The following is a 72,089-nucleotide window of genomic DNA, read 5'->3' as shown; positions in this document are numbered from 1 at the left end:
ACATTACAATGTAACGCGTACGATATGTGAAGGTAGCTTCTCGGAAGACGGAGCTGTTGGGCCAATAGGTTATGTATTTCATGCAAAGGAAGCTATACATCTTTCAGCAGATATAAACATGAGCTTAGTAACAGAAATATGCTTGGCAACCATGCTAAATATTAGAGATCATGTGATTAACCAGAGATGGCTATGTAACCTGATTTTAATTAGGATTACTCTATATTTGGAGCTAATGCAAGTTAACAAAGGTACCAGGAGTAAGGTTATTGCTGGGTTAAAGTGAGGATAAAGGCAAGGGTTATTTAAAACCAATTTGCCACGCCATTTAATTTCCAGACCCTAAGCATTCCACACAGTGCTGTATAAATCTGGTGTAACGTTTGGGGGGGGAAGGTTTAAGACCAAAAGAAATGTGACCGGAGAATGCAATTATTTTTGTCCCACTGATCTAAAAAAAATATATTAATTGTTATCATATAAAAAATAAATATAATTATTTCTTGTATATTTTATATTATTATTATTATTATTATTATTATTATTAGTATTATGTTCTTGTATATCATGGTATTTTACAATATACAGCAGACCTCCTGTATATCACTGAGTATTTCGCAGTATTTGTCACTTATTTTATAACTGATTAAGAAACAGAAGTGGAAGCCCTTAATGCCCTTAAAAACCATACAACATTTCTAAACTATATTAGAATAATAGCACAACATACATAAAGTTGTTACACTCTCTAGGGTAATGTACTTTTTTTTAACAAGCCTACTTTAATATAAATCACAGTTTCTGAGTGTTTCGGTTTGACATAGATCGTGAAAAAACTGGAAACACCCCAAAACTTCAGCACTGTTTAACTGCCAACGGTAAATGTTATTTATTGAACTTTCCTGGAGCTGTTGTCTAATGGGAGAGAGCAGTTCTGGTATTGGATGTGCTTGAGGTCCTCCAAGAAGAGAAGTAATTCTTGAATATGTTCAATGGACCTCACTTTCTGGGGTCTAAACAGAACAAAATGGTTAAGAGAAAACATTGGGCTTCTTTGTTCATCCATTACACAAACATTTTATTATTTTGTTTATGAGAAAAATAAAAAATACAACAAATAAGGGTAATATTGGAATCAATTATCTATGACCAGGTATAAGGTAACCACCACCTTAGATGCTAATCTTAAACTCAGTTGGGCGCCTTCCCTCTTTCCTAATGTATGCATACCTACTGGACGCTGATCTTAATGTATGTATCACTATTGTACGTATTATACAACCTCACTTATTGTACCTCCCAGGTCTGGACTAGGCATCTGGCATGCCGATCAATGGACCTATACTTATGGATACTGCCACTCCAGGAACTGTACATTTCTTAGAAGAATTTAGATTATCATTGGAAAATATTTTGTAATGTCTGAAAATGTCGCAAAAACATTTTTTTTATTTTTTTTAATATGCGGTCCTGGAAGTTCTCCACGCTCCAAATTCATAAACTTTTTACATTGCCTGTGAAGATCTGTGGACGATAAAAACCAGTATTTGTAAACCAAGAATTCTTTAGTCTCTATTCTTACTTAATACGGCCTCCATGCGTTAGTCTTTATTTCTGGCTATCAATGAAAGATGTATTCTCATTTGAGCAAAAGACTTGGCTGCGAATGTCTCCTTGGGGGAAAAGAGGAGAATATTTTCATAACAAAGTACTCAAAATAAGCACCATAAAAAAAATGCCAATGGAAAAACCCAAGATCTGTGCTGTGGCTGCTTTAAAAAACACTCCTAAAGTACTCCGATGAAATTTGCTTGCATTAGTCAGCTTTCATTGGTCTGTAAAAAAAATCGCGGCTCCCTTTTCATTACACATAGCTGGAGTTATTGTTTCTGCTGACTAAAGGAGACTGAATATTTGAGTTGTCTGTGTTTTTCAAAGTTCCTTGGAAAGGGTTTAAATGAACAAGACTGCACAGTCTCACTACTGACAATGCGCATGGTACTCGGAATACTGAGATCTCTGTCTGGAGACATTAAACATGTCTTTGAAGACACAGAACGCCATTTCTTCGGTATTGAAGTGCACAGGAGTCTTAGTCATCGTATTGTTTTTGCTGTTTATTCTTTGTTAATGTGATGCTTAAGAATATAAGATGGATGTTTGTTTTTTTTGCCTGGTAAATGATAAATTGTGCTCGCTACAAAGGCTTTGTGTCCTGATATGAAAGTAGTCTAGATGTGTAACCAATCCCACGTTCAGGTTTTCAAATCAGGACCCAGATGGGCTTGACCATACCAGGAAGGGCACATGGTCAAAGGCAGGGTCACCTGCCCACCATATCTGAAGAGCCTTCTCACGGCTTCATGGCATTGCAAGGTGGCCATGTGAGAGCTGCAATGTAGTTCTTGCTGTAGCAGCATAGACCTCCATTGATTTTACAGCTCCTTGAGCCAGTCAGGAGAAATTAGAAGAACTCCCCAACAGGCCCTTGATTCCCATGTCTGCAAAACTGGGATAGTGGGGCGGCTAAGTTGGATAGTGGTATAATACCTGAAAACCGGGACTGCCCTGCTAGAACTGTTACACTTAGGAGGTATGGAACTCCTCTTCTTCGTCTTCCCCCTAAACTTACAGGTTAGCATCTTCCTGGTGGTCTAGTGAGGTAGTTGGGAACAGACCTAATCAGCCTAATCCTCTAATATCCTGCTTAATGGACAACCCATGCATTACTGTTAACAAATACGTGGTGCAATACTACATCATCATATGTAGCAGTCATGTAGGGACACGCAGAAGAGAGACCTGGACTGCCTTGTCCTCTACAACACTACTAAACCACAGAGAACAAGGACTTGTCACATTTGTACCCCTTGGGTCCCTATCTAGTATGAAAAAATATGCAGCAAAGAGAAGTGGAGTCCATCGACAAGAAATGCAAAGAGCTGCGCCATCGGCACGCATTTAAAGGAGAAGTCCATTTTAAACATTAAATACAGTGATGTATTCACAGTACTTATATACTGCTGTTATATCATTTACAGCATTGGTTTCATTCGTTTTGCTCTATTAAACTTGCTTTATCTGCAGAGCTAGAGTTGACCAAACTAGACCTCAGTCTCAAGCCCTTGCATCCTAACACTTGCAAACCAACTTGTATGTTCACTAACATGCCAGGGATGGAAGGAGCGGAAAGGAATGGGTTGGGGTTAATGACTTGTGAAAGATTTTTGGGTGGAGCATCTATCCCCCCCAAGTGTTTTTATACTTTTAATCCCATATCCCAATGTTAAGAGGGGATTCTGGAGTCATCCATTTCATTTATTTTCTTTTACTGTACAGTATGTGTACAGAAAAAATAATTCAGTTATTGTTCCTACAATTAATTTTGATGTTTTTTCAAAACTCATTACCTTTTTACCTGATTTTAAAATATCATGCACAAAATTTTGTTTCCAAATGCATTACCTTGTTTTCAGTTATATGTTATATCATTCACTAGAAGTCAAGCCCTGGACAGGTAACAACTACAAACATGGACACAGAAAAAGTGGAAAACATGCAAAAAGATTGTCATGTCGTAAGATTTTTTCTTAAACAAAGAAAAATAGAGGTCAACTTTTCAGCCAACCCTTTTATCCTTTATTAAGGGCAGAGTAAATGTGAGTTTTAATAGTTACTCTGTTACATTTAATATGTTTTTATAATAAAACATTAGGCTTAAGCAATGCAGTAATATATCAAGTATACGTGCATGGGGATGAATAAAGTAGTATGTGTGTGGTTTGCGTGATATCTTACATTTTACTGGTGCTTTTTCCTTTATTTTAAGAAACGATTAACCAATTCTTCTTGCTGTATAGAACTGCCAGACATTGGCATACTGGATGTTGCCAAGTTTTCAACAGAGCTGTCCCTGGAGTCTGTACAGGAGGCATCTTTCTGAACAAGAGCACTGAAATTTTCCTGTTGCGGAAGGATGTTGGCTGAGAAGCCATTCCAACACAGAACTAGAGTTACAGTTTTATGAATAAATTACACATTCATGGGTGAAGGAATAGCCTTGTGGTTAGAACTATGGTCTGCACAGTGGTAGACCCCGGCTAGAAGCCAGCCCCACATTTATATAACCATACTTAGCTTTGGATTTTTCCTAGATGAACTGTGTTTCTTCCATATGAAAAATCTGGATTTACAAAAATACATCAAAAGTAAAGAGGTCCCTTACCCTATGTTTAGGCAATCAACTATTTCCATGATTTTCACAAAAGAAGGCTTAATTTCATGGAAGTTGACGTCTTTGACAGTTGGGGTGTCTTGGACTGGAAGGTTGTGCTTAGGTTTTTTCCAGTTTCAGCGTTGTGATGTAATTATGCAGCTCTGACTTTATAAAGTCACGATCGACTGCATAATCTCACTGAGCTCTAAGCCCAGTAGGTACAACTATTAGCACTTATCGGTTAAATAAGTAATGCCTGCCAGCCTAGTCTCAGCTCTTGGGATCTGCAAACTCTATGTGAAATGATTAATATACATGGCATTTAACACCATTTAACTAATGTGTTTACAGGGAAACATAGAAAAACTTGTATTATGATCATTATTTTTTATACTTTATTATTTTTTTAAACATAACAACAACATCGGATCTTACAAATATTCATGCAAAATAAGAACATTCCATAGTTTTCACATAACACCTCAATATTTCTCATTGATACATCAGCATAGTATCCCGTTAAGATAATACATTTACGGTCACCTTGCAGATCGTTGTTTTTGGGCCCTATACAGTTTCCCTAAAGCCCCCCTCAAGCTTTAAATCTCCTTTCGATATCAGTTCCCTTCTATCCGGTATATTATTTGTTTCTCCTTCTATTAGAGTTATTCCTCCCTTTCCCCTCACAAACACTGAGGACTCCTTATAAAAGGGCCCTAAATAACACACAAGTGAAATGCACTGTAAATGATGAGTGATTATTTTTTGTAGAACTTTGAGAATGTGTCAGATAGAGTTTAATGTTCATAAGTGAAAAATAATGCACTTGGGACATAAAAATCCAAGGAAGAATAAACAGTTGAGGTTGAAAAAAAAACATTGACCACACGTCTAGTTCCTACTTAGGAACAATTTTCAAACAATTGTTGGTACCATGATCAACCGTACAAACAATTTTATGCAAATGTTAAAAGCATGGGACCACGCAGGGCTGAACATACTTTGGTCCGAGAGGTTCAAGTGAACCTGAAGACAACAAAGAAGCTGGTGAAGAGTCCTACATTGCCATGGCCTGAAAGTCTGTCACGCCAGGAAAAAGCAAGAATGAAGTTCGCAGGTGATCACCAGATAACAAAAACCTATCCTTTTGGAGGAGTGTTCTCTGGTCAGACGATACAAAATTGTCACTGTTTGGCCATAATGATCAATGCTATGTATGGAGAAAAATGAGTGAAGGTTTTAATCCGAAGAACACCATCCCAACTGTGAAGCATGAGGGTGGCAGCATCATGGTGTGGGGTTCTTTGCTGGAAAAGGGACATATGTAGTTTAGAAAATAGGTGGCATCACGAAGTAAGAGGATTATCAAGAAACACTTAAAGCAACACTTGAAGACATCAACTAGAAAGTTAAAACTTAGTCAAAACTGGGTCTTTCAGCAGGAGAATGATCCTAAGCATAACCAAATGCAATGTAATGCAATGGCTTATAGGCAACAAAGTAAAATTATTAGAGCGGCCATCACAAAGACCTGAATCCCATTGAAAATTTCTGGACTAAACTGAAAAAGTGTGTCTGAACAAGAAGGCCAACAGATCTGTTCTGTCCTGTTCTGTACTCAAAGAATAAATGCCACCAAATACTAATGAAGTGTATATAAACTTTTGACCTGCTGGAATTCTGATATAGTGAATTAAAACTCTAACCGGTTGTTTTAAGATTACTTGCCAAAAGAAATGTATGGTGACTAGACTTGTGCATTCGTCTTCGGGCGAACATGGAAACGAACACGAAGAGTGCGTTTTCGTGTTCGTTCCGAAGACACGCCGAAGAGAAGACGGCGGCGGTAAAACGTAGGCGAAGACGAAGACACACACCACGAAGATCTTCGTGATTGTCTTCGTCTTCGTCTACCATTCCCCCCCTTCATCTTACCTTGTCTTGTCTTCGCGGCTTCGCGGCATCGCGGCAGTTCCCGGAAGTGGAAATCCGCAGGTTCGCCGTCACGGGTTACAGGGCAGTGCGAATGAGCCTATTGGTCGCCTACAGGGACCTCCTCTGGCATCAACCAATTGGTTGATGCCAGAGAAAGACCCTGCAGGTGACCAATAGGCTCACTCGCACGGTCTTTGTAGCCCCTGACAGCGAACCTATGGATTTCCGCTCCCGTTAACCCCTTCGATTTTAAAACCCCAATGCTGCAACTTACCCTGCCGATGCCACTGGTCTCCCTCCCTGTACAGAGTTAAATGTCCGTACGAGCGACTTTATTGGTCGCTCGTACGGACATTTAACCCGGCACGGACTAACTAATTGAACAGGGAGGGAGACCAGTGGCATCGGTCTCCCTCCCTGTTCAATTAGTTAAAGACCAGTGGCATCGGCAGGGCAAGTTGCAGCATTGGGGTTTTAAAACCCCAATGCTGCAACTTACCCTGCCGATGCCACTGGTCTCCCTCCCTGTACAGAGTTAAATGTCCGTACGAGCGACTTTATTGGTCGCTCGTACGGACATTTAACCCGGCACGGACTAACTAATTGAACAGGGAGGGAGACCAGTGGCATCGGTCTCCCTCCCTGTTCAATTAGTTAAAGACCAGTGGCATCGGCAGGGCAAGTTGCAGCATTGGGGTTTTAAAACCCCAATGCTGCAACTTACCCTGCCGACGCCACTGGTCTCCCTCCCTGTACAGAGTTAAATGTCCGTACGAGCGACTTTATTGTTCGCTCGTACGGACATTTAATTAATTGAACAGGGAGGGAGACCAGTGGGATGTGCCGGGTAAGTTGTAGCATTGGGGTTTTAAAAGTCTGCACGAGCGACCAACAGAGTCGCTCGTGCAGACTTTTAAAACCCCAATGCTGTAACTTACCCGGCACATCCCACTGGTCTCCCTGTTCTATCAGTTAATAAATTATAGAACAGGGAGACCAGCGGGATCTGCCGGACAATTACGGCACCAGGAGTATAACAGTCTGTACGAGCGACCCTATTGGTCGCCAGCAGGGGGCTCGTCTGCCATCAACCAATGGCAGACGAGCCCCCTGCTGACGACCAATAGAGTTGCTCATACGGACATTTAAACTCCTGGCGCCAGAGCGGCTTTAACCCCGTTTTAACCCCTTAACCGGGGAAAACGAAGAAAACCCGAGCACGAAGAATGTCCGCGAATATTCGCCCGAAGAGAAGACAGGACCAGGCGAATATTCGCGGAATACGAAGTTTTTTTTTTTGCCGAAGACGAGCACGAAGACGAACACGAAGAGCCCCCTGGTGCCCAAGTCTAATGGTGACATGAAATGTTTGAATATCTTTAGCCTCAGTGTATGTAAACTTTCAGCCTCTGCAGTGACCACAGAAGAGATGGGCTTGGGAGTTATCCTTTCTACCAAAAGCTAAGCAGCAATGCAATACAGCAGGCAGGGTTGTATGGCTAGGGGCATTAATCGCAGAAAAAGAGACGTGGTTCTGCCACTTTACAGATCTCTTGTCAGATCTCACCAATAGTGTTGTGTATATATTTCTGGAGACCCCACATCCAGAAGGACGTTGACATCAAATTCTATGCTTCTATGTTGCATTGAACAATATATAGTAGTGTAAAATCATCTTTAACCCCCAACATTTTGAGCTATTGCCTTTCTTTTAATATTAAAGTAATATAGCGATTCCTTTCTTTTATATTCCATCAGTGATGGGGAACTTACATATCTGAATGCATTCACACTACTAAAGTATTAAGTGTTCAAAATTACAAGAAACTAACATGCCCCTTGTTTTTTTATGACCGGGCGCTAGTTACTGTATATTCTGCGGTGTTCCTTACTATGAGAGCTCTATTATAAAATCGGTCAGAACTTGATTCAAAGTAATTAAGGGTATAATCATCGAAGCATAGAAACAGGCCGGCTGGGTCAGTAGTTTAATTTGAATCCTTTATTTTCTGATTCTTGTAACTTTTGATTCAGAAACAGGATCTCTGGGAAGACAGGCAACACTGGTTATAAATGTTTAAAACAAAAAAAAAGTGTTAGTTCCCGATTTAAACCTCTAAAATAAAATATTTTCTGTTCAGAATAGCCTTATGACATGATAATGCTTGTATTTTGTGGGTTTAACAAACACTAAACAAAATGCGATCACGATGATAGTCGTTTCCAAACTTTGTAATATCGATGAAAACCACATTTCATAGAAAACTATAGGTATCAGCTATCAGTAACCTCTCCAGCGCATGCAGAAAAGTGTTCCAAGGGATTCGTACACCTTTCAAAACACCTGTCCTACTGACAGGTTTCATTAGACAAAGATGTCGTTTATTTGCTCTGTGACATCGTAGGACAGTAACGAAATCCTGGAACAAGTACTGTGTACTTTCTTTGCTTTTTTGTTCCATTTCTCATCCTGACAGCAGATACAGTCAAATAAAGGGATCATTTAATCCAGCATTCATTATGGGATAAGGTAACAAGAAAATACTTGAGTTGTTTTGTCTGGGAGAGAAGGAAACAACCGTTTTGCTGAATGATCGCGGAATGTTAAAAAAAAAAGATTTTATTCAGAGGAACAATCCCACTTGGTGTAAGCCTTGGGATTTGTCAGGCTTCACTTATCTCGTTGACTTTCTCTTGTAATTGTTGTGCTCACAGAGAAGGCCGAAGCCTTTTGAGTCTCATTGAAATCAGGCTTTCGGGAAAGAATACTCAGAATGCAGGGACTGAGATCGAATGCTGTAAACAAACACGGACCCTTTGCTGACTCTAGATTAAGCTCTTGAAATGGTGGCCAAACCCTTGTCTAGAAAATGTGTGGGCAAGCTTAGCGGGCTAACAAAACTTTAGTTTGAAGAATACCTTTCAGCTTCTGCAGAACTCCCAGGGGATCTGTCCATTTTATTGTACTATACAGATTTTACATTTCTTAGAACTTGTTTTTTTTTTAAGTATTTAAAAGTCAAATAATTTAATATGCCATAAAATCATTTTTAAATCTTTAAAATTGTACTTGTGAAAATTATTTTCAGCACTAATAAGCAATAAAACATTTTGCCCCCCGTCTGGGTAAATGACACTCAGAGGTATTTTGTAATAGATGCTGAGGGTCTTGTAAGCTGCTTTGTTTTCATCACACTTACTTCACTATGCACTAAGAAAGATAAACCCATAGTGAGGTTCTCCTATGAGAAGTACTGAGCCAGTCCAGATAAATGTTGTCAATTAATGGAATTAAAGAGAAAGATTGGCACTCTAAAGGGAAACCAAGTAAAGTGTGTTTATTTAGACAAAAAAACTACATTTTGACCCCTATCATCGGGGGAAAAAAAGGGGTGCAACATAAAAACTCAATGTAATGGACTTTTTTGTCTAAATACACATTGAATATTTGGTTTCTCCTGACGGTTCAGATTTTTTCTTTAAATGTGTGACTATTAGTGGAGTATGGCAGCAGACGCCATTGGTCCATGCACCACAACTTCTCTTGTTCGCTTTAATAAACCTAGGGCAGCACATGGGTATACCTGCTTTGATTGTGGTTATTCACACCTTTGTCTTTCACCCTAGTATTAGACAAACTAATCATGTAATTGCTATCAGCAAGACAATCGACTCGTCACACAGTAATCAATATAAAAAAAACTCAGCCTATCGTATATAGTTTGTTCAGCCAAGTTAGCCCTTAACTCAACTTCTCAACCCAAGCGATATGGTTTCAAAGAGGCACATACAGTATTGTATAAGATGTCCAATTCTATTCTTATTTAAATAAAATAAAAAGAAAGCTTGACTTACATGACAAAATAAATCTAGCTGTATTTACAAAGGAAGAAGTAAACAGGTTGTTGAGAAAAGCCATACTACAGAGGAGAATTTCCCATAAAAAAACTTTGTTTCTGAAAAAAAAAATTACTTTGCATATCTGTGTTAAATAAGTAGGAAAAACAGAAAAAAAATATCAGAGGGATTTTAGTAAAAAAATAAAAATGTAAAAAAACGGTTACATGAACGGAAACATATTCTTCACAGCTGCCATCACAGTCTTCGTACTTAAATCCAAAATTAAAATAAAACCAAAGATCACAATACTCTGCAGTTCCCTAGAACATTTCTGCTAAATCCTACTCTGGTATTTGTATATATGTTGACATAATTTCATTGTAAAGTGAAGTAAAATTCTTGCCATTACCAACAGTGTACTTTGAGACTTCTTGCTGTACGCAGATATTATAATGTTACATTGAACACATTCTATCCTAAATATATACATTTCTGGAAAGCTCCAGACAAAACATTTTAAAGACTTGAATTGAGTTTCTGTTTATAGAGAGGTCTTTATGTTCTCTTATAACGAACATATAAAGAGAAAAGTTATATTTAACAAAGAATTCCGTGTTTTAAACAAATGGTTTATGCTAATGAATTCTCAAATTTGTGGTTTTCTTATATCATTACTTTACACTTATTTATATAGTGCCAGCAGATTCCAGAAAGCCGTTACAACAGTGAAAATATTTTATAATGACATTAAAATGATACCGAATCCGACAACAACCATTTGCTTGTGTCACATGACTTCGAGTTAAAATTAATGAAGCCCAATGAAAATACAAATACCGTATTTGCTCGATTATAAGACGACCCTGATTATAAGACGACCCCCCAAAATCTGAATATTAACTTAGGAAAAAAAGAAAAAGCCTGAATATAAGACGACCCTAAAGGAAAAAAGTTTTATCAGTAAATGTTAATTCATGTAAACTATTTTTTTTAATAAAAGCTATGATTGAGAAAAATATTTTTTTTGTTTTTATTTCCTTGTATTTTCCAACCTGTCCCCCAGTTACGCACATCTGCCCCCAGGCTTGCCACTCCAATATGGCACTGTGGCCCATGATATGCCTTTTAACCCTCTGTATGCCACTGTGCCCCATGGTATGCCTTTTGACCCCCTATGTGCCACTCTGCCTCCAGAAATGCCTTAAACCCCTATATCCCATTCTGGCATTTAGGGGGTTAAAATGCATATTATGGGGCAGAGTGGCATATAGGGAGGTATAAGGCATTCCATGAGGCAGAGTGGCATTAAGGGAGTTAAAAGGCATTGTATAGAGCACTCTGCCTCCAGAAATGCCTTATACCCCTATATGCCACTCTGGCATTTAGGGGGTTAAAAGGCATATTATGGGGCATTATAGGGAGGTATAAGGCATTTCAGGAGGCAGAGTGCTCTATTAAATGCCCCCTTAACACCACTCTGCCTCCTGAAATGGCTTATACCTCCCTATATGCCACTCTGCCCCATAATATGCCTTTTAACCCCCTAAGTGCCAGAGTGGCATATAGGGGTATAAGGCATTCCAGAAATGCCCTATGCTCCCATTTAACACACACACACACTTACCGGTGCTTCCAATTTCCTGCTGTATTGCCGGGGCAGCGGGTTGACGTCTCCTTCCGCTGCAGCCGGAAGGAGGTGGAGTTGGCAGCGGGGGTTTGTCTGCGTCCGTCGCGGATACCTTCCCCGGCTGTCAGAGAGAGTTCCCCGCACCGGTGCCGCACTCTGATCTCTGACAGTCGGGGAAGGTATCCGCGACGGACGCAGACAACCCCCGCTGCTAGCCACACCTCCTTCCAGCTGCAGCGGACGTTGTCTACGCGGATCGCGTAGACGTCAACCCGCTGCCCCGGCAATACAGCAGGAAGCACCGGTAAGTGTGTGTGGTGGGGGGAGACTTTTTGCTCTGAAAAAAACCTCGTCTTATAATCGAGCAAATACGGTAAGTCAAACTTTTCAAATGACCAAAGTAATAATTTCCAGGTGTAAACATTCAAAAGTAAAACGTTATATATTCAGCTGTACGTGAGACATCATCTTTAAGGTGTCTATCTTCCTTTGCTAGTGCTACGTATGAAGGCTTAATATATGTATTTTACCCACATATATTATATAGTATAATACCATTCCAGTGCCTCTATAACATTATTATATTAGGCAAGATACAATCGGTTCTAATAATATTCCTATATAAGCCTTCATAAGTAAGACCCACAAATTTCCATATAGTGGTCAATGCTAAAAAGCTGGCCCGCTACCACTGTGCAGCCCCATACATAGTACATACATACAACTGAAGATACTTTTTGTTTGAAACATCGGCACTATTACAGGCAGACTAGATGGGCCATCAAATTCTGTGTTTCTATGTTACCTTTGTAAAGTGAGTTCGGAGAGGGTGGCATGGAGTCTCGGGGGGAAGCAATGCTTCCCTGGGTCTCAAGGTCAGTTTTTCTTTGAGTAGGCAGGTGACTTTGGTCACTCCACACCCACCGACTGCCTATTTTCATGTCTCTGCCAAGTTCCTTCCCCACTAAGACCAGTCCCAGCCACACACATGGTTAGCCCTACCCTTACACCCCGAATTTTTTGGCCGGAAAACGAAAGTGACAAAAGCACAATTAAAATTCCCTTCCAGATCGATTTTGCTTGCCGTGCACAAGTCTACGTGATAATGCCTCCTCTACCCCCTTAATGTTAAGTGGAGGGGTTTTCCATCACCTTTAACCTACCTTGGGCGCTTACCTGGATGTCTCCACCTAGAATTGACTTTGTATTGCTGTGTATGCAGAGTGGGATTGTATTTAGGCATTCCCATATCAGTAGAAGCCTCTTCTATGGGAAAGCAAAAGTTCCTGTTTTGTTTTAACTAGAGAATTACATGTTTTCCTGCCCTCATGCATTGATGGCAAACAAAGCAAAAAATGTGTCTTTTACAGGGGATGGGGAGATTTTTTAGTCTTTCAGAGGGTAGGGCATTTTTTGCCTTTTATTTCTTTATTTGGGGTTTTGTGCTGAGCAAAGGGCGGACAGTCTCAAGAATGGCAAGGTATGTAAGTTCAGATGTCAGCTTTCCTGCCTTTTCACTCTGTTAATCTATTCAGACTCTGAAGATAAACGTAATTTTTGGAATACTTCAACAACTTCAAGGGTCTCTTTTTCTCAATGGTTATGGAATCTTAAACATCTTTTATTTTTCCATTGAGTTTTATACATTGATTTAATTTTAGAGTCAAAGCAGGCCACCTAGTACAACCTGGACCACATTTTCTTTCACTAGTGTTCTTTTTAGCTAACACAATAATGCATGTAAATGTATAGAGGGATTCATGAGATTCCCCCCTATGCGGTTGATCACTTTCCACAACCACCAATATTTGCATTGCAGGAATTTGATGCATTTGAGATTTAAAGTTATTGGTCAGATAGATTGGTGTGAAATGCAGACAACAGAGGTAGCATTCTGCTGCAGCTCTGGATCTGGCACATTTACACCTGGCAAGTCTTTTATAGATAAAGAAGAATGCATATTAAGTGGATTCTTAATTGGTGTGGCTATGTGAGACATTAGAGTGCCTTTTTAATCAACAGTTAAGGTATGCGCCAGCATGAAGACAATTTGAACTAATCAATTGCATCAGCAAAAGCGGTGCCTGCCATTTTTTTTCTTAAATGTTAGATTCACAGTGGGAAATTAGCAAATGGGGGGGGTATTAGATTTTTAGAAACGCGAAAACCCCCTAATACAGTTGTGTGAAAAAGAAAGTACACCCACTTTGCGTTCTATGGTTTTACATATCAGGGCATAATAACAATCATCTGTTCCTTAGCAGGTCTAAAAATGAGGTAAGTACAACCTCAGATGAACACATGACATATTACATGATTTTATTCTACAAAAATAAAGCCAACATGGAGAAGCCATGGGGGGGAACTAAGTACACCCTTAGTTCTAGCAGTTTGCTGGAGTATTCAGGTGTGTTAACAAAGAGGAAAGGCATCGGCAATGATCTTAGAAAAGCAATTGTTGTTGCTCATCAATCTGGGAAGGGTTATTCTCTTAGTCTTGTAGTCAGACTGAGGTCTGATTAGAAGACGACCTTGATTATAAGACAAGGGGTATTTTTCAGAGCATTTGTCTTATAATCGAGCAAATTCGCTATATCTATATCTATCTATATCTATATATGAAAGAATGAAGCAAAATACCTGACTAAAGAATTATTTTGTGAGGGTTTGGGTTTTCAACACACCAGGAATTATAGTTCTAATAATGCTTCTAATTCGGGAGTTGTTAGTGTTAACTTTAGACGAGTAGGTGGAACTGCACCCTTAATGTCCAGTATGTTGTCCTGCTGTTACAAAAAAACTTGGCAAGAAATGATAATCTGTGCAGCATCCGTCATGCACTTTCCAATGTGCGATGCCTGCGTCTGCGGAATCCATCAGTCCTTATTGACAAGTCTGGTTAAATTATCAGGTTGTATTTAATTTTCGTAAAGCTTAGGAAAATGAATGTTACAGCCAAGACCTTGGTGTTTCCTTCCCTGAAATTATGATTTATACTACTTGGCTTAAATAGATACGGTGTCAGGAATATTTTATGTCTCCAAGTCTTGACACATCAAACATTTGATTTCCACTTGTAACTCCCAACCCCAAACATGTTTTCCATTATAGATATCCAAGTGACTGCCATGCACACTGACTCATGGAGCTGTTTTATATTTTCAGAAAATATATATCCCAATCAGAATAAAACACAGATGGTGTGACACCAATTAAATGGAAGTGTATGTGCTGTTTCCTTTCTGATTCTTGATTATTTAACACGTTGATATGAAACATTGTCAGCATAAAGTCTTATTTTTAAAGAGTTTATGCTGAAAAGAGCTTTAAAGATCTATCGTTAACATCGATAAATAGATAGATAGATTAATATAGATAGATAGATAGATAGATAGATTAATATAGATAGATAGATAGATAGATAGATAGATAGATAGATTAATATAGATATATAGATAGATAGATAGATAGATAGATAGATAGATAGATAGATAGATAGATAGATAGATAAGTAGATGATAGATTAAGATAGATAGATGATAGATAGATAAATAGATAGATGATAGATTAAGATAGATAGATAGATAGATAGATAGATAGATAGATAGACAAATGACAAAAAAGGTAAAATGTAGAGGCAGGCTGTCTTGAAACATGGCAGGGTTTTACTCTTAATATGTGAGCTATTGAAAACTATATGTAATATAGGTAGGCAAGTAGAAACAAATGTATGTATTTTATATACATTATTTCGTTTATTAACCAATAGCTTGTAGTTTCTATACATATCATTTTAACTTTTAGGGCTCTAGGACCTGGCAATCATGTTGAGCTCCTAGAAAAAAAATGGGGAAGGAAAAGAGGCCCCAAAAGACTTGGGTCCCAGAAATAAACAGTCCATCCTAAACAGGGACACTTGTCAGGTATGGTCATCTGGAACAATACTTACAAAAATATGTACTGCAAAATACTTCATGCATAAATGTATTTTTAAGTTTCACCAGGTTTGAAATAAAAAAAAAATATATCAAGAAAGACTACAAAAAAATACATTTGTCTGCCATGTGCCAGATCCAACTATTTTATCACATAGATGCTCGTAATAAAATGCATATGCGGCTGGAGAAAGAAAAGTGCTTATTTAAAATGTATGGAAAAATGATGATGTCTTGCTTCGCAGTTGCTGCTTTATAGTCACGCAAAAATATTTTTAATCATTTTTAAAGAAATTTTTAATATCCTTCTTTCTTGGCTGCAAATTCAGGCTGCATTAGGAGAGATTACAAACACGGAAATATATACATTTTTTTCTTTTGGGTTTGTGATACCTACTAGTCCATACATATAACAGAATAATCTTCACAGGAATATACAAAGCATTGCCATTGGCTAGTTAAAAAAAAAACATAATGAAAAATATTAAAGGAACCTAATGCCAATATTGTTTTAATTTTGCTCATTTCATTTGAAAAAAATTTATGTAAACCTTCGGTGTTAAGGTTATTTTCAAATTTGATCGTCTAGCAGTCCAAAAGCACAGAAAGATCTTAAATCGATCTGCAGCATGGAGTAAATTGGGAGAAGGCCTTTTTTTTTAATACACTGACTCCATGACACTGGGATCCCGCAGGAAGGGTAGACACACCAACCAGCAATTGTCTCTGAAATACCGGCGGTCACCAAACGGGAAGGGTTAAGCAAGAGGAGATTTTGTTCAAGGTTTATGTGGGTAATCAGAGAGGAGAATTCTAACTTTTTCAAAGCTGGCATGTGTTTAAAAGTTGATTCGTCACATTTCCCAAATCCAAAATTCTACAGTTCTTTACACAAAAAACCCCACATGGAATAATGATTAATAATGAAAATGAGCTAAATGCATGTTTTTAAAAACATGCCTTATTCAGTAGACCCTTCTTTAAGGGAGTTATCCCACCATCAGACAGGCTTCACAAAGACCATTTTGCCTCAACGTTATTTAGTTCACTATTTTGATGAATATAAAAGCTGTGGCAACTGTGGGCTCCTCTAAATAAAAATCCAAACTCAACCAATCTTCACAGACAGAACTTTCCAGCTCCTATTTGCATATAGATACTTGTTCTTAGAAACACAAAGAGGAGATTAGTTTACAATAAATGGAGACTTTACGTTAACTCATTTTTTTAACATCTTACGAAGTAATTTTGTATTGTTACAAACGTGCCTGATAGGGATTACTTCATCATTATTTAAACAACTTTACTGGATTTATGAAGAAATACGAAACTCTAGAATGGCACTGGCACTTTTTGTCACCAAATTTAAGAAAAGTTGCGAGCCACGTCTATTTGATGTTTTTATTAGTAAATTAATCTCAAGATTCTATCAGAAAATAATGTATCCATAAAACATTGACCATATGGCAGATTTAGGACTAACCAAGACAAGAAAACTAGGATGAAAGATAAACATGTCGTTAAGGGTATGTGTCGCAGATATTGCTTTCAGCTGCTGACTGACATATCCCACTTGAGGATATTCTGTTTGCAAACTCGGATTTGAAGAGTGATGAGAAGGAAAGAAAACTACCAAGCAGCCTCCTGAAAAAGGCCTTGTGTTAGCTATACTCCCATGGGCAACGGCAGACTGAGGCAAGAAGGAGCAATCCCCTGACCTTAAAGGGAAATTTAAATCTGTAGAAAAGCAAACACATTTTAATATTTTAATATCCAAATAGTGGTAATAATGGTAAAAATAAAAAAGGGCTGATATAGTTTGCCACAAAAACCATGCGTGAACTAACACTCTGACTGACATGAAGGCAAACCCTCTGTAGGCTGCCTGACCATTCCATTTTCTGTTTGCATAGAATATGACCCTTAGGCTGATATAAAAAAAAAGATAAAGGTGTTGGGTTTTTCAGAAAGTGTAGCATTTTTTTTGTTTCACCTGATTCTAGATATTTTAGACAATTTCATTATGGTCCTCTTGGATTGTGACCATGATTAAAGTCTATACACGCAAAACTGCTGGAACCGAGGATGCTGATTAAGGCAGACTAAGTATGAAGATCATTTCTATAAACGAGTACATGGTATCCATGTCTGGGAACTCTCCGGGTTTGACCCAGAATTTCCATGTGAGGTCCCACGGGTTTTTGGCTTAGCTTCTACTTTATGAGCAGCCAAGCCCATTAACTGCCCAATTACCTCCACTACCATCTTGGTGCTAACCCTAAATCTCAAATGGCTAGCCTGCCATTCACAAAGTTACTCTTTCACAAGAGGGAGAGCCCCAAGTAACCTACCTTTGGAAGTCCCTAGGTACTTCCCGGGTATCAAAGGAGGAAGGGTTAAATGTACTACTAAACCTGATTGCTTATTTTTTTTTTTTACCATCTATGCATCTATCGCTTCCCTTACCGAGTATGTAGCCCACATCATTTTTGGTCAGACGTAATTTTTTGTTTAATCTGTGCCCCAATTACCAATACGATGTGCCTAGATGACTCTAGGATGAAAATCCAGCCCTGTGTATGATATATATATATGTGTATATGTATTGTATGCTTTACATTTAGATTTAGATATGTTCAGTAGGAAAATCATGAATACACACAGCCAACTATGAAGATCAGCTTCCATAAACCTTGGCAAAAACATTGTCCGATTTATATTAAATCTGTGGAATTCTATATTCACTCGTTATTTAGAAAAGGCAGAGCGGCTGCCAGTTTGAAAATGGATCGTTTACAACTGTAGATAAGATTCGCTGATATTAATCACATGAACGATTTTGCTCCATGTCTAATTTATCATGCTAATTACACATAGCTTTGCCAAGCCATAAAATGTTAAAGAATAAAATAAATTTAGCAATCTAAGATTCAAAGAAATAATTGGTCTACTGCTGAGGATCTGACCCATAAAACAATAACCCATGGTTTTAGAAAAACAAATTATATTTTACTTTTTTCTTTTTTTTTTTTATTAGTTTTGGAAAGAAAGAGAGGGAGAGAGGGAAAGGATCAGTGGGGAAATATAACTTTAATTCAAGAGCTCTGTCAGCTACCAAAACCCTTTACTGCTTAATCCACATACCTAGGAACTTTCTCGGGTAGGCTACCCAGAACACTCTTTGGGAATGGATTCATGTAGGTCAGGGCTAGCCACAGAGGGCTTTCAGTGGGTTTTTACCCACTGAAAGCCCTCTGTGGCTAGCCCTGACCTACATGAATCCATTCCCAAAGAGTGTTCTGGGTAGGCAGGGAGCAAGCAGAAGATGAAATTTGAGTTTGGGAGAGGGCTGGAAGAAGAACTAACTGACCTGTAGACCAGGGGAAGCAGGACTTCAACAAGAGACTCTGGGCCAAATACAGAAAGTTCCCATGTATATTTTTTGATGTTACGTATGATGTCTGATATATGTTGCTATGGTAACATTACAGAATCTATTGGCCACATGATACTGCTGCCTGATAGCATACATTAAATGACATACTTTACTGGAAAGGGATAATGGGACCTCTGGATAGAAAACATAGACTGGCAGTGGATGTAACAGTAGGAAACACAATTCAATATTCTACATATGCTGGGAGAGCTAGTTAGAATATCAGTGATGTATTTACCCCTCTGAAGTCACTATCTACAGTACATTAAAAGCATCTTTAAGACACAAACGCCTGCATCTGACATCATATCGCAGCGCCCTGTGTCTGAAACGTGCACAACTTTTGATGAGCTGGCACGGCCTCCATGGTATAAATGGGCCAGTTGGGGAGAGTGGAGATCTCCCCTGAAGCTGGCCCATTGAGCATCAGCACAATGGGGCCTAAAACCCAAGAGGGCATCCAGGCCCCCAGTTTTGTGCCCAGGGGACTGCCAACCCCTGGACCTGCTGCCCTATAAATAAATAAGTAGATAAAATATACATATATATATATATATATATATATATATATATATATATATATATATATATATATACACACATCAGCTTTCTGGAATCAGCTTTCTTGTGATAAAACAGTTCTGTTTAGGACCAAAAATCTCAAAACAAAAGTACAAAATGATATTGCTAGTGATATCAGGGAGCCAATGTGAACATTTATTCTGCAAACTTCCAGAAACTCTCTAGTTAGTGAATAGACACCCCAGCATAGACCCCTTTAATGACAAAATAAATGTGTAGGGCAATAGATTTGTCTTGCTGCCTTAATAGGACATAGAGATTTTGAACCATATTTAAAGTTGTACCCTTATGGTTTCATCTAAAAAATATATTTACCAAGTAGTGAAATAGTACAAGAAATAGTGATTTATTTTGATAATACATACATGCTGTTAAAACCTTCTATCATATCATTTAATGATCAACTACTTAATTGAATAATAGATTCATGTAAAAATCGATTGAATATAGTTCACGGATTGTTTTCCTTGGTTCCATATATTTATATAAATATATAATTGAACATGAGCTTAGAAAATGTGTATCATGTATTAAATCATGAAATTAACATGCAGTACAACCATATGGCACTAATGATTTTAAGTACAAGTCAGCAAAGGTTTTCTTGACAAAATAAACATATTTAATTCTTTTAGAATGTAGGAAGATTCTATACGTATTCCTTTTAAGTCACTTTCAAAATCTGACATAAGCAAAATCCCCATAAAATCCAATAAGTCAAAAACATTTTTAATGACACATCATCATGTATAAATGGTTTATTTGGAGTGCTTTAAGAACTCAACATTTTATTTACATTGAAATCGTTGTGATCAAAGGACGTGTTTTAGAGTTTTCTATTGTATTTCATCCCAGCGAGTGCCAAAGATTCAAACAAACTGAATATAAGCAATTTGTTTCACACAGTCTGGCTCCTTCATGGGTCAATATTTTATTTTACTAGAAACAGGGTTAATATATATATTGATACTGATTAATATATATATCAATATCAATATTGTCAGGTACTTGTTATAACTTGTTATAATTTATAGATTTTATTAATCTTATTAATCTGGACCACTATGTGTGTTCATGTTATTCTATATATATTTGATATTGTCAGTTTTAACAATATCATGAATTTTATGTTCTCTTCCCAATGAAATGGCATTAAAAAGTAATCCTAATAATAATTATTATTATTTTATTATTTTTATTATAAGTGTTATAACAAAATATTTTTTTAAAAAATCTCTACCTCATGCAGAGCAGCAGAATATGCACTATATAGATCAATATAATTAATAATAATAATAGCAGGATACATGATATCATGAGGGCAGCATTTCATCTCAAGGTGCGCAAAGAAAACCGACCCCCACCCCATCCCTGAAAGAATTGCTAAAAAAAAATTATAGGTGGTGCATAGGCTGGTAAAGGACTTGGCATGGTCAAAAATGAGAGTAGTATTCACAGAGAGTAACTGGAACATGGTCAGAACTGGTGAAGAATTGGTAGAAGTGCTAAGCTTCTCATCTTATCATCTGACAGCACACCTAGACTGCTTTATGAAGTATCTACCTATTATTGTAGTTCCTGCTCCATGCTCTGTGTTAACTGTAACCATAGCCAAGACTTTCACTAACTCTTTGGAGAAAACATCAAAGGCTTTGTAATGGGTTGGAGACCTTATTCTTTAGGATCTGCATTGGCTTTGTTAGTGTGTACATAACGCTCACAGTGATTTTAGTTTGTCTCAGTCTTGAATTTTGGGGTCATTTTTCCAATTTGATCTGGTATCTTCTTACACTCTGTTGACCTGAGTGCTTGCCTTGTGAAGAGTCAAGGGAATTTGCAGTCAGCCTGACCCTTGAAGAAATGTACATAAAAAGAGTTATGCAATTCATCATCCTTAGCGATCAGCAACAATCTTTTTTACGGCCCCTTTCCAACTCACTGCCAACAGCACGTTTTCCCAACAAATGTGCAAACCCTTCAGAAGGCGATTTCATTCGCACTATCCTTCAAGAAAAGGAGTTTATTTGGAAAGCCCGAAAATAAAGAACAGATGGGGGAAAGAAACAATTGCCTGGGTTTATACGTTTCATCGAAAATCTTAAGTAGTTTCAGCATTTACAAGAATTATATAAAATGTTTAAACATTTCATAGACTACGGGGCTGAAAATCTTTTAAGGAGAACAAAAGGATTCATTGTAACTTTTTTTAGAACTGAGCGGGGGGGCCGGGAACTTACAAGTATATAACGTTTATTGAACCATTAAAATTACAGTTTTTGATGTTCTCACATTTTAAAACCACAGTTCACAACGATGGCTTCCAATTGTGCGAGCGTTGGTATTTTCATAAGAAGGGCATTTTTTTTCACTGTTGACTTTTACTTTTATAAACCCTTAGGCAGCAGGAGTGTTTTAAGATCTTGTATCTGCTTTACAGCACATCATCTATCAGCATGTCATTAGTAGCAGATCTTTCCAAAATCTGAATCAATGCAATGTGCTGTTATCTGCCGCCAACGTAACCCCATATGATGTATCCGGTGCTGTCAGGGACAGTGTTGGAGAGTGGCACAAACTGTCCTACTCGGACCCCTCTTATTCTCTCGTATATGTGCTTTATCTGAAGGAGATTTGTGGACATCTACTTCTAATTTGAAAAAAAGAGATTCCCCATGGAAGCTGAGGAGATCGATATCATTTAACCTTGTGGCACTGATGGATTTCAAAGTACCTTAACACTGACTATTCTCAGTGTTTATTGAGATTGGTTAAGTTGACCAGTTAGATTCCTGAACCTACAAGCCATCCCACCGGTGGGAATCACAGATTCATTGTGACCAGAATTGTAAAAAATGGTTTCCCTTTTTTCTATCAGTGTTAGTTTTTACTTGAATAAATTCGATCTGAAGGTCTTGAAAGTTTATGTAAATTTACACCTTTTTCTATGTTGGCTCAATAAAAGGTATTAACTTGAACTAAAGACTCTATTTTCTCTTGAGCTAATATGGCTTTATCCATTCCCTTAAAGATGTAAGCTCTGGGTCTTGTAGTGTTAATAGAAAATGTGCATACTTTAACTGTATCAAATCTAAAAGGATTTTAACAATAGTATGAATTGAAAATTATTGGTTGTGGGGTGTACTTTACATCTAGGAGAATTACATGACATGTATTGGAAAAGTAGGGAGAGCGACGGGAATGATCGCTTAAGAGAAAATGGGAAAAAAAGGTAAAAAGAGAATGAGGTGGTATTAAAAGATAAGGCTGTCATCGGAGGAGCGGAACAGAGGTTGGAAAAGGTACTTCTTTTTTAAAGCATCGGAAGTTTGAAAATTCCATCTGCACGTTGAAAATGTATTTTCCGTGAGGAGAATTCTTTCCTTACTCTGAGACTGAGGTTAATCAAGGCTTTAAAATCTGACGTGCTTATTGGCAGACATAGTGCTATGTCGTACTATTAATGAACAGCCATTCCTCAAGCAGATGATCACCCCATTAATTTAATTAATGTGAACCATACACTTGAGCCCTAACGAATAAATAAATGTCAAGCTGAGATGGATCGAGTTCTTGGCGATTCTTATGCATTCGCTATAGACTCTGTTGTTATCCCTCTGTATGAGAGACTACGTTGTTACATTTTTTATTAGACGTTAACAGTTTAATGTGGTTAAGTCAGGTCACACAGCCCTCATATTAAATACACTATATGGAAAAAAATATTGCGACATCACTCCCTATTATTGAGTTTAGGCGCTTCAGCCACACTCATTGCTTATAGGTGTATAAAATCAAGCCCATGGGCAGCCATCTCCATAGACAAACATTGGCAGTAGAATGGGTCGTACTGAAGGACTCAGTGACTTCAAACATGGCACTGTCATAGAATGCCACCTTTGTCACAAGTCAGTTTGCTAGATCTGTCCTGGTCCACTGTATCTGCTATTATTGTGAAGTGGAAATGTCCGGTAGTAACAGCTCAGCCACAAAGTGGTAGACCACGCACACTCTCAGAGCAGGACTGCCAAGTGCTGAAGAGCGTAGTGCAGATGCCAGGAGAGCGTTACCTAATGGAATGTATTGAGACTACTACAAAGTTTGGTGGAGGAAGGATAATGGTCTGGAGCTGTTTCTCAGGATTTGGTACCCTTGGCTCCAGTAAAGGGTAATATTATGGCATACTTTGTGGGGACATTTTTGGGAAGGCCTTTTTCCAGCAGGACTGTGCCCCAGTGCACAAAGCAAGGTACATAAGGACATGGTTGGATGAGCTTGGTGCGAAAGAACCTGACCAGCCGCACACACAGCCCTGTCCTTAACCCCATTGAACAGGAACAGATTGTGAACCAGGTCTTTCCATCCAACATCAGTGCCTGGCCTCACAAATGCTCTACTGGATGAATGGGTGAAAATTCCTACATAAACTCTCCAAAATCTTGTGGAAAGCCTTCTCAGAAGAGTGGAAGCTGTTATAACTGCAAAGGTGGGACTAGCTACATATTAATGTCTATGTATTTAGAATGCAATGTCATCAAAGTCCGTGTTGGTGTAATGGTCAGGTGTCCCAATACTTGTGTCAATATAGTGCATGTTTTTCAAAGTAAACTATCTTAATCTGTTTTTGCTTCATTATTGAATGGGACACCACCTCTAAAGGCTAACATTATCCTAGCCTTGGAGTAGGAAATTCCATTAACATATCAATTTGCAACCTTGAAAATCCCATGATACTAGACCAGACCCCAGCCACCCCCTAAGAGTTACCTCAATGGCCACATGTCATTATGCCGAGCACCAGGATATGGCATCATATCCAGCACTCTCCATTTTAAGAACACACACCACAGAGTACATTCACTATAGAGGCTGTGCTGGCATGGTACAGTGCTCCATAGTGTATGGATCTCCCCAACTGGCGCGCGGACCAGTGGTGTACCTGGGAGCCTGATCATCACTCAATGATCTGCCCCTGATTATGCACCAAAGGGGCTACCACTGATTCAAGTGTCTGGCAATAAAGCCCTGGGTTGTTAAGGTCCTTTCACTTCATCATCAAAGATTCTTACCTAAGCTTTAGTTAAGAGTAGTTTTAAAAATGGTTTACTGCGTTGATGCCAATGCAAAGTTTAGTGTAGGCCATTTGACTGAAGTGGTTTCTTCCCAATTGAACACAAAAAACAAAATTGTTTATGTATTGGACCTACTTATACAGAAACTGTACCTCAGATCACTTGGAACCCACCAAAGTTCTGCTGTTTCTAAGTGACAATTGCCTTTAAGTAATTCCTCAAACAGCATAATAATTCAAAAATTTGATTTCACCCTGGGGTTTATCAGTCTGTTTTTGATGGGTTTTAAGAAGATTTACTAATGCAAGTGTTTGGTGGTGTCCTGTTTAATGCCCTGTCTCAACAAGCCTTAGACCAGTCTTGTTGATCAATGCAGACCATCAGTTTTTGTCTTGTAACATTTGTAACAAGGTTAACAAATTTGTTGGCAAGTTCAGGCCAAGCTTAAATGAGAATCATACATTTATTAAATTCTAAATACTACCTATAGTTTGCATTGCTTGTTTTTTTTTTAAATCAATGTAATCATTTTCGAAATAATTGATCTAAAAAGAATATACTATTTTAGCTTATGAGAATCTGATACCGGTGACCAAAAAGGGGCAAAAGGTAGCACGGTGATCAAGTCTCCCCTCCGTTTATGCCGGCCTTACAAAGGCTACCTGAACCAGTTAAAGCAATGATGATAAACTTAATAAGGTAATAAATTAATTGAAAATATTAAATGCAGAGCCTGTGATCAGGAAGAATACTTAGGGTATCCATAAGGGCAGTGGTATATTTGGGCCTAGGGTGCTAGTTGGGTAATTGGACTTTCAGTGCCCCCTGGCATGCCAATGCTGCATGGGTCTGCTAGAGAGATCTGATATCTAAACATTATATACCAGCACACATATGCAACACTATTGTATGGATTTATTCAATGTACAGAACTGTAAAGCAAAAGCGACAGATTTACTTCAATGACCCCTCTCTGCACATGCAGAGTCTCCGAAATCCAACGTACAAAAAATCCAGACAACAGAGACATTATAAAACAAATTTTACAAAACTTTATTTTTTTTTAGAAAAATAAAAATCTTAAAAACAGAAATACAAAAACATTTTTTCTGTACAAGCTACAAAAAAAAAAACATTATAGCAAATTACATTTGCTGCTTTCATTGAAAGCGTAAACTACAGATACTGCGTGTACCTTTTAAATATTATTATTATTAATATTATGCAGCACCAGTTCTGAATAATCAGTTATTAACCCCTTATTCATACCGTCTTACAAGGAAAAAAAAAAAAACACAACAAAAGTTTGCAAATAAGTAGGTAGCTTTCTAGAAAAAAAAGTAAGAACTTTGAAATTATTAAGGCAGAAATTCTCTAGATTTTTTTTCTAGCATGAAAATATAGCCTCCTTTCAAACCCAGATAAGAAGACTTCCTGCGAGTCTTAAATGGACAGCTGGTATACCTCAGGATACCAGGCAGCGGAGATCTAAAGGAAGAGACCCTGTTTCACAGATTTGTTGATAAGAAATACTGATCTTTAAGAGGTCATGAATTGTACAAATGAATTTTGAAAACTCATTTGTGCCCCATCACCAATCAGAGAAAACCATTGCATGAACTTATGGCTATAATGGCATTTTGTCTTTTTTTTTTTTTTTAGCTATATGTACTGATTGGGAAATCATTTCTGTAGAACACATCATATAAACATTTAATTAGTTGGGTTCATTTTTGTTTTTTTAAGATTTCCTTAATATGTTCTATGCAACTTGCTTGTAACCTGCGTTTTTAGAATTGATATTTACGGTAATAAAAAAAATAACCATAACAAAATTTTTTTTTTTACAGTAACACAGTAAGTATTCCACAAAAAAAGAAAAAAAACAGCAAATCGATCTGGAGAAGTGAAGGCCTCTGATGTCTTGAAATATGTGGCTCTCCATCTTACTTGATGAATTTTTGGTCCACTAACAAACATCTTTGGACTTGCGCTTGTCAAATAGAGTACTTAAAGCAGACTGTAGGTTTAGGCCTAAAACAAGTTAAGCTTCCAAAGGCCTAAGACAAGTTAAGCTTCCAAAGGCCTAAGACAAGTTAACCTTCCAAAGGCCTACACCAAATAAACAGGTGTGATCAAGAAAATAATTAAATAGTGTGCTGCGTAGGTTAGACTATTATACTGTATATAACAGAACAACTGATAGTTTGGTAATCCCTGTAAGAAATAAAACACTATAAAAGTGTGTCATTGGGCTGAAATTCCCATTCCAGTGGTATGTTAACCACATATTTTTTTTGGTTTTGTTTTGTTATATTGTTAATATCATCCTCAATGCTGAGGGAACTCAATATATGTTTCAATTACCATATATTCTTCTCCAACAGTGTGTCACTTTTACTTTTTTTGGCTTTTTTTTTTTTAATTATCACATTCTTGCTGATTTATTGCACGTCCATCCTGGCCGATTCTCTTAAAGCACAAATTTTAAATTAGAACGAGTATTAGTGCATCTTCCATCCCAAAAAAATTATTCAACAACGCAAATGGATCTTGCAAAATAATGTCTCTGTCATCCAGTCACCTTCACGTACGTTATCTTGTTGTGATCAAACACAACGTTTCTCGATCCGGCTTTGAAGAAAACAAGCTGCCGACCTGTAGTGAAAACAAAATATGTATATTTAAGGAAGGGGACTCAATAAATAGAACGCCGACAGTAACATATCCAAAGGCAAGACATATTTCCTTATTTAATAGTTGCGAAGGGTAGATATATGTGAATAAATTAAAAATTATTCAGCAAAAAATAATATAACCTGTAATCGATATTTTTAGTACATCATTTATGGTTTTAACTCAGAAGTGCCTGTTACCCTTTAATGATACTTCTTCTTTAAAAACTATTCTTTATGACCAAACTTTAGGCAGGCAATAATACTAATAAGGGCAGACCAAGCAATCCCCGTAGTTTCAGTTTCACAATCAATCTTTCCACACTCCCACGTTTATTTCAGCCTGTCTTTCACTATCGCGTTGTAGGATTTTCTTCCCGAGATACTTCTGCCTGATATAATGGCTGTTGAAATGGCCACCTTCTTCAAACACTGAATTCCATACAGCTTCCAGCTGGGTGACTTATGCAGAACCATAAAGGAATGCACACCATCTTTCCTACAGATGTTTTACGAGTTTTTCTTTCTTCCACAGCCGCTTTTATTTTAATGATGCCCAGATACATTATATCACCTATAACCTTTAAGTCTACATATATTAAAAAAAGACAATGTCACATAAATATATTTTGTGAATATATTCGCAAAATCAGATTGATCAGATTAATTGCAATAAATACAATTTCCCATCAAAATAATAATAATAAAAAATTGTTCCATTTAAGTAGAGTCACGTGTGTATAATCATGGGTATAATCACGTGTGTGTGTGTCATTATTTTCTTTGCAATCTATGTGCTTTTCAATCACTTGATTAATATGTATCCACAGCACTGATTCCGTGTGATTTGTTGCATTAGCATTTATTACCTGTCCATGTTGTCTGATTAGTCCAAACGAAGGCTTTACACTGCGAATGGCTATCACAAATCTCTATAGCTTCGTTCATATTAAACACAGACAGGAGGCATCCACTGTGATGATAGGATGGCCAGCACTTATAATCTTCTTCGTTGATAGCAGCTTCTGCTACTTCTTTGTATTCTGAAACAGAAAATCGGCACCGTTAGATATAGAAGCATAGGGAAATTCATTATTTAAACCTTTTAACATGTACAATTAGCAGAAACACAGAGTTTGACGGCAGATAAGAACCATCCAGCCCATCCAGTCTACCATTTCTGCTGACTCAAACCTTCATCAGTCCTTGGTCTTCGATTCAGAAGCCATATTCCTACCCTATGCATCCTTAAGTTCCCTCACTGTATTAGACTCTGCCACTTCCGTTGGGAGGCTGTGCCACTTATCTATCAACCTCTTGAGTTAAGTAAAACTGCCTTACATTACATCTGAGACTCCGACCCTCTAGTTTTAAATTACGGCCTCTTGTTCTAACACTTCTCCTCCATTCAAATAGACTTATCTTATGTACCAAGTTAAATCCCTCTGATGTATTTAAATGTTTCTATCACATCCCCTCTTTCTCTTCTTTCCTCCAAGCCATACACATTGAGATCCCCTTAGTCCTTCCTGGTCATTTTTATCCTGCAAACCATTTACCAATAATACAGGACATTGCTGCAAAATAAGCAGGATATTCTGCCTAATGTCAACAGAACTGGATACGTCCTTCCTTTTCAACAGGTCTTGAGAATTGGCTACTGACCAAAGCTCTGCATCGGAGATGTAAATTCCTCAGACACGCATAATAAATTAACATATGCTGCAAATTAGCCCGAGTGGTGACATTTGCACCAGATATCCTAATGCCAACTAATACAGCTCATGGCCAAATATTGCTTCAATGTGTTTGCACTACCACAGACATTACAACACATGATAAAGGAACCGGATGAATAAAAGGCACATGAGAATCATGCATTTATTGTCTATAAAACAATGGATTTTATTTAGATTTTCTAAAAAAAAAAAAAAAAAAAAAATTGGATTTTTTTTCCCTTTTTTACTAAGCTAATTTTTCTTTGGTTGCCTCATATGTTTGCTCGTTTAATGGCTCACGGGAAAGAATACAAGGAATATGTCACTTTATTTTCTCACGTTGCCTCTATGTATTGACTAATACATTACCAAGCTGGTTTGGCTGCCTTTCAGTCTCCCTTGGCTTTTAAAAGCCACCCTCTTGTTCTCGTTCTACATTTCTCCTAAGCTTCACTGAGCCTTCTTTATTACCGAAGCCATCAGTGAATTAATCACTTTTTTTAAATATTACAACTTGGTTCATTCATAAACATGCCATTTAGATGTAATAATCCTGCAGCTTCATATTTCTGATTGTGTGCTGTATGGGAGATGTAAGACACATGGCGATGACTCAATTAGTCGTGAATGGGCATTTCTTTAATAAAAGACATATTTCAAAAAAATACATTTGGGAAAGAATGTGAAGCAGTCACCATAGAAACCAATCGGATGCTCCTGCCGACTGGTTGAAATTTACACTATGTTTTCTCTTCATAAACACAACTCATACCTTCCAACCCTTGGAATGGCCAAAAAAACCTTGTGTTGAGGGCATGTAGTAAGAGATGAGACTAGACGTGACTACTATTTATATAAGCAAGGCAGCTGGCAGAATAATGCAGTATATTCACAGACATCATGGGAAAGAAAATGGGACAGAAAGATTTGGGTCCCAATGAGGGACTGTCCTTCGCCATATGAACAATTACCTAGGGCAGGGGCGTCCAACCTGCGGCCCTCCAGCTGCTGCAGGACTACATCTCCCACAATGCTCTTTCAGCTAAGGGGCTGGCTGAGAAGGATGGGAGACGCAGTCCTGCAGCAGCTGGAGGGCCGCAGGTTGGACGCCCCTGACCTAGGGCCTGCTCATATTTATGGTCCTCACAGACCTGTTTATTTCGATCTATAACTTGTTTAGGAAGATCAGAAAAATCATGAGCCGTCCATTTATTTTAGATAAAGAACTGCACCTCTACTACCTTCACTAGAGAAGACATAAGGCCACCCCACCCCCCTAAAAGCTGCGGGAGAGGGGCTTTAGAAATGGGGGCTTACATAGATACCTTGTCTAGAGCCCTCTTACTTCCTAATCTGAAGCTAGCTGTTCCTATGTGAAATCTATGAGGTCCTTCCACTCGCTACAGAGCGGATAACTCACAATTAAGTAGAAAAAAATAATAATCTCAGAAGCTACTGAAAAACTGTCTGGTTCCTCCTACCAGACCGTACAGCAATATACAATCTAAATATTGAAATATTTTCGCATGGTTCCGTGTTACAGTTTACTTTAAAAGCTAGTCTATTTTTGGCATAGTGATTTCCAGACGGTTTTCTTTTGGTTGCCTGTTTTTTGCTTGTTTTGTTTTACAAGTAAAGCTATGTCTTGAAGATTAGAATAATATTTACCTTCTAATTTTGCCCTCAAGGAAAGTTTTTGAGTGCTTCCAAATTCCGTGTAATTGTTTGATGCAAATTGAAAACAAAAGTCTGCTGTATATATATGTATATAGATCACAAGCAGATATTCATCTATTCAGCTGCATTTGCTGCAAGGTCTTACCCGTAGATTTTTTTATTTTTTTTTACTGTATTTAAAGTTTTTTTCTTATTATTATTTTATTGTGTTTCAATAGTTCAGAAATGTTATTAGCACCATTGTGCTCAAAACACAAAGTCCACATCATTCATATCTTCCCACTTGGCTGCTTTGTATCTGTCAATAAACAGCCAAGACAACTCGAGTTATGGGGAAAATAGCAAGTTTTGATATACTTGCAAAATAAGTTAAAACAATGTATTAAAAAACATAAAAGGCTTCTTAAAGAGCCATGTCTGATTTTTAAACAAGGACCAAGTTTAATAGGTCTGGCATTGGGACACTTTCCATGCTGCCCAAACCTGTTGAGAGTTTAGCGACTTTGTATAATGTTTCTTTAGCCAAACACAGAGACGTAGAAGGGGATTTTATATTAAAATACATTTTTTTTAAATGCCATGGCTTTTCCTTTAATAATGCTAAACTTTTTTTCACAATTTACATTATTGCACAATTTACCCAAGTATTTCTGATTTGTTGCATGTATATATGCGAGGGATTGTGGTCTCCACCAGTCAACCAGAGTTTAGGAGAAGAAATAAGCCCTCCTTGTATGTGACGGGGTGCACGGGGGGGCTTGACTTCTAGGAAACTGGTTTGGTAACCATTGACTGGATCTTTCGCGTAGAACAGGGGTATCCTGCGGGGTATCCAACAAACCCAGCCTGCTTGTAGCCTTTGAGGCCCAGAATGCCACCACTGGTCTAGATCACCTGGCTTATTATTATATCACAATTTACACCAAAATAGAAGCAGTTGCCTACCCAACATTCAAAGTGAATGCATTTCTTGGGTGAGATGTGGGGCATATCTGGAGAAGCAGGAGGGGGGTTGCCGGAGTCAGGAATCCTAAATGAAGTCAATGGAATTTGAAGTCTCTCAGCAGTAAATCACATCATCAAAAGGTCAAAGTTCTGGTCAATTTCCAGACTAATGATGTTTAAAACAAATAAATACTTGACTAATACAAGAAATCCAGCCATAAATTTGAACCTAACACACATCATCAACTGGGGCTCAACAAAAATATTTTTTGAACCTTTTTGAATATTATGTTACACACTTTTAAAGTTACAGTAATCTAAGAAAAGTTTGAAATCTATTTCAGCCATTAAATTATTACCATTCAATTACTCTACGTAAGAGAAACACAGAACTTAGACTTGTAAAAATAATTTCACTTTAAATGGAAAATTAACATTTATGAAATTCATATTAATATAAGTAACATTTTAATTGAGTGGTTTCAATCAGATCAGCAATTTATTAATTAGGGAAAGATACATTTTTGGAGAAGAATACTAGATAAGATCGCTATTCCCCTGGTATACACATGGGTGTTTAAATACTTGGAAATATCAGAGTTTAAGCAAGCCATTCGCACTTCGCTTGCAAAACAAGCCGGAAGGTAGGGGGTTAAAGGATCAAAGAACACTATCACGCTTTAAAAATAATAATAATATAATGTGGCAGAATCTGTTCATTTTTTTGCAGGTATATGCAAAGAAATACTAAACATTACATGAAACTAGATAACCATTAACCTGAAACTTATGCAAGCCACCCTGGAAAGTGACGGAACAAGATAAAACAGGCGTGGATCTGATATCGAGAGTACACCAACCTCCAGCTTCACTGCATCAATAAACCTATTCATCATTTTTAACAAGGGCAAAAGAACTTGGAACCATAAAAAACTGTAATCACGGTTCGTTCGTTCGTTCGTATGAAATACAAATGCGGTGGTCTGGTAAGAAACATTGTTGGACTAGTGATGGGACATTGTATTCTGGTCTATACACAAAATAAATCCATACAATAAAAAAAAGATATAGATATATATATATATATTAATTTACATAGCGCCAACAAATTCTGCATTGCTGTACAATCTTTATCAATATATTTAAGTAGTTGGAACCTGGTATGGACAGTCCCAATATCTGTTTTAAAGAGTTTCTTCCTGAGACCTTTAAACGTGTTATTTTCTTTAATGAGCATTTGTCTCTTGACCAAAGGAACCTTGTGACCAGATTTTCATTGTTTAAAATTGTTGGAATTGTCTTAAATATGATTTTAATCAGCCTTAATTACTGCTCGTTTCAGCCCCAACAAACCCGACTGTATTCTACTACTAACTTTAGCTACCAGTTGGACGCTTGCCCTATGCCCTTATCAAGTGATCAACAGCAAGTGTACTCAGGTTCAATGAACCCCACAGGAACCCCACAATAAAGCAATTTACTGCTCTTGATTTTGAGAACTGGAGAATTTCTTGTGTCACGTTGTGGGTGTTATCTAGAAAAAGAGCATTAGAATGTGTAAAGTAGAACTAAAAAAATCTATTACGATACGTGAAGACTTTCTAAATGAGTTGACCCTAAGGATTTCGAATATATGTGGCTTGCCACTGCTTGTAATTATTTGTTTACGGTATGCTACTGTTCAAAAGTTTGGGGTCACTTAGAAATGTCCTTTTTTCAAAGAAACGCAAATTTTATTCATTAAAATAACGGATCAGAAATACAGCGCAGACGGGGTTAATGTTGTAAATGACTATTGTAGCTGGAAACGGCTGATTTTTTATGGAATATCTTCATAGGCGTACAGAGGCCCTTTATCACTCCTGTGTTCCAATGGCACGCTGTATTCACTAGTCCAAGTTTAAAAGGCTAATTGATCGTTAGAAAACCCCTTTGCAATTATGTTACAGCTAGAAATGTCCTTGCTTTCCACGAACACAGTTAAGTGACCCCAAACTTTTGAGCGGAAGTGTAGGTCAATGTCACGGAAACAACATTTCTGGCTTATTCTGTAGGAAGCTAGATAAGATCACCCAGACCTTTCTAGATTCAGAGAGCGATAGAGCGCAGTATATTGGGATCTATTGAGGACACAGATACCCTGCAGCCTCCAACGTTAACCCCAAGGCCTGAAACACCAAATCACTACAAAATATACAAAAAGGAGGTTAATAGTAGCTGCAGGGGTCCCTGAATTTCTTGAAGCACTCTGGAAATCTAGCCATGCAAGTTAAATTTCAAAGATTCGGAAGTTGACGGCTTAGCTGCTGTGTAAAAACCTTAATTCTGCCTTAACGTCTTATTATGTGTCAGTTTAACTCCGTGTGCCTGGTTCGGGCTGGTATTTTGATAGCATGCCCTACGCTTAGAGATATGACCACTACGGTAATTAATTTACACGCGAAATGGCTTTCAGTTTGTGCAGTGTTGCTATAGTTACTGTGCACGGTAACCAATCGTACAGACGATCCTCGATATCACTTATGGGATATATTGTATGCATACTGAGGAAAATAATGTGCTTGTTTACTAAACACGTCGAAAAATCTGGTACTTTTATTTCTTTTAATCTGGCATTTATATAAAGGGTGATTACGTATAATGTTTACATTGGTTGCCAATAGGCATTTTTTTGGCGTTACGCAGGAATTGCTTTAAACGTTTTTTTGGGGTTTTTTTGGTTTTTTTTTTTTTACAGTGAGCCAGGGTTGCTTAAACAAGTTGGAAGAACATTATAATTTAAAGCACTATAAATGTTTTACAACTCAAACATTTTTAAAGCTTAAGACCCACATTTTTTTGTAACCCGATCACAGTTCACCTTGTTAAACCTTGTTTTATGAGCTTGAAGTGCAGTTTCACCGGACTTTCATGGTAATTGGTAATATCACTTTTCACACTTGATGTTCAAAGAAATCACTTTTTTTTTTTTTTTTTTTTTACAATGAAAACCAGTGGGTAACATGCAAAAAAAAAAATAAAAAAGGGGGGGGCACCTACTCTATACGTTCAGCTTCTAGCAGCCTTTTCTCTACAATATCATGCAATTTATTAAGCAACTGAAACACTGGACGAAGGAAAGAACAGATTTAGTGTTCCCCTAAAATAGCTATAGCATAACACGTAGTACAAAGCTTAAATTTGCCATTAAAATGCTGCACGATTACCTGTCCGTGAAATAGGAATAAAATATTTGAATTCTTTATTTTGCTATTTGGGGAAATCTGCTGATTGAATATTCCACTAAAAAGTTAAATATTAAATGATATTAGATGTATTTGTTAGATTATTATGAATACATATTAACATACAGCATTATGCAACATTAAATTGACTTATTATTCAGCTTTTTAGGTTGTTCTGTTAGGTATCAAAAAATATATTTTTTGACAAGATCATTAAGGGTTACATTTGTTTTTTGTGTTCAAAAACATAGTTGTGATACAATGACTCTTGGCAAAACCCAAAAATAAAATAGCTCAAAATGGAACTTACCAGCCTTTGGCGTATATGTAATATTTGAGAGATACAGTCCATTCCTGTACATGTATAGAACTTTTTCAAACTGAGATAATGTTTCGTCTATTCCCCAACGCAGTTCACCTGGATTGTAAAAATATATACTATTAAAAAAAAAAACAACTAATTTTTCTACAAATACATATGAAAAATTAAATATATATATATATTTTTATTTTTTTTAACATTTATCCATTACCTCACTCAAAATATAAATCTTTAAAAAAAATGAAAATGTCCTTAAACCAATAACAATCTGAGATTTTCATCCCTTGTTCAGTTATAACTAGAACCAACCAAATTCAATTACCTATCGGCCACTTTGCTGATTCTACAGAAGACGGTATCGAAGTTCCACTTTTAACGTCACAATTATTTGTTCCCTTTATTTTTTAAATCATATATGATGCCCTTGTAAATTTGGCATCGTATTCCGTTTTACTTCTGTCTTTCAACTCCAATGCAGCTTGAAGAAGCACTCATTTAAGTTATTTTATGTCATATTGCAAACTAGCGAAACGTTCAATATATTATTACCTGTTGCATTGACTATTGAGTCCAGTAGTGGTCTAAGAGACGAAGGTGCGCTATGTGGCAGGAGATAAGTGAAAAAAAATCTATGGGGGAAAAACAAAAAAAAAAGGTAATCAATATATATATTTATTTTTTAAAAAAAGCACTTTTTCCCCTTTGTAAGTACCTTGTAAATATAAGTAGACTATTTAATATAAAATTCTAATAGGCAATAACTCTTCTGCTATTCAGGAAATATAACCATACTTCTGAATCAAAAAAAATAACCGACACCATACTGAAGATCCGGCATACTTTAGATACAAGGCTCCCTTGTAATCACCTGTAAATACACCTTTAACACTGCAGCTTGCTGTGAAGCCTGTGGGTTGTGGCTATTTGTAGGGATGTCTGGCACTCTACTTAAAAAAAAAATGTATTACATTTTCTTTCAGCCATGGTGGGATTGTATGGGTGTGCCCCACAAGCATTTTAGGATCTTAAAATTGGAACATTTGGGAATAAGGACAGAAATAACTTGGAAACGCTTAACTTTGTTATATGTATATTTCAGGTGCCGAGTTTCCCCAGAAAAATACTTAAATTATTTGTTGTTAAGTTATTTAGTTGTTTGTTTTTGGACATGAAAATTCCAAAGATGGCCAGAATACTTTGATTTTCAAGAAATAATAATCTGGGGGTTTTTTTTTTGTTTTTTTTTTAAAGGTTTATTTGCTTGCCTTCTTCCATTGATTCTCAAAGTTATCCTTTAGCAGATAAAAATAGTTTTGTGCTGAGCTATTTTGCAAAATGGTGAGATCTTGTTGTGTGTTACCATAGAGAGGATCGTAGAGAAACCATAGAGATGGACTACGTTGACATAACTGGAGTCCATTAGTCACACCACTTATAAAGTTTGGTTTAAATGAGTCTGTCCTGGAATTACCACACGACAGTAAATGGTAGTAAATAGTTACATAAGTAATTACCACCAGATAACATATTAGCACCTTCAAAAGGCCCACCAAGTCACCCTACCTAGGGCATTAAGCAAGCCATCAGGGAAACCTGGTAAATGCCCGGTGTGCCAGTGGTGCTCATGCAACAGATCCCATTCTTTAGTGCGCAGTTGCAGATAGATACACACAGTTACATACATGTAAGAGCGTAGCATGCACAATTTTAATCCCTGGTTGGGCCCTGGTGTTATATGTATCCTATTGGGTCTGGACAGGAGATGAAAATTAACTGTGGTGCTTTAAGGCCAGAGGTGTAGGCGCCACTGCTTGCATGTACCCCCAACCACATGCACCCAACCAGCGGCTGCACGCTGAAAGACCAATGCCGCTCCAGTAAACTCGCCCAGTGTGCCAGATGGCCAGTCTGGACCTGACCCATACAATCATCTTTTCTTGTGCTTAGCCCCCGGGGGATAGCCGGACCTCCAGCTCTCCAAAATGTAGCAAGCAGCACAGAAGACCTTTTATACGCCATGTAAAAGGCTGTATAAATTGTTGGCTGCAAATGAGTAAATGATTATTTATGATGCTAGACTGCAGCAGTAATAAGACATTAGGTGGATACAAAATATAGTCACTTATTTATAAAGACTGGAAAAATATCAATTATTCCCTCTTTAAACTAGAGGCCCCAGCGTTAATAAGAGTTAATAATCTCAACACAAATATATATTTTTTCCACAAGAAAACAGGGTAGTTTTATTTTTGTCCTTTCTTGTTGCCCAGGTTTGATTTGCCATTACCAGCCGAGTTCCCTTATAATCTATTTACTAGCGGTTGGATTGAGCTGAATACAGAGCTAGCACAAGAAGTCCTTTTACCGACGCTTGTTTCCAGCACGGCCTTTTTACTTTGTTGAAATCATCAAACCCAGCTTAATGTGACCTGTCATAAATCATCACACGTTTACTGTCTGTTGAAAGCGATAGAGGATATTCTTAGCTACAACAGTTTAGTTGTGTGCTTTGGAGAAAAGCTGATTCAGGGCAACGAGAAAAGCTTCTGTTAGTTCAAAGGGGATTTTGAATAAAGAAAAAAAAAAAGAGACAGCTTAATAGAAAAGAAAAAAGGAAAGTTCATTAGATGTCATGTAAAGAGCACAAAAAACAAGTGCCATTTTACACTGGTTTTAAAGAGACAGTAAATAAAGGGACATTAAAAATATAATAAAAACGTTAGACCTGTACATTAATGGATTGATGGGGTTATAGCAACATTATTCTACGGATTAGGGCCCACTCCTTTACCTGTATGCATTATAAAGATTCCTCTTCTCGTTCATCTTCTGACACTTTCCATCTACAGAACACGGAAGCGTGAAATTTCTTGCTGGGAACTCCATGAAACAGTCAGAGTTGCTGGAACACGAAGTTTCTTCAATGCTTGCATCGTCTAAATCGGTAACTTTCAATTCCCCATCCACAATAACAAACTGTCGCGGTCGGAAATCCAGTAGCGTTACGGAGCCAAGGGGAGAATGGGCCAAGTAATGCAGAAGTCGGACTAAACTGAGACAAATCTGAAACGAAAATAAATCTAATGAGTACAAATAAACTCCTTATTGATTTACATTCCATTGGGTTACTGTATTCTGTAAAACATTGTTGTGTTGTGCTCAATAACATCCCTGCATGCACAGACATTAGAACCGAATGAGGAAAAATATTGAAATTTTAGCAATAGTTTAACTTACTCGAAATCTGTCCTCCCAAGAGGACTGTAAGAGCTGAATCATCTCCAGCGGCGAGCCTAGTTCAGTGATGGTAGTCAGGGTATCTTTGATGTCATTATTGTCTTGATAGCAGTAGCCATACAGCTGAAAATAAAATAACAGAGATCAAGACACTATTCACTATACTCAGGACAAAACGCAGATTAATATTTCCAAACATGCACCTGACCCTGCACTTACTGATTGGCTAATGGGCTTGTTGCCTTTTCGGATATGGATAAGGTTGTGTTATTGATAAAGAAATAAGGGGATAGACTGGGCACGTAGAGTTAATGCAATACATTTCACCATTAAAAGATGAGGACAGATATATCAGTCTATTAAAGTAGGCCTTGCATATCTTTAGCTTAATTCCACAGTGGCATATTAGCATAACATCGCAAATTCTTAGTTGTTGACAAGTGAATGGGACTATGCAGTTACAACACAATGCTTCGCGGACAGCCATAAATCTCTTTCCAGTTTTACTAGGATTTCAAACTGTGAAGAGAGCAATCATGTTGCGGGTTTTGAGCCAGTCCTTAATAAACAGAGGGCCAAGCTCATTAGAAGTAAATGAGTCCTCAATAAAGCATTCCTTATCTCAAGCCATAACCACCCCATAAGGCATGAAGCAGGAGATAATAGAAGGAAGGTTCTCAAGCGGCGGGTGTGAATACGGGCAGAAGAGAACATTTCCCCACAATGATGCTTCCATCCTGTGGCACTCCAACTGCCGAGGGACTATGAATCCGAGGGACTATGAATCCAAGGGACTATGAATCCGAGGGACTATGAATCCGGTCCAAAGGAAGGACAGAGCTGAATTTGAGATATAGTTCAACAAGAGCCGATGGAAGACTTTTACACAATGAAACAGTTGCCGCAGCCCATGCCTCTCTACCCATTTCTGTACCATCTGCCTTTCTTATCAACCGCTGCTCACGTCTCTTCTCTCCTTCACTCTGGAGGGCCTATGGACCACACATTATTCCTTCCCATAATAATATAATATCTGTGGTTATCTCCAAATATTACCATATTAAAACAAAAACTAGCCTGATAAAAGAATTTAGCATCTATGTGGGGGCAACAGTCCTAGCAATGTTTGCATCAGAGCACAGCATCTACAGTTCAATGTAGGATTTAATACGGCTACAGCATAGTGTCCAGGGCAACCTCAAAAAAGGACCAATACATACAGTCACAACATATAACTTGCATACAAGTAGAAACATATGTTTTTTCCCCATATTTAGATAACCGGCTTGTAGCAGTTCCCATCCAACCAAGAGCCGTCTTTCTGTGGACTACACAACGGTTTGTTCGTGAAGCCTGATTTCAACAAGCTGTGTGTAAACCTAGATTCCAATGGTTACCTTCCCTGTCAGTAACAGATAATAGAAAATTACTTATTTGCTTTGTTATTCCATGTAACAACTTTTTTCCCCGTAAGTCTACACGTTGGGTTACCGGCCATTCCGTGTCCCTTCAACATTCCATATAACCACACGTTAAAGTAACAGCTGCCCTTCTTCCAGACAATGAAAAGCAGAGGTCGGTCTCTATACAAGACTCCAGAACAAAAACACAAAATAAAAGACATTATTAAGCTGTCATCGTTGTGTAAGTATTTGCAAACTGCATGCTGCCTTATTGAGCTCAGATGGCCACTAATGGAGGGTCACAAAAGGATTTGCCAAGTTGAGACTGTCATATTTACATAGCTCGGTGATGGCTAGAATAGATGAAGTGGTGGTAACCGTGATGGTTTAGATTGGTAAAAATACAAAAAAGGTAAACTATGTTTAGTTTAAAAAAAAGAAGACATGTTTACATATTCATGTTTATACCACATCCTGTTCGCATCCACTTTCTAACAAATCAAATGAACAGTTTTAGATCCCCAACTTTGGGCAGCCATTATGGAAACCAATGTTCCTGTTCATAATGCTACATCTAGAACGTTCCTTGGTGCTTTTTAAGCTTATGACCCTTTCACTGCAACACAGAAAAAAAAAAGTAATTAACCACAAAACCTTTTATTCTTGACACATCCATGTAGAATAATATTCCATGCAACTCTTGGACCGTTGACCAGAAACACAACAGTATAGTTTATTTCATAACACAAAAAACTAAATACTGTCTGTGCTTCTCACCCTAATAAAGTTGGTAACACCTATTCACACTACAACTCCGTTACAAGCACCACATATCACCTAAAAACATCTCTACTTGATGTTGGGTTCAGCAAGAAGTTCCGAATAAATCCAATTACCAATATCAATTGACCCTTTGATTGACAAATCACCCACACATGAAATAAATATAGAGTTTGATATTTTATTTTTACAACATATTTTTAAGAGAGATATTTACCTAAAGTATGTCGCAAAGCAATATGTCATTAAGACATGAAAAAAAAGATGAGTATTTTAAACTGGGTAGCAAAAAACACCCTATTGGTCTTTCCATATAAAAAGACATATGTTTTAACGCATTTCAGAGCAAAGGCTAATTAAAAAACCACAAGGACAGATACTAAATACTGACCTCATCAGGGGCTAATCAGAAGCAAATTGCGTACCGAGGGATGAAACTACATCCAGAAATTTTAAAAAAAACATGCCAATAAGGTATAGCGGTCTCGTGAAAACTTCAATACCAAATCTACTATTGTGAGTCCTGAAATTTCACAGTTGAAATATAATTGAAGTAATAACTTTAACAAATACAAGAAAGTAGCAGATACCCAGCAGGGAGCCGTAATAATATTCTGAAATCTGGTATATCAAAATCTATAATACATATATTATAGGACAAGTAGATTTTTTCTGCATTTTTATAGAACACGTATAAGGTAAATAATTATATAAAATTACACATTTCTATAATCTAAACAACGAAGAAGCAAAGCTGATCTCTGATTGACAACATCTTAAAATTATTTATTTTAGTATTTTTTTTAAAAAAATGTATATATTTTTGCATTAATATAACAAACTTTTTAATGCCATCCATTGTTCAGGATTTCTAAACCACAAAGTAATTGAATATTTAAACAGATTATTTTGCCGGTAACATTTTCAGCAACTTATAGAAATGTATTCTTTTTTTTAATTATTATTATATATATTCATTGCATTTTTGAAAAATTGCCAAAAAAAAAAAAAAGAGCTATTATATATTCCTGAAAATCCCTAATCAACAAGCCAATATGTGAACGTGTAGACTTATTTACATTTTTCCAGTGTACATAAAAAAAAAAATTTAAAAAAAAAATAATTCTAAAGATACGAAAAACTATGACATTTTAAAAATCCAAGTGGTGGATCGTGCTTTTATCGCTATAGAGTGATTAATTATGTATGTTTAATTTTTGTGTTAAGTTCCTGAAGGTCATAACATCTTCTGATATAAAAAAATGTAAATTAACCCTAAGTGTCTTGAGTGTTAAATCAATATTGTAATTTGACAGAAAAACCTTAAAAAGCTGTTCTTTTATCAGAACTTGCAGGATTTATTAATACAGGTTAAATTATCTATCTATGCTTATCTGTTCGGGCATTCTCACTTATCTGTTACATTGTGACAGTTCAGCTGCGTCTATCCTGTGCTGGCTCGAAGTTACCGTCTACAGACATCACTCCTCCACGCGCTAATTCCTACTTATTAATAGCTAGGCCTGTTCCTCCCTCCCTATTTGTATCTCCTCCATTTGACGTAATCAAAAATGACTCTCTAGTCACTTTTATTTTAACGAGTCTTACATATCACTAAGGCCTACCACTGAGAAGAACGTTACGGTATTTATATAGCACCATCCTACTCTGTAGAGCCGTACAATGAGTAAACAGGACATAACAAGTAGTGCATCACATAACAATTTGGCCTTAGGGAAACAAATCTTGGGAATAAGCTCGCTCATGTATAAAATTCATGTTTAAGTTAGGATTATACTTCCAGGAAAGCTTTACATAGAGGTCATGTTATTGTGTACAACACCCACATCCCCTCTCTAAGCGTCCCAAGATAAAAAGTTCAAAAAAGAAAAAAAAAGCGAGTACTATTACACATTAAATTGTACAGTACTAGCCAGAAAAAAAAAATATATATTAAAAAAAAAAGTATAAAATGTAGTGTCACTTTAAGCACAGTACCCTCTACATAACCTCGAGACACAAAGGGTTAAACGCTTTCCCACATGCACCCGTGTTGTCTGCCCTTAAGGCACCTCGGTGGTTAAGAGCACTTAAAATATACAAATTGATGTTATTTCTCATTATACGATTTAAAGGAAGAATAAAAAGCAATCCCTTTAAAGACTGAAATTATAGAATTAGCAGCACTCAGAAGAAGAAGCATGAACCAAACGCCAAATATGATTACAGTAAATAAGGAACTGATCATATTAGACTGGCTCGGCTGATTGCATTACTTCATTTTCCTTAACCCCTTTATGACTTGAGAGACCAAAATGTTAAGAACTCGGCGTGGGGTTGGATCTAGTAAAAAAAAAAAAGAAAAGTCAGATACAAAGCTGTAATATGTAACGGATGTCGGCATGTTTTACTAACAAAATCAGTGCCGAGCAGAATGTGGTAACTTTCACTTTTATAAGCATGTCATAACATTTGATGGGCAATTACTGCAAAAGGCAAACACTCACTTTACAAGAGACTCCGAGAGAGAGAGAGAGAGAAAGCGAGAGAGAGAGAGCGAGAGAGAAAGCGAGAGAGAAAGCGAGAGAGAGAGCGAGAGAGAAAGCGAGAGAGAGAGCGAGAGAGAGAGAGAAAGCGAGAGAGCGAGAGAGAAAGTGAGAGAGAAAGTGAGAGAGAAAGCGAGAGAGAAAGCGAGAGAGAGAGAGAGCGAGAGAGAGAGAGAGCGAGAGAGAGAGAGCGAGAGAGAGAGAGCGCGAGACAAGGAAAAGGGACTAAAATCCAGAGACAGGTTGTGAAATGATTATATGGAATTAACCGTCTGCGCACCAGAGAGGTGACAGTAACGAATTATTTTCATCTTGTATTCGTATAGCACCAACGATTCACGCAGCGCTTCTTACAGTAAATATATTTAAAGGGTCTGACAAATCTAGAACTGACAGACTTAGACAAACTGATACATTGGGTAAAGACAGCCGGCTCGCCAGCTTACAGTGAAAAGGATTGCTTTGCAAATTTTAGAATTTAAATATTTTTCTAAATTCATTTTAGTTTATATGTTTTGGGGGGTTTTTCCTGCCGTCGGTGTCATTGTTTTAGAGATAATAAATTAATTTAAATTTTGACAAAATGTGCCAAATGTTCCATAACTAATCAATTTCCTTTCCTGAACTTTTCTTCCCTTTTTCCTTGCTCCAGAGTTTAAAAATCGTCAAAACCAATCCAGAGTCAGCTACTGGAAATAGAGATAATTCAATGGGGAGGAATAATCAAGAAGATCTTGAGAACAGAAAGTTAAGAGGGCCTCCCCCATCCTAGACAAATAAGGTTGGTTTCCAATACACATGCAATTCTGTACATGGTTTTATTTAGCGTCCAGATCCGCTTTAACGGAAATTTTATCCCCTTTTGACCCTTTACCCCATCACCCTATAACTGTCAGGCAGCAGGTCACAGAGGGATATCGTGGTTAATAATTAACCTACGAGAGACTAGATAAGTTAAGGCCTTGCACATTGATCATTCATTTAGCCTCCATGTTTTACTGTTACTGTATTTCAGAGAAAAATTATATTTACCAGGCTACACATTTTTAACTACGTCCTGATTACTGCTTAGCCTATCCCTGCAGTAGTGTTCTAAAATCAGAAATATTATATATATATATATATACATACATAAACATATACATACACACTTACAACATGTGCAATGCTTACACTGGGGGTCAATTTATAAAAATTTGACATGTGCAACTTGACCCATTTGTGTGTATACATATATATATTATATATGTGTATAATATACATTATATATATATATATATATTTACTATATTCTATATAGTAGCTAATTAAACAGTGCTCAGTTCACCTGTTCACACACAAGCAACTGACAGACATGAAATATCTTAGTAGTAAGAGAATACGGATGTGATTTATGTATATTGTCTTCTCATAGGAAACATCAAACACCAGACTGAGGATTCATTATCAGTTCATAAGAAACCCTGGTTTACGGAACCACGTTTAATAAATAAATAAAACAATGGAATACAATGGAAATGAAAAAGAATGTTAAGAACATTAACACAATCAACAATTACAAATCCCATCCTTAATTAACTTAACAAATGCAAATCGCCGTTAGGCCGCAGACAATAACTGATCGCGTAAGCCTCCCGCCGTGGGGTAATAATTGGCCCAGCTCCGAATAAACATCTCGACATTGAGAATGTCAATATTGTGTCAAACATCACCAGTCAGTTTTACATGTTTCTGAAAGGACATTTATTTGTGTCGACTCTCGGGAATTTTATAAATTAATAAAAAAAAATTTGGACTGTGCCAAAAAAATCAAATTCTCAGTCCAAAATAATTGGGTAAAAAAAAAAGCCAATATTGCTCCTTTCAGTAAATTGCAACAATATCCAATTAATGAAAAAGTGTTTTTTTTGGGGGGGGGGGGTTACGTTGCTATTGGACAGTTTACAGGGCCTAATTTTTCACCCCCCCAAAAAAAACTATTAACCCCTTAATGACAAAGCTCTCAAAATGCATAGTTTTCAATGGGTTTAGGGACCGCCCATTGTCCTTAAGGGGTTAATGTAATAATTGGACATTTCCTTGTCAGGATCCTCCGTATTTAACTTTAGTTATTTACGGCACACTTATAGTGCATTTGAAAAAGGATTCCCACACATCCAGCTCATTCATGGGTAACAGATTTATAGTACAGATCAACCGGAGTTCATACAAACAATGTTATAACTCCAGTAAATCCAAGGCAAATGTTCTGCATCAACTACTGCAACGTGAAAATAACCAGCAGACTACAGTATCGCCTGCCACAGCGCCGTTCAGTTTAACGCATAAGGGCATAGGATCTATATAATACAGAAGCAACTTGGTACAGACCAGTGCCTGGGTGCTACCCCCAGACAGAAACAGACCGAAAGAGAGAGCGCACCAGGGCTTTTACATAAAGAAAACCCGGCGCTTCAGTCCCACCTGGGGAATTTTATTACATTTAATCACAAAAATGCTCAGGTAGGACAGAAGCATTGAGTTTCTTTATGTAACCCCAGATTTAGGATTAAAAAGTGGTTTTGATGTAAAAGTCCTGGTGCGCTCTCTTCCTTCTAATAATATATATATATATATATATATATATACACACACACACACATTACCATTTAAAAGTTTGGGGTCACTTAGCAGTTTTCCAGGAAATTTGTGCTAAAAGGGTTTTCTAATGATCAGTTAGCCTTTTATACTTAAACCATTAGCGAACACAACGTGCCATCGGAACACAAGAGTGATGGGAGTGATAAAGGGCCACTGTACGCCTACGAAGATAGTCTGTTACAATTGTCAGTATTTTAATGGACAAAAATTGCTTCTTTTAAAAACAAGGACATTTCTAAGTGACCCCAAACTTTTGAACGGAAGTGGATGTATGTGTATGTATGTATGTATGTATGTATGTATACATACATCCATCACACAGCTCGTTTGTGGACACCTAATGTGTAAATTTAGGTATAGAACAGAGGGGTGCACGCTAATATCAAGAAGAGTACTAATACTCAAGATGGGGGTTACAAAGGTGGAAAGTCTTACATTCCGATTCTAAAGAGCTATTTCCCCCGATAGTAAACAAGGCTTATAAAAATCTCCCCAAAATAAATTAATCTCCACCAAAGGGTTAGACATTTTAAATGTAATATTCTTTTTTTTTTACTTAAAAACAAAATTTTAAATCACTATATTTTCACTTTAAAAACACAAGCACTAGGATACCTTCCCTTGATATATATTTTTAATATGCTTAATATAAAGAGGGCTGTTCTAGCACAAATACTTTGTAGGATTTTTTTTTTAATGAACCGTTAACTTTCAAGATGAGTTAAGAAGAAGAAAAAAGTGCAGCCCAGTCAGTGGAGCCCATCCGTTTTATTTGATACATAGCAACTGGAAGGCAATTAGCGGACTGCTAAGCCTGGCGTTACAATAAATCATTGACCCAAATCCCCCTTCTTCCCAAATGCCCCTCATTATTAAATCTGTTTTAATGAACAACCCTCCAAACCAAATACATTTCCATTTTAATGGATGTGCACCTGCCTATCACAATAGCTCTTTAGAAAGGAATGCATGAAACTCAAGCAATGCCGAGAAGTGGTGGCTAAAATGTATAAAGAACCAAACCTACTCCAAAGAGAGCCAAGGATAGAATTATAATCGACCGAGTAAGAGATTTGCTCCGTATGCCTCTGGATTTGGTGTCCGGTAGCGTTCTCGGAACTGCACGCCATTTACTTTTCTGAGCCCTGATTTCTTGAGCTGTATTTTTCCCCAATTATTGGACGTGGATCAGACTGCACGATGATACGTGGTAAGCAGACAGACTTTTCTTATATCTTAAGAGCAGACAGAGTAAGCACTGCTAGGCAGGCACTGAATGAAAACCCTACAATTGCTACACTTCATGATTAATGCCCAGACATCTTCAAGAGATTTCGCTGTTCTTGGAGAAAAACTCATCCAGCCAAACATCAGCAATCTACAAAAACTTAAATTCTATCACTTAATTACACAGCGAACAGGTAGGTCTCGGATATCGTCAAACTATGACCCCATTTTTGTCTGGTCACAGAATCATGTTATAGTTCTAACCGAGACAAACCAACACCATGGCGTATGAAGGACCCGGAGCCTACAATCAAGAGGGTTTGAAGATATGAGCTGCTTGAAACTTGTAGCTCATCAAGAATACAATCTCATGTCTCAAGTCTTGATACCCAACAAACCAAACTCATGGATTGACCTATCGAAGCCCAATCAGATAATACTTAAAAAGCAAGTGTTCCAATTTATATGGAAAGATACGCCATAGGCTGCAAGGCATATCCCCGTGACCACGTGCCGTAATTACTTCTCGGCTATAAATGTTACATTTTGTTTTGGGCATGAGAAGGTTAACTGGATTTGTTGGTGGAAATCGCAAGTTAGCACATCTATAGAAACCCTTTTATTGCAAACGTTAGCTTGATGGCTTTTTCTTGCAGGCGGCTTCCATCACCTACACACAGAGACAACTTGTGATTTGCAACTGCTAATTTATGACATAATTGCCCAGTCCAGGAACAATAATGTGTTTCTAATGAACCTCACCTCCTTCTATTGGCTGCACAGGGGGAGAGAGCTGCCTGAGGAGGAGGAAAACTCATTTTCTGTGCAAAGTCATGTTTTTCAGTCCTCGCTGTAGATGGTTATCATAAAAGTATATTTATCTGTCTGCGTTATGTTCGGATGATGGCGCGTTTCAACAACGACAACATATTAACAACCCTGCTCGGAGATCCAGGATAGTAGCAATACCTTCTGCTATTACTACTCCTGGCAGAGCTTACATTTTCTATATTACTGATATATAGAACTGGTGTGAATTTCCAGGATACAAATTAACAACAATTTATTACAAAAAATACTAAACAAGGCGCAGATCGTAAATTCTCCACCCATTTATATTGCACATTATTCTTTCGTAAATCGCAAAAATGGCATTTTACTTTCATTTCTTTAGTTTTTTTCATAAACAATAAGGCCAGATTTTTTTTGTTAATAAAATAAAAACCTCCTGCTTATATATTCAGCTTTTACTGAGATTCTAAAGAACTGGTTTATCCATATAGCGGCAGTCAGATCTCCTTTAAATTTAAATTTACACGTAACATTTAAATAATTAAAAACGATGTCCAGACATTCATTTAACCCAATAACATCCATATTCATATCACTGCATGCAACTTGGAATAAGTCATGTATAGAGCTATAATAAAGGGCTCAATCCACCTATAGCTAGCCGGGTAAGATTTAAAATTTTACTGTACCCCCGTATATCATAAGTCTATTGCAGTTAATGTATCCCCCATTTAGGGTATATAGGGAACCCTTGTATCTGTATACACACACACACATATATATATATTATACTCACACACACTTATATTATATTATAGCACTATAATTAATATAAAAATAGTGCATTTCGGAAATCTATATACTACCAACTATACGATTTTCATTCAAGACAAATGAGATAGAAATGATTTAAATCAGCCACAGATTACCGAGGAGTTTACCCCTCTTAGTATTACAGCCACATCTGTATTTACAAATAACTGGACCCGTATTAGTTCTTTGTAAACAGATTTGCACAGATGTTTCGATCACTTAACAACACGAGAACGCTGTATCATCGTGCCCCCTGTTTATTATGAAGAATGGGTTCTGATATAAATCTCATTGTCAGATAGCGTCGCCAATAGAGAATTGACAATGACAGCGCTTGTTTCTCGCCAAGGAAACTTGTTCCACACAATATTTTTATAATTATCAATCGTGCTAAAGATTCTACAGTGGATGTGTGTTGTCAGGACACACAGATACCCTTGTTCCTGTCTTGAAAGACTGGATTTGATTTACACTTCTGCAGCTTGAGACCAAAAAAGAAGGAATGGGTAGCAGGAATCAGCGCAGTGCATACTGTCCCTTTAAATATGGAATGCCCTTTGTAAGCAAATACAGTGTTAACCCTTTTAATGCCAGTGACTTTACACACTTGCCACTTATCCTTCCAGCACTGTATTTAATGAAATGAAAATTAACCATTTACCCTCCAATGCAAAAAAAAAAAGACCATAGCTAGGCCAGAAGAGAGATCAGCCTGATCCACCTCCACTGGGAGTTGTCACATATATACTGTATGTGTGTAATTATTAATTATGATTAATATCACAATGTTATTCAATGCTTACACTCCAAATTCCAACAGGATTCTGCTTTTTATGTCTGTTTTTTTAAAGTCCCCTTCAAGTGCATCTATGGGAACCCAACCACTGGGCTGAATGTGTTTCATATCTAAAGGTATAGCAAATGCATCTGGTCCAGGCAATCAAATATTTTACTGTAAAAAGTTTAAAATTCTCTTTATTATGGGTTCACATTGAGCCCCCCCCCCCCAGGCACCAGCAATATGAAGTGTGCCTCATTTAACTCTATGTTGTCAGCACATGTTATCAGAAAAAGTGCATTATATTAGGAAATATATAAATATGATGGATAGATATTATGCATCTATTTTGCAGTATTCCGTGTGTTTCACCTGTAAATCGGGACACGCCATAAACTCATGATGGGTTTACCTGTAAGATGTTGGGGTGCTGGAGTCTTTGCAGGAGGATCATTTCTTTAACGATCTTGAAGGAGGCCAGCCTGTAGCACTCTTCCAGAGTCACGTATTGTTTCACGCAATTCTGGATATCATGTCCCCCGAAATCCACCGATTTTAGAGCCACCGACAGCGTGTCATTCAGGACGGATTTATACACGGCTTTCGTGTACCCGGAGCCCAGATAGCGCACGTTGGTTCCATTGCTGATATCTCGGCATCCCAACAAAGGTGGCCGCAGAGACACGTCTATTTTCGAGCTGAGATGCGGCACCGGCACCGAGTCCTGCTCGGAGGTGGACCCCTTGGCTTTCTGCCGGTGGTCAGAGGACCTCTGGGCTAGGTCCATGAGCCTCCTCTCCAGCGGTCTCAGTAGCCTCCCTGTGGCTGACACTGGGGCTTGATGCTCTCGATAGCGGATCACCTCCTTGTACCTCTCCCGAAGCTGTTTGAGCAAGTCCAAGGAGCCCCCTTTCCCCTGCCAGGTTGCCCCCAGGGGCACAGGGGTCACCCCAGTCTGATGATCAAAGCCTGGAACACACAGTAAATTAAGCAAAGTTCCGAGGAAGAAGGACAGGCAGAAGGCAGCTGCAACAGCGATCTTCCTGCGTCTCATTCTAAGGCTGTCTCCAGGTCTCCAGCCTCCTGCAGTTCTTCTGTACAAATGATGGGATGGAGACTGCAGAGGTCTCCTTTTCACATTGTATTAGTGGATCGTCGCCCCGCTGGACCTCACCCATATAAGGCAGACTCGTGTGACACTTGCCTCTGCGCTTTTAAACTTCTAAAGCGCTTATTAGCCATGAGCACAACCCACCCGCACTAAGCCCTGAGCTCTAATCTCCGTGACGTCACTTGATGGGCAGCTCCTGAGTTCCAGCGAGCCAAAGAGGTTCTGCTTGCCGCAAAGGCGCCTGGGAGTTGTAGTTCGGGTAGGACTGGCAGAACCCAGCTGTGTATAGCCTGGTGCCTTTTTTTCGCACACTCTCCGGTTTTATATCTGATCTGTACTGGGATGGTTTTAGTAATATTCGGTGTTTATTTATATACAATATATATTGTCGAACAGCATATATACTTGTGGTGTAATTATATATATATATATATATATATATATATATATCGATCTGTGTACTCGTAAATATATATATATATATATATATATATAATATAATAATATATATATATATAATATGCGTTTATTTTTTGTGTATGTTTTCCTTTTTTAATTTCCTGTGCTTAATTGAAAACTGTTAGAAAAAGCTGCCCCATGCTTTGCCCAGTTGATGGGGGTAATTAAGGCTGCATAGGGCTTTTATTTGTCTAATTGTTGTGTAAACATCACGGTCGGTAGGGTCTGTTTACCGCAGATTATCTAACTTTTGGGTCGGCGATTATCTGATGGCATTAAATGGCTCATTTATTTAACCCTCCTGAGGGAAGTCACCGAAAAGTCTCACCGTCCCCATCCGAACGGAGCAGGGCGTTGAGCCGAGTACACCAACGGATCGGGCACTCACTCCGCGTTCTAGATTCGAATTCAGTGATTCGGTGTAAGAATACGGAGCATGACAAATGAACCGAAGCAAAGGCATGTCAGATTACACCGTGCAGCCAACATGCAGTCATTTTAATCAGGCATGTTATGCTGCAAAGTGAATTATTATGGCACGTTATTGTTTTATGTATCCATATGTTCTACACATGTACGGGGATTTAAGAAAATTGTAAACACCGATCGCAGAAAAAATATATATAACACATAATGGATCGCTTTTGTCCGTGTAACCCTTTCACTGCCAGGGACATCTGCAAGCCTCCTATTCTATTATGAGAGTCCTCTGATCTCATGGATAGGATTCGCTATTGTGATAATCAGGGGTCAAAAAACGGTAGTTTAGATTATTTATTATTATTATTATTATTTTGATAATTAGATTATTATTATTAAAATAATTAGATTATCATGATTAATAGAAGTCATTTATAAAGGGATTTGGAGAAAGTTAGAGATTTCAGTCCATCGAAACATTTTTTTTTCTGTAATAGAGAGTTTGTGCTATAGAGAGAGACTTTGTAGCAATGCATTGGCTCCATGAAATTAGTATTTAAACATATCATATTTCTTATTGTGTATGATGCCCTTTAAAACCCAGAGAGAGGAGCAACACAGGAGGCACTCAAAGGGTTAAAAAGAGCCTTCCTTGGTAAAAGAAATGTAACTTTTGGAGAGGAAGAAGATGCTGTGGAAAGGTTTAGAATGTATAATGGGAGTCCACTGTCTGGAAGGATAAATCTCTTCTTTTTAGACTAAATCTACAAATCATGTACTCAACATGGGGTAACCCTTGCCCTGCTGGAGATGTGAATCACAGGGGTGAGTGCTAATGACATGGTTATCCATCAAACCCGCATTATAGTGCTGTTAGCAACTAATTAACACACACAATCAAGACCTGAGACTTCACAAAGAAAAGGACATCAACAAGAGAAAGCAGTTAAATGTCTTGAGAGAATTCCAAAGCTAAAGTTCATGTGGGTGAAAGAAGGTGGCAGGATCCGCTGGCTAAGAGACAGACCCTTTAAATACACATTACTAATACACATGGCTGAGAGTGATCACATCAGACTGGCCATGCATATTACCCATACAATAAACTGCTTTTATTCCTTAATGCTTCCCTGGTGCTGGTTTAAGCAAAATGAGACCCTTCAAAAGGCTGTGAGCAAATTAAATCAGAGAGGTCACAATACATCACAATATATATTCATGGGACACACATTTACTGCAAAGTGTATTCCACATAATTTATTTTCCTGTTTATGTAGGTTAAACAAACAAACACATCACATACACTATGCCCCATGTATTGGTTTGACTTATGCATGAGGAAGGGACCAAAAGTTCTAAGTCGGGGATATTTGGCCTCTGATACCACTCCAGCATTCCAATCCAGCACCATACTGGGAGTTGGAGTCCTGAGCAACTGGAGTCCTGCCAGTCATCTCTTTGTTCTCTGTATAACATAACACAGTTAAGCAAAACCTTAAGTGCAGCTGTGTCTGGCTGGCTGAGATTGTTGGGAGATGTTGTATCCAGCAACTCCTAAATAGTCAACAAAACCAGCATTATTTTTTTTGTCAATTTTTATTAAACCTTGTGTTAAAGATAAAAAAGCAACTCTTATAGTAAGTGCCATCCAGTAGCCAAGGAGTTAAACTTTCAAAAAATGAATGTGGTTAAACATGAACAGAATCACATTTTAATGTCTCTTCAAATAACTACAATTACACAAGATACATTAAGGCATTTCTAAAAATGGATAAAATATATCTAGAAAATATGTGAAATGCCGTTGTAAATATTACACCACATTAACAATATTTTAGGGCCATGATTTGGTTTGCAAATAGTCATGGATGATCTAAATTACAAAAATATGTATGTTTCACTTTTCTACCACAATGTACATTGCCATTCAAAAGTATGGGGTCACTTAGAAATGTCATTGCTTTTGAAACAACAAGGAAAAATAACATGAAATGGGTCAGAAATACAGGGCAGATGGGGTTAATGTAAATGACTATTGGAGATGGGAACGGCTGATATTTAATGGAATCTCTTCATAGGTGTACAGAGGCCCTTTATCACTCCCATCACTCCTGTCTTCCAATGGAACTTTGTGTTCGCTAATCCAAGTTTAATTTTAAAAGGCTAATTGATCGTTTACAATTATGTTACAGCTAGAAATGTCCTTGTTTTCCATGAAAACAGCTAAGTGACATCAAACTTTATAGTGTATGTATATATATATATATAATATGTGTGTGTGTGTAACAGAGAGAGGGGGTAGATAAGTGGAACAGCTTCCCTGCAGAGGTGGTAGAGGCTGATACATTTTGGAAATTTAAACATACATGAGAAAGGCATATGGCTTCTGGCTCTAACAGGAGACCAATGTTGAGTCTTTACATCAGGAGAAGTTGCCAGACTTGATGGGATGAATGGTTCATCTAACTGTGTAATATATTATATTATAAACTACACTTTCTGTCTTTACATAATTGCCCTTCGGAATACGTTGGAGCTATATACACACAGATAATAACGTCAATAACTAATAATAATAAATGTGTATTTTAGGTTAAAAAAAACATGATTATTACCTTTTTTCAGATAAGAGACCAGCGGGGGGGGGGCTAAGAGTGTTTATTGCATGAAATGAATCTAATTTTATGATGGGGGAGTCTCGGTAAATAGTTGTTATTTACTTTTAGCTGTAGAGAGGCTGTCACGGCTAAGGATGAGTGTAATTTACAGGAGGTGTAAATTTTGGGTTTGCTTTCAGCCATTGCCGTTTTTATGGGAGATTAGGAGTAGGGGTTTTGTCGCCCCATCTTACATTGTCTTCATATTGGTTATACTGCTTTAGATTTGTTGGAAATTTTTTTATAGAAATAGAATGTGCCACAGTTTTTAAGAAGCCACAATCATGGATTCTTCAATTTTATATCTTTTTGTAAAGCCTGATTCTGATAACTGGCTGGCGAAAAACTAGTATTTTTTTTCTCTTTCCAAAGTTTCTGACTTTTCCTCATTTAAAACCAGTCATGCAACATGATAATTCCCATTACATAGTAATACACATGGTGCACATGCCAGTACATATGACAAAGCCAATGTTGCAATGCTATACACATATGTGCCATTGGGGTCTATTCACTAAAAGGAGAGTTGTGTTTCAGCTCCTTAACTGTTCGTTATGAAGGACCATTACATTTAACGTAACAGGAATTTTAATATAATTTTCATCTTTTTTGTAGGCAACTGTTTTTGATAAACACTGGTTTTAATGATGATGATTATTATTATTATTATTATTATTCATTCCAGTTGTTTATTTTGTATTTGTTCATTTCTTTTTTAAGGCTGAAATTTTATTTGGCACCTTAACCCTTCTGGTGTCAGATGTAGGAGCAAAGCTCAAAGACCATGTGAAATATACTTTATTTTGTTAAGCTGTTCAAACTCTCTTTTCCAACGTATTAGCACACATCTGACGTTCTATATCAGGGAAGTTGTTCAACCCAGTTTTGATGCCTTAGTTAGCCTCATCCTTGGCTTGATGAACAGCTGTTGGCTACCCCTTTCCAAGATATTACTGAAACTTGTATTTAATGGCTCAGGGATCTCAAGTGAGCTGACAAACACAAATGTCTTGTTGTTATCAGTGTTTTTGAGAACTTATTATTGTCTGGTGGAAGAGAGAGACAAACTACAAGAATGAACACTGATCCTACAACAACGCAGGACCTGGTTCTCCACAGGACATACCAGGCATATATTTTGTGCAGGGATGCATGAATCCAGGCCTCGAGGGCCACAAGCAACCCACAGTTTTTGGATCTCGCAACTTGAACGCAGACATCTCAATAAAAAAAAAAACTACTTTTTTTTCAGGTTGGGCAAAACAGAATTCCTGGCCTGGAGTTGTGTATGATCAGCATCAAGTTTCATCTATTTTTTTAATACCCTGTCTATCTTTATCTTTTTTTAGTAAATGCAGTAAATTTAAATTTAGTCATAATTTAGGAGTTTTAATGAATGGATTGTATAGAATAGATCATTGGAAAATGGAGAGAAGGGAAGATCTGAAGCGGAAGTGAGAAAGGAAAGATGAGAAGAGGCAGAGATAATGAGAAAAGGTGGACATAAAGAGAAAGAAGAGAGATACAGAGAAAGTAGAGAGATAAAGAGAAATGTGAGTGATAGCGAGATAAGGGAGAGGTAAAGAGAAGGAGAGAAACAGAGAAGGGAGATACAAGATTAACAAAAATGAAAAGAGGGGAGATAATGAGGTAGGGGAGAAATTATGAGAAAAGAGAGTATGCTTGTGTTTTGAAAGTGTATGTACGTGTGTTTATGGGGAGGCATTTGCATTGTTACTGTTTTAGGCCTATAGGGTATAGAATGAATCAACGGTATGCCTGAGAGGCTCAGAGGAGACCAGAGAATCTTAGGGGAGACCATTGTGGGTGCAATCTGGGTGCTGTTTAAATCCTCTGAATGCAATCTGGGCAAGTTCTGTGTGTAATCTAGGTGCTGGGGCGTGTGCTATGCTGAACCTGTAATGCACAGTCATAAGAGTCAGACAACATGAAGTGCAGAGATGCCCCAGAGCTGGGTGGCACAGTAAGGCAGCTAAAGTGTCTAAGCTTACATCTGTAATAAATATGGTGATTTATACAGAATCCTCTGCATCATTCTGTACAACAGGCGAACAACACAGGGTGCAGGACAAATCCTGTGGGTGCAAAATGCCTGCAATTTAGCGTTTCCATGCATCGTTTATTTGATCCATACCTTCAATGCTAAGTTTGATTTTTCAGTTGATCTATACCTGCAATGGTGGGTTTGTATGCTATTCAGTTGCTCTATACCTTCAATGCTATGTTTCCACGGGTTTATTTATTTACTCTACATCTGCAGATACCGTGAGCACATACTTTTGTAACAGGAATAAAAATTGCACAACATTTCTGCGCACACCAATTACTATTGGTCATAAGAGTCTGGCGAATAGCACCAGTTGCTCTGTTACCCCCAAAGGCTTACCAAATGGCAAAATCCTTTTTAAAATATAAGAGTTGGTACAGTGTTAGTCATAGAATTACAGGAGACAAGTGGAGTTTGAATGAGTAAATATAGACTGCAAACTTTCAAGGAAAATACTTTTTGTAAGAACAAGCAGACCATTGGATATGGACACTCTGAAAACATGGAAATCTAAAAGATCCTACATAAAATGGTTAAAAATGTGTTGTCGTTTCCAAAGACCAACTCCAACAGCTGCCCTGGAACCAACCATCTCCGGTGCCTTCATGCCAGCTTTCGCCCACCCACAGTGGTCACAGCTAGTAGATGGGGAAGAATAAAAAGAATTTGGCCACACACACAAAATACATATGATTTTGGCACAGAGAGCTACATGGATGAATGTGGACACTGACGTTAGAATTTGGAAACATACAAAACTAGTGTTTTTCTCCCCAAACACTGTAAATTAAATATATGTAAATTAAATATATGTACTTTTAATGTATCAGTTTATAGTATAGTAATGATTTGAATGTAAATTTCTATTATCTGAAGTACAAATTGTGATTATAGGCTGCATGTTAGTTTTGAATTATAATTTAGGTAAAAACAGCTTTTATATTTAGGCCAAAACGTTATTTTTCAATTTCTTACCTGCTGAGGCAAGACATATTAATTAATATTCCAATAACAATACTGCACATAATAAGGCTTAGATGTACTTTTTGTCCCGGTGAATTCAAAGTCACTCTTTTAAGGAAAAAATAATTAAGAATTATTTTTAGAATAACTTTAATCTGGGCGCCACCTACTGATCGCCGAAAAATATCTCTTTATAGATTTATTTATATATAAATCTATTTATTTATAGACCTATTTTTTTTGCACAAAAGAGAAATCTGTCTGCTTTGTAAATGTCACAATTACAACACCAAATGAGCTTGCCCCCCTCCTCCACTCCGTTTGATTACCCCTCAACAAAGGGACGATTGCCCCCCTACCTCTCCGGTCAGCCCGCCCTTGTTTTTGACCTTTAATAGTTTAGTGACTGAATTCAGGGCAACAATAAGTACAATACATTTAAACACAATCTGTGTTATTTAATAAAATGTTATTTAAAGAGACAGTAATGATTACCTTCTTCCACCTATGCTGCGGGGTAAGTATAGAAATGTAGAGTATAGTACATAAGGACGATTCGACCCCATTTCTACCATTTTTTCTTTTGAATTGACTTTTTTTTTAAATGCTGCAGTATTTTTATTTGTTTTGAATAATGAGCCCTGTTTTCATTACTTACAGAAATTCCTCTTGATCCTCAGGGAGTGAATGTTATTAAAAGGTTAAGTTTCACAAGACACCTCCACAAGTCATTTTGTTTTCACTAAAAAGAGAAGAACAGTTAACGCTTTAAGTGCCTGTACTGTATGGCACGCAACATACTGCAAGGCATTGGCATATATTTAACCCATATGGCTACGTTTATATAGGCATAGCTGGGAACTCTCAGGGTTTTTGCCACAATCTCAGGGTGAAAGGGGCAGATTCTCAGGGTCACTCAGTCTGGAAGTGACTCTTTCCTAGCCTACACCGTTGTGATTGCATATATCAGACTCCCAATTGGTGCTTTTCCTACTAGTATGATTTGGTTGATATCCGTGCTTGAATGCAGGTGACTCAATTAAGTGTATCTTTAAAAAATGACAAGCCATGGTTTCCATGATCTCCGGTATTAGAGCCATTTGGTTAACACAGTTGTCGAGTCAGTACGTCAAATCTTCACATTCAGCGCTTAAAGGGTTAATAAGAGTCTTAGGGTCAGTTCTCGGGTATTGTATGTAGGGCACTCCAGTATACATACAGCTTTTTTATAAATGTATAATAAACTACCTAATACTTATAATAACTATTATTATTATTTATTGATTTATACAGGGCCATCCTATTCGGCACCGCCGTGCAATTATATGAATTAAGCCCCGTAAAACGTTTTTAAACAACCGAAAGGCTTTTCTCCAGCTTCTTTGGCTGACGGCTTTTTCATGAATTGAATTTTGGTTTTTAACTTAATCATTTAATTAACAGAAAAGCAAAAAGCAACGTATTACCAATAATAGGAACAATAATAAAAAAAAATGCACCATTTTTTTGTGGAAAACCTTTCATCAGAACATTAGTACTATGACCCTGATAAAAGACAAACAGAAAATCTTCTTTTGGAGTAATAAGCACCTTCATTTGCAGTGACCTAAGGGTAATAATTTAAGGATTTGCCCGGGTCAATATTATCCCTGGTTTATAAACATCGCTGGTTATTTACAGTTCAACAATTTAATTTTCGAAACCATTAGCAGGGGATTATGAACTTTCAAAGAAAGCAAATAAATGCTAAGCCTCTCTTCTGGGAGATTGTATCAGACAATAGCCTTAAGACACTGTACTTATAGAACAGAAGAGTGTGGAAATACTTCAGTGAACTCAGGTAATTTACATTACAATTTCACCTGTGGGTGGTTTGGGATTAGACCTGGAGGAATGCTAGCCCCACTGTTTATCAGAAAGGGTGATATGTACAGTTCCACTACCCCATGCTGTGGGGTAAGATTGAGTGTTGTGCATTAATAATGTAAATTGACAGGTTTCACACCAAGGCATCCTATTTATTTATTTCTTGTTTAGTGTCCTGTCTCAGAGTAAATTCTTAAGGGGGTTCCCCTGGATACAATAAAGATGAACCTTGAAGGCTGACAGTTCCCAGCCATTTCTGACCAGTCGTGTCAACATGTATCCTTCTTTTGTAGGTAGTGGTTTTACAAAACCGGCATCAGGAGTGTATACCATAATTTTAGCAGATTTATAGACCACAACGTTCTGTCAGTTTACAAAAACCTTTATGTTATCTCATAGACCCAATCAACCAGGTTGAAGATAAGCATATAATAACATAGAAGCATAGAATTTGATGGCAGATAAGAACCTTTCGGCCCGTCTAGTTTGCCCACTTATTTTACTCTGCAGCCTATTACATCTGAGGCACTGGTGTAACTACAGGGGTCGCAGGGGTCCGGTGCCTCTAGGGGGCCCGGTGTGACCCCTGAGACCCCTTGTTCCTGCCTCCTCATACCAATTCTAAATTGTTTAGAAAGGACCCTTCCAACCTGGACTGCACTGATCCAGGTCAGGAGGGCCCTTTCCAAATTATTTTGAACCAGCACAGGGAGACAGGAGGGTATCGGGTCATGTGACACCCACAGTGAAACCTAGGAATGTATGTATATGTGTTTGTATGTATGTATGGATGTGAGCATGGATGTGTACTTGTGTGTGAGCATCGGAGTGTACGTGTGTGTGTGAGCATGGAAGTGTATGTGTGTGTATGTGAGCAGGGATGTGTAATAGTGTGTGTGAGCAGGGATGTGTAGGAGTTTGTGAGCAGGGATGTGTAAATTGGGTGACATGGAGTGTGTGTTAGTGAGTATGAGTAAGTGTGTGTAATGTGTGTAAGTGTGTTTACATCTGTTGTATGTTGGAAGGGGGAGCAAGGGTCAAAGAAGGCACAGGTCAGTTGTTTGGGGGCAATGATGGCACAGACTAGCTGTTGATGTTGGGGGTTACTGGGGCATTTTCCGCACCAGGGCCCCATGGTTTCTAGTTACGCCCCTGGTCTCAGGGTTTAATCACCAAATACTAGAATGTATATTCAATAATACATTGTGTCAGGTGTGATATTTGACTATAAAACAAAGCAAGAATTCAATGCGTGGTCCATCACAGGGTTTGGTACTAGACCGGCCAGTATTATGGTTAGCTGTAAATCTATATGAAGAGGAAATGGCGCATGTGGAACCCTATGGGGAGTGAGCAGGGCAAATACCACATTCCCCACACCCGGAGATTAATGTATTACCTCACAGGTCTGGAAATTATTGGTAATCCCCCCTTGCGCAAATTCATAGTTTCCAGGTATAGCGATGCAGTATGCAGTATGTGCATGTTATCTACATTGAAAGGGTATGGGTCGATTAGCCGAAGATATATGAGTGAAAATTGCAGCAGGAATCTTCATTTGATGGTAATCCTGATTTTTAGTGTTTTCTGGACCTGCCAAACTTTTTATGAAATGTACTATAGACAAGAGTCTAGTCTAGCTTAGTGAGCACCCGTAACCGTACCAGAGAAGTCTCCAGATTTCACTAGGAACCCGTGGAAATCTGAACTAATTACTGAGCCCATGGGCCAGTGTGTGTAATCTCACAAGATGATTTTGGGATAGCCACTAGCCCTGCTTCTTTATCTCAACCACTTAAACCTCCCATACCCCCCAGCCATCCAGATTTTAGCAGTACAGTCCTGATTTCTAGGCATTGTCCTGCTGAGCTGCCCCACTGTCCTGCTTTTGTTTGGCAGATCAGTGGTTCTAAAAAATCAATTGAGGTCTGTGCTTTTGCAGTACAATCACAGCTCCCACATGGCCTCCTCACAATACACTGAAGCTATGCGTCGGAATATGACGGCATATCCCAGGGATTCTATTTCAATGCATCTCAATGTGGTAAGGTGCATGGTCTTGCCCTTTCGCCCTGGCACTTACCCCACCAATCTTTAACCATTCCGCCACCATTGTCCCTCAACAAAGGTGTCCTAATTTGGGCACATTAAATGTTTTCCTTCTAGAATGAGAATGAGAGGCAGAGGTCTGGATGTACATCTGAAAAGTTCATTGTTGGAACTGGATATAAAGTTGCAGAAGTAGTTGGAGATCAAAACATGGCATGGCATACTCAGAGCAGGTCCGGACTGGCCATCGGGCAAACCGGGCGTTTGCCTGGTGGGTCGGGCCACGGCAGGGCCGGATTGATTTAGGGGCTGATGGAGCTGCAGCTGCAGGGCATAAGGGGCACCTGCCCCTTAAGCCCGCCACAACTGCGACCGGGTCCGCCACTCTAGGGGGACGGGAAGCCCCCACCAGGGCCGGCCTTATGGGTGTGCGGCCGCACAGGGTTTAAATTAAAACATCAGGGTTTTTTTTTTAACTTTATTTAACATCCTCCATGTTAAATAAAGTTTTTGTTAACTTTATTTAACATGGAGGATGTTAAATAAAGTTAAAAAACCCCCCCGATATTTTAATGTAATCCCTGTGCGGCCGCAGAACCCTAAGGCCGGCCCTGGTGGGGGCTTCCCGGCCCCTTAGAGTGGCGCAGTTGCGGCGGGCTTAAGGGGCAGGTGCCCCTTATGCCCTGCATTAATGCGGCCGTAGAGGCCGCATAGGACCAGTCAGTCCAGTCCTGCCGCGGGCCCGGCCGCAGTTGCCGCTTGCTCTGGCAATAAGGTAAGTAGACTGAGGGAGGGGGGTGCAGTGAGAAGGGGCAGAGGGGGGTTAGATAGTGAGAAATGGGGAGAGGGGATAGATAGTGAGAGGGGGTACATAGTGAGAAGGGGCAGATAAGATGGGGAGAGGGGGTAGTGTGAATGCGTATGAGAATGAATGAATGAATAGATGTGTGGATGAATTGTGTGAATGCGTATGACAATTAATGAATTCATGTGTGGATGAATTGCTTGAATGATTTGTGAGACTGCATTAATGAATGTGTTAATGATTTGTGTGAATAAGTAAATGCAGAGATGGTACATGAAGGGTGGGCTTTAACAATAAATAAATAAATAAATAAATAAAAATGGGCTGCTCAGGCTTAAATGCCCGGGCCTATTTTTTGTCCCAGTCCGGGCCTGACTCAGAGTCTCAGGGGCAAACCCAGAAAGCTCTTGGGTTCACGCAAACTCTAGCAAACGTCAGGAGCTCCAGGTCACAGCACTGTCTATGGTGGCTGTTTTAAAAGCAGAGGTGCTGATGCTAGTAAAAAGGAGGATACTAAGCACTTTATGGTTAGTTACTGGTTAGTTTAATGGATTTATGATACTATATAATTGAGTTAGATTTATGGCCCTTACTACAAAGCCCCATTCTTCGCTCTAGCAACAGTAACCACCTCCGCCGACCTACAAGTTAGTTGCAGATGTACTTAACTTTGTTTAAACAGCCTTAGAAAAAAAAACTAACACATTTGCATTGCAGATCACATGATAGTGAAAGCAAACTGTTAATCTAATCACAAAAAATTTCAAGAACTTGATGCAAACAACCATAGGCAAATACAGTGACAAAGGCTGCTAATTAGAAATTCACATTCCAGGGTTACATTCCTTAAATGCAGTTTGTATTTTTTATTTTATTTTTTTTAGTCACTTATTGAAGCAGACTTATCTGATACTTTTAAAAGCAGCTGTGTTTAACATAGGGAAAATGATCATAGGCAGTCAAACCGCAAGGCTGATGATGCATCCTAAAATGGGTAAAAGCATGGGAGATAAAAGATACAAACACACACTACAAAATTAAAGGGGCACTTTAACGCATACCATAGTTAAGAGGTCTCTTTAAATTTCCATGGTGTAACCCTTGCACATACATGATGGGATTCTGCTGAAGCCCCCTATATGCGCTTGCCCTCAGCTAATTTGTATGCATGTGAGCTGGCTCTGTGAATGCTGTGGGTAGGGGTATATTCAGTCCCCCATGTATATGCACAGAAAGAACTCCCATTGATTTCAGTGGAAGCACTTTCCTTCCACTGAGTGGCAAGAATTGTCAGATCATGGAGGAGAATGGAAACTTGCAGTCTAAGTATGTCTCCTTCAGCATGTTGGACAATGCTCTGCTTCCAGCTTTGTGGGAACAGTTTGGGGAAGACCCTTTTCGATTCCAGCATGACTGCGCCCCAGAGCACAAAGTAAGCTCCATAAAGACATGGTTGGATGGGTTTTGTGTGGAAGAACTTGACTGGCCGCACAGAGCCCTGACCTCAACCCCATCGGACACCTTTGGGATGATCTGGAATGATCTGTGCGAGCCGTCTCCTCCAACATCAGTGCCTGACCTCACAACCGCTCTACTGGATGAATGGGCTATAATTCCCACATAAACTCTACACAATCTTGTGCAAAGCCTTCCCAGAAGAGTGGAAGCTGCAAAGGGAGGACCAACTACATATTAATTTCAATGTATTTAGACTGTGATGTCATAAAAGTCCCTGTTGGTGTAATGGACTGGCGTCCCTATACTTCTGTCCATATGTGCAGTAAATTTCAGTACAGTAATATGGATTCTTCTTTATTGAGACTGTCAGAGACATTACACTGTGCCTTTAAATATATGTTATTTTCTGTAGATTGGCATTTGATGTTTCATTCATATTCACCATTTGAACAGATGGCTTCACAGCAAGGTCAGAATCTGCAAGTAGTCACATCAGATTTAAATGAAAGAATCCACTCCCTCTGTGAGTGATTGCTAAGCAATCATTAGCAAAGTCTATTGTGTTTACAACAACATCATTAGGGAAACTGCGATTAGCAACACTCATTTTCACACAATGACAGCTATTTATCAAAGTCCGTACGATACAAATGTAGGCGCTGAGAAACTGCATCACATTTACCCAAAGTAAAACAATATGTGAAATCTGGGATCAATGTACAGTGCTCCATCTCACCACATCCTCTTCAAGGTGACACAACGTGACCTGAAGACTTGCTAGACAATGTATTCAACACTTTTGGCACTTCTGATACTGTTAACTTATCAGGAGAAATAGACAAACATGACCAGGTATGGGAACTATAACACTTAAAATAGACATTTATTAAAATATGTAAGTAAACCCCTAAAATAATATTAAATGATAGTAGTATACCCAAACTTAAGTGCATTAGAACAATTCTATTAAGCATGATTATTTATGGTGTTAACCAAAGGCTTTTAATAACATTGTTTCAGGGTAAAGATATTCTGAATTAAGCCACCTGTGTCAAAGAAGGGATTTCAGATAAATATATTTTTCTCTGCTGTATTCACAGAGGAAAATGAAATGCCAGGTAATATACAGCAGGATGAGATAACTGCCCCAGTACATGTCGCCTGTCTAACCCAGGAAGAAGTGCAGTGCCGCCTAAAAAAAATCAAAATAGACAAATCACCAGGTCCAGATGGCATTCACCCCCGCGTTCTAAGGGAGTTAAGTAATGTAATAGACAGACCCCTATTTCTAATATTCAAGGACTCTATAGTGACAGGGTCTGTTCCCCAGGACTGGCGCATAGCAAATGTTGTGCCAATATTCAAAAAGGGGACAAAAAGTGACCCGGGGAATTATAGGCCTGTTAGTTTAACTTCTGTTGTGTGTAAACTGTTTGAGGGTTTCCTAAGAGATGCTATTTTGGAGTATCTCAATGAAAATAAGTGTATGACTCCATATCAGCATGGGTTTACAAGGGATCGGTCCTGTCAAACTAACCTGATCAGCTTTTATGAGGAGGTGAGCTCAAGACTGGATCGGGGTGAATCGCTGGATGTCGTATATCTTGATTTTTCCAAAGCATTTGATACGGTGCCACATAAAAGGCTGGTACATAAAATGAAAATGCTTGGGCTGGGGGAGAATGTGTGTATGTGGGTAAGTAACTGGCTCAGTGATAGGAAACAGAGGGTGGTTATTAATGGTACATACTCTGAGTGGGTTACTGTTGCTAGTGGGGTACCACAGGGGTCAGTTTTGGGTCCTATTCTTTTTAATATATTTATTAATGACCTTGTAGAGGGATTGTATAGTAAAGTATCAATCTTTGCAGACGATACTAAGCTCTGTAACGTGGTTAACACAATAGAGGACAGTGCACGATTACAAATGGATCTGCATAGGTTGGAGGCTTGGGCTGGGATGTGGCAGATGAGGTTCAACACAGATAAATGTAAGGTTATGCACATGGGGAAGAAAAATCCAGGCTGGGAATATGTATTAAATGGGAAAACACTGGGGACGACTGACATGGAAAAGGACTTAGGAGTTTTAGTTAACAGTAAATTTACCTGTAGCGACCAGTGTCAGGCAGCTGCTGCTAAGGCAAATAAAATCATGGGGTGCATCAAAAGGGGCATAGATGCCCACGACAAGGAAATAATTCTACCACTGTACAAATCACTAGTCAGACCACACATGGAATACTGTGTACAGTACTGGGCACCAGTGTACAAGAAAGATATAGTGGAGCTGGAGAGGGTTCAAAGACGGGCAACCAGAGTAATAAGGGGAATGGGAGGACTACAGTACCCAGAAAGATTATCACAATTAGGGTTATTTAGTTTGGAAAAAAGACGGCTTAGGGGGGATTTAATAACTATGTATAAATATATAAGGGGACAGTACAGAGATCACTCCCAGGACCTATTTATACCCAGGACTGTATCTATAACAAGGGGACATCCTCTACGGTTGGAGGAAAGAAGGTTTCTACACCAGCACAGACGGGGGTTCTTTACAGTAAGAGCGGTGAGATTATGGAACTCTCTGCCAGAGGAAGTGGTTATGGCAAACTCAATAAAAGAGTTCAAAAGGAGCCTGGACGTGTTTCTTGAAAGCAATAATATTACAAGTTATGGATATTAGATTAATAGGGACAGAACGTTGATCCAGGGATTTATTCTGATTGCCATATTTGGAGTCGGGAAGGAATTTTCCCCCTGGTATGGGGCAATTGGCATCTGCTTCATAAGGGTTTTTTGCCTTCCTCTGGATCAACACAGTAGGGACACAATATGTATATAGGTTGAACTTGATGGACTTTGGTCTTTTTTCAACCTTATGAACTATGTTACTATGTTACTATATAGTCTACAGTGGCAAGCCACTCTACGAAGGTCGAGAATCCAGAGTATATAAACGATCATGTGTATTTGGTCCTTGTGGGCATCTATATGGACTTAACTTACATGGCAAGCTAACACTAGCTATGGATTTATAGAATGGGGCACTGAAACAAAGCGTCATATTTATATATCCACTCTGTTACAAACAGGCATTAAATCCCACATATACCATTAATGTGCAGGTTACTTGATAAGCGAATTAAATCATTTGGACTCCAATTCAAAGTGTCTGATATAAGAGGGAAGGGTGGTAGAAAGGGGTCAAAGCAAATTCTCTTTAAACCCCTGCGTCTTTATTACACAAGATGAAGATGGTGGCAAGATCATCATTTTATTTGATTTCATGATACATTGGCACATTCAATAATATTTCATAAATCCATGTCTCAGTTCCATTTATTTAACATATTTTAATTTTTGCAGGTAGCTAAGCATGCCCTCAAAAAAAATATATACTATACAAATGTTGGTCTGTCTTTAGGTTTTTTGGCAGCCCTTGTATTTAAATAAATCAAATTTAAATTAAAAATAAGAGTTAATAAAAATAAGATCATTTGCATCACTTAATAAATTAATTACATTTTTTCCTCATTTTTCCACATTTTAGGCTCAACGTTAAACCAGGATAGCCAGTTGACCCACACTGTCTTCCTTATATTTGCATTTACGCCACAGTGGCGTGATCATTCATCATAAGTGGTTGTTTTACCCAGGAAACTGGTGGATAATGGGACTAAGTATATGCGCTTTATGCAAATTTAATGTTATCTCTCCCTCTACAATTTCTCCCCTATCGTTTCAGCTGTCGCTTCCCCACCATTTCTCCCCCTAGCTATCTCCCACTCCACCTTTCCGCTATCTCTCCCCTATCATTTCCACTATCTCCCTCTCAGCCATCTCTTCCCGCTACCGTCTCCTAGAATTTGTCACGGATGAATTTCCGTCTTAAAAACAGCGTGGAAAAGGACTCACCATCTGCAAGCATTTGTTGGTCCATCTTGTTTGAAGTCTCTAGATCTTAGAAAGTAGCTTAATTTTCATGACCTTGTCAGACCTGGAATTGATCCGGATTTCATGAATAAACAAGAAAATATGACAAGAAAAAAAATTAGGTAAAATGATGACATTAGCCGCAGCTCAAGAAATTTAACCAGATCCATCCTCTGGTGCTTGTATTTCAGTTTTCGGTAAGGGGTTAAGGTAAAAATGACCTTTTCTTATTTGTCTAATCCGTAAAAAAGGAATTGGGTGATTCGCTTATCTTCACAGCTCGGCTTGCATGGTATAGATTCTACAGTTAATGGGGAGAAAAAAAACATTTCCAGTTCATTTGCAAACGTTAACTACTTGAATGCCAGAGAATTGGAAACTGTTTAGCCTATAACCCTCCAGTATGGATGATGAGAAAATAGTTTTTATTTTTTTTTAAAAGATATTCGAAATATATTTCAAAATACGGGGAGGGAATAAACATATATTAAAGTGTGTTTTAAGTTTAGTTTACATTGAAAGTCAAGTGTTCCAAGATAATTACGTACTAAATAGGGTCATCACGAATCAAACAGGGCTCCCTGAGTGTGGAAGTGAGGCCGCAAATAAGTCGAAAAAGGGTGTAAGGAAACATGGAAGCAAGACTGCGCTTATCTAAAGCCGAAAGGCATAACAACTCAAATGACAGTAGACAGGGTAAATAACTCAAGGCCAAAAGGTCAAACAAGGCCGATCTTGGCATGCGAACTGCACTTTTTGTGAACTTTTGTTGCCGTGTTGCTGCTTTTCCCCATTTAAGTATCCTCTAAATTTACTTATCTGGGAGGACAGGCAGAAAAATATTAAAAATAAGTGTTAAAAGAAATCTAGCCTCCTTAAAAAAACAATTAACGATTGAAAGTCCATACAAATAGAGTCACTTGCATTAGTTAAGAGGGGCAATCTAATGCTTTATGTAACCCAGTTATAGAAGAATGCAAAATTAAGTACTTTAACATGCATTCTTCGCTTGTATATAAATAAATGAATCAGTTACCTGCCTAAAATGCTGCAGTTCAGAGTTGCGGTGTACTACCCCTTCCGCCATCTTTTATTTTTTGCCCTGGTTTTGGCTGCTTGAAAAGACATATCAACTGTTTTGGGCCTCTTAAATTGTCTTGGACGTCAGGACAGATTTTTTTCCTGTGCGGAAAATCGAAGCAAGTTGTCATAGTTTTTCTCTAATGACACTGACATGATCATTATATAAACAGCAAAGATATGACCTAGGTAGTAATTCATAGATATCATAGTTAAGGGCAAGCAGTGCATTATGTAATAATACAAAAAAAAATTCCCATACTATTGCCCCATATACATGCCTGGGGACTTCCCAACTAAGGCTACTCAACAGTCCTCTATGTTTGGCTTAGCGTGTACAAGGGCGAACGACCCAGAGACCACCGTAAAAACCTGGGAAGTTCTCAGATATGACCATAAATGCCAAACCAAATAGTAACAGAAAGTAAATCATTCTCAGTTCCCTAGTATTATGTTAATGGTGATATATTATATAATTGTACATACATTTGCATTATTCTGTACAGTTTTGGAGACCCCCATCTAGGAGGGAAACTAAAATGGTGAATGGTTTGCAGGGTAAAAATTATTAGGGATCCCAATAAATATAGCTTGGAAGGAAGAAAAAGGTGAGATGAGAATCAGAGGTTTAAATGTAACGTAAGGAAGTTTTAGCTTTGCTAAAGGGGGGGTAGATAAACTGAACAGCCTCCCATAAGAAGTGGTAGAGGCAAGTACAGTAAGGGAACATAAGCGTGCATGGGATAAGTGTTGAATGGTTCTTATCTGCCGTTCAATTTTGTGTTTCTGTTACATGTGGATTGTGCATGCAGCCCAGGCAGGTGACAGTACACAATAAAAAAGGTAATGCCAAGAAGGTAGGTGACTATTGGACTTTGGCCCTAGATGTTTTTGGAACCTAACACCCCTACAGTCACCTTCTTTCCCATTCCCCCTCTTCCTCCTTATAGATCGTAAGCTTGCAAGAGAAGTGCTCTCTGCTCCTTTTGTACCTGTAAGTTTTTTACAGTTTTTTTTCTTTAGATGTTTTATTACAGTCTTTTAAACTACCAAACTACACTTCAGTCTAACACTCTCTGAATATACTATCTTAAGGTTAGGGAGGGCAAATTTGTTACAAGCCTTAATAATCTCAAACTATGGTTTTTGGTTTAATTTACGACCAAAATTAACACACGCGTGATTTCCAAGCAGCCGGGGAATGCCTAGTAGCTGGGAGGATTCTCCTTAAACTTGGCACAGAGCTCTACATATCCTTTTCACATCTGTTCAGCCACTCATGACCAAGAATGCTTTGTTGGCATGTGAATCTGAAAACTGTGTTGCATTAATAAAGATGACAACACAAGCGTGGGATGCTGGACCCACCGGGTACTTTATTCCCTAGACTTCTTTGCAGCTGCATTCCCATGTGGTGCATGCATCGTTTGTGATGTGAAGAGGTCCGCTGTGTTTCCCAACCAGCATAGGTGGTCATATAACATGTTTTCTGAACTATTCAAAGTACAGAAAGCACATTGTAACGTGGATTAGTGCATTCTTGCAGAAGACAGAGAGAGTAATAAATAATACACAATATTAAAAATGCACAGAAAATATGAAAACGACAGCTAGTGAGTGTTATATGCAGTATAATTAAAGCCATAGGGTGTTTATAAGAGAGGTGCATAAACGCTTCTCTTTCTCTACGGATCTGTTTGCGTTATTCGGGCCTCTTGGAGTACAGCCACAAAGGGGTGGAGCCACAGCATTCTTCCAATCAGGGGAGAGGATGTGCGCTGAGACTCCGCTCTTTTGGTAGAAGATTCCCAAGAAAGAAGACAGAAGAAGTAAAGAACAAGAAGAGGGAAGACAAAAAGCGCAGCTGCGGAAAAGGAGATGGGGATACTGAAGCTCTTGGCAGAGAAGGTAAAGACGCATTGAGAGAGACAATGAGAGAGTGAATGAGGGCGAGTGACAACGCATTTCAATTCCAAATCAAAAAAGCCATCTGAATTACCTCCAGAAGGTAGCGAGAGTGTCAGAGTGTGTGAGGGAGTCAGAGAGGGTGTAAGAAAGAGTTACATAGGTAAGAAGCTTCTCCAGGTTGTTCGTCCCCCTCCCAACCGCTAAGGCAAGTACTTTTTGTGACATAATGGTAGTCCCAGCTATGCACCTCGTCTATAGCTTGTGGTTTTTGTTTGGAAGTCAATGTAATCTTTTCAGAGATGGAAGTAGAGATCTGTGTCCCAGAGCAGCAGACCCAGCATTATATGATGGTTAATGGTCTGTCCTGAAATTCTCTCCCTTCTTACAAAGCAACTTAAAGGCTGCAATAGCGGGAAGGAATAATCACGCAGATACTGTATAAAGTTTAAGATACTATTACCCATGATTTACACATGAGGTAGTGTTTTAACACACATGCATTGCTTATTTTAATATTTTACAAGGGTTTATTTAGTGTAAACAACTGTAAAATGTAGAGTGTGGGAAAAGTGACAGATCCACTTTAAGTCGCTCCTTGAAGTTAAGGACAAGGTTGGAAATCACAGATTTACTACAGTCTTTGTATCGCTTCTAACAAATCACAGTCCCAATAATGGACATTGAAAGAGCTGCCAAAAAAGACATGTAGACAACTCATGCTTTGTTCAGTTAGTTAAAATAAATATTTAATAAATCAAGCCCTATAAAGTACCACTGTGGTTTACAGTCCCAGTGGAAGACACAAATCAGCCCGACACTTTTACTGCATGATTGCTCACTTTAAGAGGGGAAAGTTTTAATTTTTTTGTTAGTTGCTTTTATGTTTCCTCACAACAAACCAAAATGCAAAACGAGTAGTTAATGAAACAAAATGTACAGTACAAAAATCTTTAAAAAAAAATCTGTAAATCAACTTCATAAAAAGAACTCCCCCTTAACCCCTTGACACCCTTAAGAAGTGGTCAGAACACCCACAGGGAGATCAGTCCGTCTTCTGACAAGTCTGACATGGTCCACCTTTTCAAGATGTTCCTGTTGATCTAGATGAAAACAAGCAAACACTTCACTTCAACCACTTGAGACTCTGCAGGAGACTCAAGTTCATGTCACAAAGACCACCCCAAAAAACTAATAAAATACACCAAAATACATAAAATATAAAACATATAACTAAGAGCAAAAGGCAGGGGTCCCCAACCACCCAAACTAGGTAGGAGGTAATAGAATAAAAACTTTGAGTGTGTCCATCACATTCTCAGCTGGATGGATTGTTAAAGTACCTATTAATTAACCTATGAGAGGCACAGTGCCCATTCTTTATGCCCTCAATGCTATGTTCCACACCCTTAGGGGCATAGATGGGATTGGAGGGGATAATGTAAATGGACCCTTTAAAAACATAATTTTGAGAGTTTCAAGTGAGGATATGTGAGTTGTTCTTCAACTTGCACACCCTTGCCTGCAACAAAATCTTAAGTTACATGTAGTTTCAATCACTTTGCATATTAGTGAATATATATATTTTTTTTTTGAGAGTGTTAGCATTCAAAAACAAGCACGTGTTTGCTCAATAGTATCTTTAACACTCAAGGAAACTCATCACTATGTCCTGCCAGCACAGCATATCACAAACCTAGCTGTGGAACCAGTTACCATATAAAGAAATCATTTCATATTCTAACATTTTGGTGTATTATTACTTTGGGTGTAAAATGGAATAATTGCGAATGTATGTTTTAGTTACATGCCAATCGAGCTGCATAAGTCAAATCCAGTTACAATACCCTCATGAATTTTAAAGTTGCCCCTTTGCTGAACTTCTTAGCTACAAA

General features: G+C 38.1%; 1 protein-coding gene across 1 annotated transcript; it reads right to left on the bottom strand.

The window, feature by feature from the left end:
- Nucleotides 1-27,212: 27,212 nt before the first annotated feature.
- On the bottom strand, nucleotides 27,213-50,471 carry LOC149303129 (extracellular tyrosine-protein kinase PKDCC-like). The gene is made up of 7 exons (XM_089481606.1): nucleotides 49,830-50,471; nucleotides 38,439-38,561; nucleotides 37,993-38,264; nucleotides 35,751-35,830; nucleotides 35,190-35,297; nucleotides 28,185-28,358; nucleotides 27,213-27,298 (listed from the first exon to the last, which is right to left on the bottom strand). The coding sequence occupies exons 1-7, from the start codon at nucleotides 50,469-50,471 to the stop codon at nucleotides 27,213-27,215; spliced, it is 1,485 nt and encodes a 494-aa protein (XP_089337732.1).
- Nucleotides 50,472-72,089: the final 21,618 nt, after the last annotated feature.

Source organism: Sceloporus occidentalis, unplaced genomic scaffold (assembly GCF_023333645.1).
Source record: "Sceloporus occidentalis isolate IW3139 unplaced genomic scaffold, rSceOcc1.0.p SCAF_15, whole genome shotgun sequence".
Classification (NCBI taxonomy): Eukaryota; Metazoa; Chordata; class Lepidosauria; order Squamata; family Phrynosomatidae; genus Sceloporus; species Sceloporus occidentalis.
Note: the sequence above shows the minus strand (reverse complement) of the source record. Positions and strands in the feature narration are given on the sequence as shown.

Excerpts from the sequence above, each read along its gene's own strand:
- LOC149303129 (XM_089481606.1), bottom strand. The coding sequence starts at position 50,471 with ATGAGACGCAGGAAGATCGCTGTTGCAGCTGCCTTCTGCCTGTCCTTC. Across the intron at positions 35,831-37,992 it reads AATCTTTATAATGCATACAG|ATTTTTTTTCACTTATCTCC; the intron begins GTAAAGGAGTGG and ends TTTCCCCCATAG. Across the intron at positions 28,359-35,189 it reads TACATATACGCCAAAGGCTG|AATACAAAGAAGTAGCAGAA; the intron begins GTAAGTTCCATT and ends TTTCTGTTTCAG.